This window comes from Mesoplodon bidens (assembly GCF_964165515.1).
Source record: "Mesoplodon bidens genome assembly, chromosome: 10".
NCBI classification, from domain to species: Eukaryota; Metazoa; Chordata; class Mammalia; order Artiodactyla; family Ziphiidae; genus Mesoplodon; species Mesoplodon bidens.
Genome location: NC_138172.1, coordinates 52515407 through 52587495, shown reverse-complemented (window position 1 = coordinate 52587495; position 72089 = coordinate 52515407). Strand labels below are relative to the sequence as shown.

The following is a 72089-nucleotide window of genomic DNA, read 5'->3' as shown; positions in this document are numbered from 1 at the left end:
TAGCGCTTTCCTTTACTGTTGAACAATGAGGAGCCACCGAAGTAGGGAAGTGAAGTGACCAGAGCTCTTGCTTGAGGATATTTTTCTAGCAGCCTTGTGTAGACTGGGCTGGTTACAAACAGCCAGGTAGGGGCTGCTGTAGAAGTTCTGGAAGTAGGAAAGAGAGGCTCAAATTCAGACAGTGGTCATGGAAAGAGAGCAGAAGGGATGGCTTGAAAAGACCCTGTGGGAGGGAAAACCAGTGCGATTTGGCGATTGATTTGTTTGAAGAAAAAGGGAGGAATTGGAACAGATGCTAAACTTTCAAGCCATGTAACATAGATTGACAGAGACAAGGAACATAGGAGGAATTAACTCTTGTCAGGATCAAAGTATAAACTTCAAAAAGTGAAAAACATGATGGTCCTCCAAGTATGTCAGCATGCTTCAAAGACTTATTTAACTTACTAGCGATCAAAAGAATGCAAAAATGGTTCAGAGAATTATATGAAAGATCGTGGTATGCATGTATATGTCTGTGAGTGTGTCTATGTATGAAATAAAGCTGGAATAAGATTACTAGGTTAGACCTGAAACTGGCTAATGTTTAGCCATTAACTAAATGGCTAATTTGTAATAATCACAAATTACTGCCTTTGTGATTAACTCTAGCAGAGAAATTATTTTCACTTCTATCAGAAAAGAGTGAAGTAAGTCAGACAAAGACAAACATCATGTCATATCATTTATAGGTAGAATCTAAAAATTGATACAAATGAACGAATTTACAAAACAGAAACAGACTCACAGACTTAGAAAACAAACTCATAGTTGCCAAAGGGGAAAGGTGGGGGGGGGAGGGATAAATTAGGAGATTGGGGGCTTCCCTGGTGGCACAGTGGTTGAGAGTCTGCCTGCCGATGCAGGGGACACGGGTTCGTGCCCCGGTCCGGAAAGATCCCACATGCCGTGCAGCGGCTAGGCCCGTGAGCCATGGCCGCTGAGCCTGCACGTCTGGATCCTGTGCTCCTCAACGGGAGAGGCCACAACAGTGAGAGGCCCGCATACCACAAAAAATAAATAAATAAATAAAAATAAAAAATTAGGAGATTGGGATTAACATAGACACACTAATATATATAAAATAATCAACAGGGGCCTACTGGATAACACAAGAAACTCTACTGAACACTCTGTAATAACCTATATGGGAAAAGAATCCAAAAAAGAATAGATACATGTCTATGTATAACTGAATCAGGTCGCTGAGACTTGAGACTTACACAACACTGTGAATCAACAATACCCCAATATAAAATAAAAATTAAATTTAAATTAAAAAGAAAAAAAAAGAAACACCTACTATATTCCCCTCAGGCCTTGGAGACCCAAGCTGATGTCCCATCCCTGGAGCCTGAGGAGGCTTGGGTCCCAAGGCTGGACTACCCTGGGATTCAGGGAGTTAGAAAGGATGTGCCATCAAATAAGTCTCCCTTGGCCCTCTAGTGCCTGGTCCACTCTGGATGGGACCACAATCTCCAGATTCAGGCAGGGCCTCTTACAGCTAAACCAAGCCCAGTGCACACAAAGAAGGGTGGACCCTCTGGGCTGGAAGAGTTTTGAAAAGTCACCTGGTCTCCACATCTCCTGGTGGTGGGGTTCTCACCTCCAGCCTCCTTCCTTAGAATCGCCCCACCTCCAGACGAAAGCACCCTCAGTGTAGCGGTTTTCTAGGGGTTGGGGTTTGACTAGGGAAAGGTGAAAAGTAAAGGGGAAGAAGTCATGAGACACAAGTCCTCAGGCCTTTGTTCTGGCACATTCCACTCTAACTGACAACCTAGGAACACCACTTTCGCTAAAGGCTCTGGTTGCCTGAGTAACCAGACCTGGGCATGAAGAAATCCTGCCACCTTGTGGCTATTTCCCACAACAACAACTTTAAAACCTCGACTTAACGGGCACTTCCTTCTTTACAAGGCCTGAGGGGCTGTATGTGACACCTGCCCTCAAGAAATGTCCTGGGGTTGGGCTTCCCTGGTGGTGCAGTGGTTGAGAGTCCGCCTCCCAATGCAGGGGACACAGGTTCATGCCCTGGTCCGGGAAGATCCTACATGCCGCGGAGCGGCTGGGCCCGTGAGCCATGGCCACTGAGCCTGCGCGTCCGGAGCCTGTGCTCTGCAACGGGAGAGGCCACAACAGTGAGAGGCCCGTGTACCGCAAAAAAAAAAAAAAAAAAAGAAATGTCCTGGGGTAGGTCATCAAAAAACAATTCAAGGGACATCTCTTGTGGTCCAGTGGCTAAGACTCCAAGCTCCCAATGCAGGGGACCCGAGTTCGGGCCCCGGTCAGTGAACTAGACTCCACATGCCAAAACTAAGAGTTCGCATGCCGTAACTAAAAGATTCTGCATCCTGAAACTAAAAAAAAAATCCCACATACTGCAACTAAAGATCCGGCACCGGCAACAAAGATCCCACGTGCCGCAACTAAGACCTGGCACAGCCAAATAAATAAATTTTTAAATATTTTTTTAAAAAGAAAAAAATAATTCAAAACAGGGCAGACTTTCAAGAGGTAAATTTTACTCACACTGTTTAAAAAGAGAAAACCACACAAAAAGATGCTCAGCATCGCTAATTAGAGAAACGCAAATCAAAAATACAACGAGGTATCACCTCGTACCAGTCAGAATGGCCAACCATCAATAAGTCTACAAATGATAAGTGCAGGAGAGGGCGTGGAGAAAAGGGAAACCTCCTATACTGTTTGGTGGGAATGTAAATTGGTAATGGCCACTATGGAGAACCCTATGGAGGTTCCTTAAAAAACTGAAAATAGAGCTACCATATGATCCAGAAATCCCACTCCTGGGCATGTGTCAGGATAAACCATAATTCAAAAAGACACATGCACCGCAATGTTCACTGCAGCACTAGTTACAATAGCCAAGACATGGAAGCAACCACAATGTCCATCGACAGATGAATGGATAAAGAAGATGTGGTACATATACACAATGGAATACTACTCAGCCATTAAAAGGAATTAAATAATGCCATTTGCAGCAACACAGATGGACCTAGAGATTATCATACTAAGGGAAGTAAGTCAGACAGAGAAAGACAAATATCATGGTATCACTTACAGGTGGAATCTAAAAACTGATACAAATGAACTAATTTACAAAACAGAAAGAGACTCACAGACTTAGAAAACAAACCTATGGTTGCCAAAGGAGAAAGGTAGGGGTGGAGAGATAAATTAGCAGTTGGGATTAACACAGACACACTAATATATATAAAATAGATTAGGGGTCCCCAACCCCCGGGCCACGGACCCATGCTGGTCCCGGCCTGTTAGGAACTGGGCCGCACAGCAGGAGGTGAGTGGCGGGCAAAAGAGTGAAGCTTCATCTGCCGCTCCCCATCATTCACATTACAGCCTGAACCATACCCCTGCGCCTGCCCCATGGGTCACTGGCGGCGGGGGGGGGGGAGGTCAGTGGAAAAATTGTCTTCCATGAAACTGGTCCCTGGTGCCAAAAAGGTTGGGGACCACTGAAATAGATAATCAACAAGGGCCTACTAGATAGCACAGGGAACTCAACACTCTGTAATAATCTATATGGGGAAAAGAATCTGAAAAAAATTGATATACGTCTCACTGATCAAGTTACTGTATACCTGAAACTAACACAATGTAAATCAACTATACTTCAATCTTTAAAATTAAAATAAACAAAGACAAAAAATTATTTGTAGCTTATATATCTTCTATAATTAACATCTAACGTTATAGACTCTGGGCCCAATTCAATAATAAATAGTAAGTAAAATTATCTTTCCCTAGACCACTGATGACCCTTCAGAGGGTATGGGGGACAATGCTGTAGTTTAGGGGTTTGTAAACTTTTTTCTGTAAAGGGCCAGATGGTAAATGTCTTAGGCCATGAGGGCAATGCAGTCTCTGTCATAAGTACTCAATTCTGTTGTTGTAGAGTGAAAGCAGCCATAAATGATACATAAATAAATGCTATGTTGCAACCATATCCCCATAAAACTTTATAAAAACAGGCACTGGGCCGGATTGGCCCACAAGCCACAGTCTGCCAATCCCACTCTAGTTCAGTAGTTCTTACCTCAGATTCTCAGCAGAATCACCAGGAATGCCTGTTGAATCACAGATTTCTAGGGCTCCACCCCGACAGTTTCTGACTCAGATCTTGAGTGGAACTTGGGAGTCTGTATTTATATCAAGTTCCAACGTGCTGCTGATGCTGCTAGTCCAGGACCACCTTTTGAAAAGCACTGCTCTAGTCTGATATATGGCATTGAAAGGGCACTTGGTAATCCTTCAGCCTTATTTTCAGGTTTTGGATCTTTTGTCTAAACAAAGCCAAGGTGAAGAACTCAGACTAGGACACACCAAGGTTTCCGTGCCAGAAGCAAGTTCAAGTGGAGTTCTTAGTACCTAGTTTCAAATATGGGTCTGGAGGAGATAAAACATTTGGGCAACTCATCAAACAGACAGAACTGTGCAAATGTTCAAGGAAAGGGAGTTCCCTGGTGGCCTAGTGGTTAGGATTCCGGGCTCACTGCCATGGCCTGGGTTCAATCCCTGGTCAGGGAACTGAGATCCCCCAAGCTGCATGGCCAGAAAAAAAAAAAAATTCAAGGGAAGAACCTACAGAGAGAAGAAGGATTTAGGCTAGGACTTTGGCAGGAGTGGGAGAGAAGGTGAACAGGAGTCACAGAAATAAAGGCATGTTTAGAGAGCAGGATAACACAGAAGTAGTGTCATAGAGGCAAAGAAAAAGGTCTCAAGTTTTCCTCGTCAACAAAGTGTTTGGTGCTGTGTTGTGCCAGGTAAGCAAAGAAAAGTTTGGATCAGAAATCTCCTAGGGATGATAGTTTATCAACAAGATTAGAGGATAAGCAAATAACTTCATCAATCTCCACATTTTATGTATACCAGCAGAGGGCTGCAATGGCAAAGGAATGCTAGTGATGCCTTTCATTCTAGGCTTTCTGCACTCCTGTGCACGGAGTTAATTCCTCAGAGGTATTTGGGGGGAAAAGACTCTAGATAACTTAGCCTCCTTCCTCAATATCAGTTGGGTATTTTAGTTCAGGACAGTCTGATTGCTTGGGTGGGAGATGTGATGGAGCAAGGTGGAATCTTTTGACTGCTTTGGGAAAAGAGGGTGGGGTCCAGTTTGGGATTTAGATTACAGGGTGTCTCTGTCATTACAAGGCCACTCTTAACACAGGGTGCCTCACACTGAGCATCATTAAAGATTCCAGAAAACAATCTGTTTTCCCCTCATCATCGATTAAGTATTAGAGTTTGAAAATGCGAAGCATTAACAAAAGTTCCAGAAGTAAAAACATACAAAAAGGTACACTTATGTGTTCAGTCTATCTGTTCTGTCTCATTTTGCTCAATCACCCTCTGCAGGTAACGTTTTGTTTGCTTCTGGTTATCTTCCCTGTGTTTCTTTAGTGGAAAGAGACTTACACTGTCCTGAAGTTGCTGCATGTCAGTTCATAGAAGTCAGCTTCGTTTCTTGGTTTTGTTTTTTTTTGAATAATTACATTGAGTGGCCATACCTCAGTTTATTCACCCAATTTCCTATGAATAGGCATTTAGATTGTTTCCAATATTTTGCAATTACAAATAATGTCACAATGAATAACTTTGAATATTATTTTTGTATTGTCAGATATGTATCTTTGGGGTAAATTCCTAGGTAGATATTAAGTTTGTGTAGTTGTGTTAAATACTGCGAATTGCCCTTGCGAGAGGTTATACTGTTTTGCACTCCCAGGAATAGTGAACACAACTGTTTCTCCAACATCTCCACATCTCCCACAAAGTGTAGTATCAAGCTTTGAATTTTCTTTGTTCAGATGGGGAGAAATAATATTTTGGTGTAATTTTAATTTGCATTTCTCCCTGAGGAAAACTGAACATACTTACATATGTTCAAGGGCTATTTTTATGTTTTACTTGTCTGTTCATGTTTTTTGCCTATTTATTTATATTCTATAAGGACTTTAGTTCCCCCACCTCTATTTTAAGAGTCCTTCAAATATTAGGTATATCAGCTCTTTATCTGTGATATAACTACTATCTCTCAAACTTTTTGCTTGCCTTTTGGCTCTGCTTATGGTACTTTTTGCCATCATGCTTTCTTTTCCCCAATTATTTTTAGGTAGGTGAATATAAAATTTTTCTTTCATTGCATGTGGATTGAGTTAAAGTTAGAAAGCCTTTCCCCACTCAGATACAAAATAATTTTATGTCTTCGTTTAGTAATTCTATGGTTTCATATTTTATATTTAGGTCTGATACATTTGGAGTTGATTCCTGTGACTGATGTCAGGTATGGATCTAATTTTATCTTTACAAATAGCTATCAGTTGGTATAATCCCATTTTATACATATATGTATAAATATATACACATGTATAAATATATATGTGTGTATATATATAACTATTTTCTTATAGAAACAAGCATACAAGGCAGTAGGCGTTTCAGAAGTGGTCTAAGTACATTAATATATTTAGAGCAGATAGCTAAACATACTTGAATAATCATGGGACTAGTATTTAAGGAATTTATGTAAATTAAAACTCCTTCCCGGGTGGCTATGAAAATTTAATCTGTGCAACGATTTAGTTTAGAAAGGACCCCACAGCCTCAACTTCATTTACCACATTTGTAACTCTACACCTAAGCAGGTTGTCCTTGACACTACACAGACGATGGAACTAAGGCTACAGAACAATAAATGACTTACAGAGTCAAGGGATTAATAAATGGAGTAATCCAACTCTTCTGCCTCTTTCCAGGGTCTTCCACAGCGTCCTGGCACCGCAGTTCTTGCATATGAAGATGCTCGTGGCTTTACAAAGCCCATTTAAGGAGGAGGTGGTGGCTAAGACGCTCATATCTTGCAAGGTAGGGTTGGACTAAGACTACTTTACTTGAAAGTTAATGCTCTCGAAATATTAAGCATCTACTGCAGTTAAAGAGCAGCAAAAGCTTTGGGAGTACAGCAAAAGATGTGGCCATCCCCAGCAATTTCACTCCTGGGTGCATACCCGAAAAAAATAAAAACACTAATTCGGAAAGATACATGCACCCGAATGTTCATAGCAGCATTATTTACAATTGCCAGATATGGAAGCAACCTAAGAATCCATCAACAGATGAATGGATAAAGAAGATGTGGTACATATATACAATGGACTACTACTCAGCCATTAAAAAGAACGAAATTTTGCCCTTTGCAACAATATGGGTGGACTTGGAGGGCATTATGCTAAGTGAAATAAGTCAGACAGGGAAAGACAAATACTAGGGGATTAACCAGGGGGAATTCAAGGAGAGTGGACCAGGGCAGCACACAGACACAGGGAGACAGGAACACAAGGTGCAGGTGGCTGCTCCAGGCTCAGATATGATATCATTTATATGTGGAATCTTAAAAAATACAACAAACTAGTGAATATAACAAAAAAAGAGGCAGACTCATAGATATAGAGAACTAATGGTTACAGGGGTTGGGGAGTGGGAGGCACAAACTTCTGGGTATCAGATAAGCTCAAGGATATATTGTACAACATGGGGAATAGAGCCAATATTTTGTAGTCACTGTTAATGGAAAGTAACCTTTAAAAATTGTATAAAAAATTTTTTTAATTAAAAAAAAAGATTTGGTTATCACCTATCTTTTTTTTTTGCAGTACGCGGGCCCCTCACTGTTGTGGCCTCTCCCGTTGCGGAGCATAGGCTCCAGACTCCCAGGCTCAGCGGCCATGGCTCACAGGCCCAGCCGCTTCGCAGCAGGTGGGATCCTCCCAGACCGGGGCATGAACCCATCAGCAGGCGGACTCTCAACCGCTGCGCCACCAGGGAAGCCCTCACCTATCATTTTAATAGTATTTCCCATCTGAGTAGAACTTGAAAAGACCAGAGTGCACATGCACAAAACACAGAATAATAGGAGACTAACCCAGGTAACTACTGGCAAAGTTGTAGCATTAAAGACAGAACACACTTTAACAGAAAATGTTTAGAAGAGTCACATCCTACAGGACGTCAACCAAAATTTCTGAACCAAAGCCTTGTTTTAAATTCTAAGGCAACACAGGACAAAATCAAATGACTGATTTTGGCTACTGGGTTATAATGGCAGTTCTGAGTGTGCTCAGAGGACCCCTAGAGGTCTTGAGAACTTTGCTGGGATTCCATAAAGTCAAAACTATTCTCATACTACTACTAAACTAAGAGGTCATCTGCCTCTTTCACTGTGTGAACGTTTGTTTGCACCGCAGGTGGAGTAAAACTGCTAGCACTCTAGCACAAGGCAAGGCAGTGGCACCGAACTGAACTTGTAGTCATCGTATTCTTCACCACTCTACCACTCTGTGGGAAAATATAAAGCCAAGTTCACTTAAGAATTCCCTTGATGAAGTAAAAATTAATTTCACTAAGTTGCAACCATTTAGTACCAGTTCTTCTAAAATTGTGTGAGGAAATGGAAGGACACGTGTACCACTTCTGCTGCTTACAGAAGTGTTTTTGTGCTATCGGGTGGTAAGCTGAACTGGCCACTTCTTCCACCAGGCTTACTTGAAAGAACTACTTACAGCCCAGCTGGTTTTTCAGATGTATTTGGCAGACATTTTCTCAGAAATGAACAAAGTGAGCCTGTCAGTACAAGGAGTAAAACTGGCAGTATCTGTTACACCGATAAAATTTGAACTTTCAAAAAATCAGAATCTTGGAAAATTTGTATCCATCACTCAGCCTGACAGTTTCCCACTTAATCTTTTCTAATGAGATCTGATAATAACTAAATAAATGTGATTTGGGGAGACATTTTATAATGGGACATGTCAATATTTGGAAGAACCCTGTAGTTCAGTGAACTGATATTTTCTAAATCCAGTGAATAATGTTACAAAATCACGTAAGGGTAAAAATCCACTCAAAGGGCAAGAAAGACCAATGGATTCCACACTGCAATTAACCTTTAAAAAACTAACACTTGTCAAGCTTTAGTATCAGAAAAGAAAATTCACAATTATCTGGAGAAGCTATTAAAATACTCCTACTTTTTCCACCTATGTATTTGTGAGGCTGGATTTTCTTCCTGGAATTCAAATAGCACATCAGATCAGACGGAATACAGCAGATGAGAGAACCCAGTTGTCTTCCATTAAGCCAGGCATCAGAGCTTGTAAAAATATAAAACAACAATACCCTTCTACATACTTTTAGTTTTGTAAAGTTGTTTTCTATAAAAAGTTACTTTAACATGTAATGGAATTACTATTGTTATTTATAAATGAATATTTTAAATTTTTCAGCTTTTATTATATGGCAAATACAGGTAAGTGACCACATTAACAATAATTCTTTGGGGTTCTTAATAAGTACAAATATAAAGGAGTCTTGGGAATTCCCTGGTAGTCCAGTGGTTAGGACTCAGCACTTTCACTGCTGAGGCCCCAGGTTCAAGCCCTGGTTGGGGAACTAAGACCCCCCCGAGGCCTCGCGCAGAGGGTGGGGGAAGGAGTCTTGTGACCAAGAGTTTTAAGAATCACCCATATTTGAATTTTAGAAAAAAATCTTAACCCAGCATAAGACAGAAAAGAATTGTCACCAACTAATTCTAAAAAGATTTTGGTGATACAATGAGATCAAGGTACTACTCTGCCCCAAACGTGTGTGTCTGTATATATTACTCTCCCTCCCTCTCTCTCTATATATAGTCATATATTGAGAAATTGTAAGTATCATTATTTTATGATTATTTCTCAAAGTATAACTCTATCCATATATTCTCTAATTATCTGATTGAGAAATACCTTTTAAAAATCCTTGAATTTCATATACCTCTTCACATTAATTACTTCATGTATTTTTTATTGTATGTATGGACTACAATTTTTCCTATAATTCTCTGACGTGATCATGATCACAGGATAACTCTTACACATATAGTGAGAATTCCCTGATATCATTGTCTACAATCCTATTTCAGCATGGGGAACCACTATTTGATAAAGACATTAATAAGGTGCTACATGAAAGAGGAATTCCTGTATTCTGGCATTTTACCAGTTTAAAAAGCAAGTACTGGGGCTTCCCTGGTGGCGCAGTGGTTGAGAGTCTGCCTGCCGATGCAGGGGACACGGGTTCGTGCCCTGGTCCGGGAGGATCCCACATGCCGCGGAGCGGCTGGGCCCGTGAGCCATGGCCGCTGAGCCTGCGCGTCCGGAGCCTGTGCTCCACAACGGGAGAGACTGCGGCAGTGAGAGGCTCGCGTACCAAAAAAAAAAAAAAAAAAAAGCAAGTACTTTCTCTAAAACGAAAGCCCACATACAAAAACTGTAATAGAGGGCTTCCCTGGTGGCGCAGTGGTTGAGAGTCCGCCTGCCGATGCAGGGGACACAGGTTCGTGCCCCGGTCTGGGAAGATCCCACATACCGCGGAGCGGTTGGGCCCGTGAGCCATGGCTGTCGAGCCTGTGCGTCCGGAGCCTGTGCTCCGCAACGGGAGAGGCCACAACAGTGAGAGGCCCACATACCGCAAAAAAAAAAAAAAAAAAAAAAAAAAAAAAAACTGTAATAGATATTACCATTTGGGCTATTGTTAAGTTCCACAACAAGCCTTATAAATTGATATCTGATAGTTTTAAAGAAGCAAAACTAACAAATACTACACCAATCTTACACAAACTGTTTGTTTTAATATTTATTTATTTATTTGGCTGAGCCGGGTGTTAGCTGTGGCATGTGGGATCTAGTTCCGTGACCAGGGATCGAACCAATGCATTAGGAGAGCAAAGTCTTAGCCACTGGACCACCAGAGAAGTCCCACAAATTCTTTACAAAGACTACAAAGAGGGAATACTTTCCAACTTGATTTATGATGTCAACATAATCTTGATATCAAACAATGACAAAACCATGAAAATTACAGGCCAATTTTTCTCAGGAGCATGATGTAAAATCCTAATAAAATATTAGCAAACCAAATCCAGCAATATAATAAAACTAATACATCAAGATCAAGTTAAATTTATTTCAGGGATACAAAGTTGGCTTAATGTTTCTAAAAGGTAATGTAACTGATACCATTAACAGAAAAATTATCTCAATAAATAAAAAAACATTTTATAAAATTCAACACCCATTCATGATAAAACTTATGATATAAAGTAACTAGGAAAGAAGAGAACTTTCTTTCTGATAGAGTATCTACAAAAAGCATGCAGCAAATATACTCAATAGTGAAATATTTAAAGCTTTCATTCTGAGATGGGGAACAAGATAAAGATGCTTCCTCTCATCAGTTCTATAGAAACCTATACTGGAGCATAGGCGTCACAAAGCAAAATAACATTAGAAAAGACTAAAACTCGTTATTTGCAGATGACATAATTGTATGTAGAAAAATATAAAATAAATTACAGATGGTGCACCTTTCAATAGCTCAGCTGGGAGAGCAGAGGACTGTAGACAGGACACATGTAAAATAAACTACGGATGGACATTAACAAATGAATCTGAGTAAGGTTGCTGGATGAGGTCAATATGAAAAAAGTGTATTTCTACATACCAGCAACAAAGAAAACATTTTAAAAGGACGCCATTTAAAACATCATCAAAAAGGGAGTTCCCTGGCGGTCTAGTGGTTAGAACCCTGAGCTTTCACTGCTGAGAGCCCGGGTTTAATCCCTGGTCAGGGAACCAAGATCCCGAAAGCCACACGGTGTGGCCAAAAAACTAAATAAAAAATAAAATAGCCTAAAAAAATTAGCTGGAAAAAAATCTACCAAAAGAAGGTGCAAGATGATACACTGAAAACTACAAACACTACGAGACTGAAGGCCTATATAAATGGAAGGATATTCCTGTGCATAGCTTGGAAGATACTGTAAATATGATAATTATCCCCAAATTGATCCATAAATTCAATCTCAATCAAAAGGCCACTTCTGGGCTTCCCTGGTGGTGCAGTGGTTGAGAGTCCGCCTGCCGATGCAGGGGACACAGGTTTATGCCCCAGTCCGGGAGGATCCCACATGCCGCGGAGCGGCTGGGCCCGTGAGCCATGGCCACTGAGCCTGCGCGTCCGGAGCCTGTGCTCCGCAACAGGAGAGGCCACAACAGTGAGAGGCCCGAATACAGCAAAAAAAAAAAAAAAAAAAGGCCACTTCTTTGGTGTGGCAACTGACCACTTGATTCTAAAGTTTATATGGAAATGCAAAGGGTCAAGAATAGCAAAAACAATCTTAAGGAAAAACAATAGGGGAGGGCTTAGGCTGCCAGATAAAATTTTAACTACAGACATTGAGACTGTAGTACTGGTACAGGGTAGAGAAACTGGCAAATGGAAAAGAACAAAAAGTCCAGAAAGAGATGCATGCATAAATGGACAAATTATGACCCAGGTGACACTGCAGTTCAGAAGGATGATACCCCCCCGCCAGAGTGGTAATGAATTAATTGAACACCACACTAAAAAAAAAAAAACAACCTTTTTCCCGTATTTCATACCATGCACAGAAATCAATCCCAGATGAATTGATGAACTGTAGAAAAGTAAAACAATAAAGCTTCTAGAAAAAAAAAACTTAGACTATCTTCATGACCTTGAGGGCAAGCAAAGACTTCTTCAAAACAGGTAAAAAAAAATCAATAACCATAAAGAAAAGCTAGCAAATGGAACATTAAAATCAATTTCTATTCATCAAAAGATAGCAATGAGAGTGAAAAGGCCAAACCACAGAATGAGAGAAGATATTTGCAATACGTATCTGACAAGGACTCGTATTCTGAATACGTAAAGAATGAGTTAGTAAGAAAAAGTCAAATATCTCCCTATTTTTCTGAGGGGGAAAAAAAAAAGAAGACTCTTAAGATTCTTCAACAGGTACTTTACAAAAGAGGATATCCAAATGGCCGATAAACATGAAACATGCTTAATTTCATTAGTTTTTAAGGAAATACAATTAAAACCACAATGAGATCCTATTGTATAAATAAAAAACCTGCCAGAATGATAGACAATAGCAAGTGTATGCAAAGATGCAGAGCAGCTGGAACTCATATACTGCTGGTAGTAATGCGAATCCCTTTTAAAAAATTGATATGTAATTCACATACCATAATTCACCCTTTTGAAGCGACGTCAAGTTTTTAGTATATTCACAAGACTGTGCACTGTATAATTCCAGAACATTTTCATCACCCTCAAAAGAAACCCTATACCTATTAGCAGTCACTCCTCATTGCCCTCTCCTCTTGCAACCACTAATTTACTTTATGTCTCAAAGCATTTGCCTATTCTGGACATTCCATATAAATGGAATCATACATTGACTTTTTTGACTGGATTCTTTCACTTAACATGCTTTCAAAGTACATCCATGTTGTAGCATGTATCAATACTTCATTCCTTTTTCTTTTTTGGCCACGCCATGTGGCTTGCAGGATCCTAGTTCCCTCGGCAGTGAAGCACAGAGTCCTAACCACTAGACCACCAGGGAACTCCCATTCCTTTTTATAGCTGAAAAATATTCCATTGTATGGATACATCACATTCTGTTTACCCATTTGTCTGCTGATGGATGTTTTGTTTGTTTCCACCTTTTAGCTATTACACATAATGCTGCTATAAACATTTGTATACAAGTTTCTGTGAGGACATACGTTCTCATTTCTGTTGGGTATATATCCAGGAATGGAAATGCTAGGTCATCTGGTAACTATATGTTTAACCATACTGTTTTCCAAAGTGGTTGCACCATTTTACATTCCCACCAGCAATGTACAGGAGTTCTAATTTCTTCACATTTTCACCAACACTTATTTTTTATTTCAGCTGTGAAGTGGTATCTCATTGTGGCTTTGACTTGCATTTCGCCAATTACTAATGATATCAAGCAACTTTTCATGTGCCTGTCATTTGTATATCTTCTCTGAAGAAATATCTATTCAAATACTTTGTCCATTTCAACACTGGGCTGTCTTCCTATTGAGTTTTAAGAGTTTTTATATATTCTGAATACTATACTCTTATCAGATATATAATTTGCAAATATTTTCTCCCAGGAATGGGACCTCTTATAACTTTGGAAAAACTTTGGCTAAACATTTAACACCTGCTAATGCTGAATATACGCATAGCCTTTGAATCCAGCAATCCATGTCTACATATACACCCAAGAGCGAGGAGAACATGTTTTCCACAAGACACATTCAAGACTGTTCATAACAACACAATTAGTAACAGCAATTGGAGAACTGAAACCACCCAAACATCTTGTGGTAGGTTGACTATTGCCCCCCCAAGGATGTCCACATCCTAATCCCTGGTACCTGTGAATGCTACCTTACTTGGCAAAGGGACTCTGCAGGTGTGATTAGGATTTTGAGAGGGGGAAATTAGACTTTGGGATTCTGGTCCACCAAGTAAGGAGTCTGGAAGTCATCTCTCCATCCTAACAAGTAAAAAGCTGAACAAACTGAAAAATCAACAACTCTTCTTACATCTGTCAGAGAAGTGAGGTCACAGGGCCAACTGCAGTCCTCCATATTGGAGAGGCAGGCAGGTGGACACGGAGAACCACAACTTACTGAAGCAGAAATTTCCAAGCAGAAACCTCTAAGGGAGACAGTGCTGGGGTAAGAAAGCTGAAACTGTAACTGACAAATTGCTGGAGGCTCAGAGTGGACAAGTCTGTGAGTTAAAAAACCCCAGTTAGAAGGGGATCCCCACTGCTTTGTGAGTTTTACCTCCTGGAGCCCTACCAGGGTCTCAAAGGTAAAATCAGAGAAAAATCCCCTGGTGCTTCCAGTAGGGGAAGGAAGAAAGTAACCGTTTTGAAATGTCAGAGTATTCTCTTCTCAGAGCCTCCTTAATTGGGGTTTATCAGAGCCTAAACAACCTGGTAGAAGGGAAATACCCAACTCCAGCTCCCTCTAGCCATCCTGTCTCACCTATGGTGTGTAAGGGGGCAGGGGGGATGGAGAAGCACTTATGAAGTTCACAGCCCAGGGACACAGGTTCACTGAGACCTAATCATAGGACTACAGAATGCCTCCCCTCTCCCACACCTCACCACCAAAGTGCTAAAAGGTCTATTCACTGGAGTTCCTTTTACCTAGTACAGCATGTCCAGCTATCAACAGAAAGTTACAAGGCATAAGTAAAAGGCAAACAAATACAGTGTGAAGAGACAGAGCAAGCATCAGATTCAGACACGGCAGAGATGTTGGAATTATGAGACCATGAATTTAAAACAACTCTGATTAATATGTTAAGGGCTTTAACAGAAAAAGTAGACAACACACCAGAACAGATGGCTAATGTAAGCAGAAACATGGAAATTCTAAGAAATAATTCTTTTTTAAAGGTAGAGATTAAAAAAAAAACTGACAAATGATGAATGCTTTCCATGGGCTCATTAGTTGATTAGACATGGCTAAGGAAAGCATCTCTGAGCTGGAGGACCTGTCAACAGAAGCTTCCAAAACTAAAAAGCAAAGAGAAAAAAGACTGGGGAAGAAAAAGAGGCAACAGAATACCCAACAACTGTGAGACAACTACAAAAGTTGTAACATATATATGAAAATGCCAAGAGGAGACAGAAAATGACAGAAAAAGTATGTGAAGCAATAATGACCGAGAATTTGCCCCAAGTTAATGTCAGATACTAAACCACAGATCCAGGAAGTTCAGAGAACACTAAGAAGGATAACCACCCCCCCCAAAAAAAACTACACCTAGGCATATCATATTCAAACTGCATAAAATCAAAGACTTAAAAAACCTTAAAAGAAGCCAAAGGGAAAAAACACCTATGGAGGAGCAAAGGTTAAGAATAACATCCAATTTCTTTACAGAAACCATGCAAGCAAGAGTGACGTGCTGCGGGAGCTTATACTGGATTACTCACGTGGGCCAAAGTTTAATCCCATGGATCCTGATACACGGGAAGCAGCAGGGTCAGACTGAGAAGCAATGTGATGGAAGCAGAGAGTAGAAGATGCTATGCTGTTGGCTTTGAAGACGGAGAGGGGGCCAGGAACCAAGGAATTCAGGCAGCCTCTAGAAGCTGGAAAGGAAGGAAACAGATGCTCCCTGGAGCCTCCAAAAGAAACCAGCCCTGCTGACAGTTTAATTTAACCTAGTACAGCTGATTTTGGACTTCTGACCTCGAGAATGGTATGATAATAAATCTGTATTAAGCCACTAAAATTTGGTAAATTGTTACAGCAGCAATAGGAAACTAATATACACCCATCAATAACATACTGAAAAAATTAGTGTATTTGCACAATGAAATACTATGGTGCAATAAGAATGGTAACTACTGCTATAGGCAACAAAATGGAGGAACCACAGAATACTAAGAAGCCTGACACAAAAGAATATAAATGTAAGATTCCATTTATATAAAGCTTAAAAATAAGTAAAACTTATCTACAGCTTTGGAAGAAAGGGCAGTAGTTACTTGGTGGGTGGGAGGACTGACAAGGGGCACAAGGGAAGCACCTGGGGTGCAAATAACGCCATCTTTCTTGATCCTGGTGCTGGTTATATGTGATATTTGTGATACTGTGATATTTCAAACCATACACCTGTAACTTGTACACTTTTCTGTACTGTATACTTCAATAAAAAGTGCTAAAAAAACAAACAAAAAAGATTAAGTAGTTTAAAAACAAATTTCCTTGCAAAAATAGGGACAGGACTTCCCTGGTGGCGCAGTGGTTGAGAGTCCACCTGCCGATGCAGGGGACACGGGTTCGTGCCCCGGTCCAGGAAGATCCCACATGCCGCGGAGCGGCTAGGCCCGTGAGTCATGGCTGCTGAGCCTGCGCGTCCGGAGCCTGTGCTCTGCAACGGGAGAGGCCACAACAGTGAGAGGCCCGTGTACCACAAAAAAAAAAAAAAAAAAAAAAAAAAAAAAAAGGGACAAAAATAGGTTTAAACGCAGTAAACACAAGATTTTTGATTAGTTAAAACTGAATCCCAGGGCTTCCCTGGTGGTGCAGTGGTTGAGTCTGCCTGCCAATGCAGGGGACATGGGTTCGAGCCCTGGTCTGGGAAGATCCCACATGCCGCGGAGCAGCTGGCCCCGTGAGCCACAATTACTGAGCCTGCACATCTGGAGCCTGTGCTCCGCAACGAGAGGCCGCGATAATGAGAGGCCCGTGCACCGCGATGAGGAGTGGCCCCCACTTGCCGCAACTAGGGAAAGCCCTCGCACGGAAACGAAGACCCAACACAGCCATAAATAAATAAATAAAATTTAAAAAATTTAAAACTGAATCCCATATAAAGTGAACAATTACAATTACTTCAGGTAACAATGTAATTCTGAGGATTTTCTAGTACATCTCCAATGTCACACAGAAAAAAAACATGAGTTGGTCTAGACATGCAAACACAGCAGACATACCAAAGTATACCATAATGCACGGTCTGCAATTCTCTTCATTAGTTTCACTTACTTCATCAAGTACTACTAGTTTAGAAAAACTGGTCTTTACAACACCAGGACTACAGAACCCCTTCCGGACTGAAGATTTTATCAATGGCATTTTTCATCTCATATTTTATTAAACAAAATATTTTTGCAAATTAATTTTTCCATGCCCACAAACATCCTAAGTTTTTCCCACACTGAAACAAATTATAACCCTCTCATGTATCTTTAGTATTTACATTCAACCATTAGGAGCCAAATACTATTATAAAACCAAACAGATTTTAAAGTTCTAATGAAAGAATTATGTTTGATAGTAGAGATACTGTCCTCAAATATTTTGTTGAAAAAAAATCTTTGGAATATATATTTTAAAGTTATAACAAAGACCAATGTAAAGGGTAGTAACCATTGTCCCCCAGTTATCTGAAATTACACAATAGGTCAAATGTACATGTGTTCTTTAGTTGAACTTCAGTAGAAAAATCAAACTATTCTCATGAAGGTTCCAAAACAAGCACTGAAATCTGAGTATTGAAAAGGTGGAACTATTACCAGGTGATCTCACCTGTAAGGGAGTAGCTATGTTTCAGTGCACTTGCCAAACTTTTAAAACAGCTTCTGTCCATTAAATAATGATAAAAGGCTCTATTTTTTCTACTAGGAATGCTGATGTAAGATTCTGTAGTTCAAGACATGTTGATGGGGAAGATGTACTGATCAAGGTAAATTCCTTTGACAAGGCAGTGAATCTCATGTACTCGTCTCTTAGAAAGAAAAAAGATCAGAAAGCTTAATAATCCTATTAAGTCAAACACTTTAAAATACTAACAAATCTTATTCATTATATGATAAATACAAATTTAAATATAAGAGAATGCAACAAGTTATTTGAACCTGAATGCAGAGAATAAATACTTTATTAACTGATTACAGTTGAAAGTCACAAACAAAAAAGGGGTATATTAAGGCAGAGCCATATATATATATATCAATATATATATATAGATATATATATAGATATATATATAGATATGTAGATATATATATATAGACAAATCCAAAGACTGTTACCTCTTTACATTTTAACAACCTCTGCATTTTTCTTTTACAAATTTAGGCAGTGTGCTTTCTTTTCTTCTTAGTTCAAGAAACAAATCTTGACCAATATTTCTAAATCATATTTTGATGACAACTTACAGGATCATGGATTGAGACAATGACTAGTGTATCAAATGCTATCTGATTGTTTTCTCAGCATATTCCATGTGTGGTGGTATATTTATGTTGGTGTAGAAAATCTGACAACTGATCATCTTCTTTTCCAGCAAAACTAACACATAATTTTTTTTAATGATTAATAGTCTTAACTAAAATAAGCTTGGACTTCCTCCCAAGTAAGTCGAATGCCCAAAGCATATTATTTTCTGCCCTTCTCAAACCCTCCTATATGTTTTAAGTAGCCTTTAGAATATGATCGCATGGCTGTATTTCAGATCTATAAATGTGAGTTTTTCAAAATCCGAAATTACTTCCTTATGCAAAGTGGCAATGCAAACAGCAATCCTACATAGTGTAGAATAATTTTTCTTCTGTATACTTCCCTATTATAAAATGGGCAACCACATACACAAAAAAGACATGAATTTATTAGTCCATCTGAAAAAGCACTCCAGCTCCCTAATTCCACTTTTGAAGGAGAAGGCAGAGGCAAGTTTACATTATCCCAGAAAACTGAATAAATGGCTTTATTTGGTATCTTCAAGAAGCTTCTCCTTCCGTAGGAGATGTGGATGCTGTAGGAGAAGCTGTAACTGGTTTTCGTGCAATTCTGTCTAGTTCCGCATGAACATCTGATAGGACAGGCTTCTGGCCTATTTAAAGGAAAAGAAACCAAGATTTAGACATAAGTCAAAATATCCTTAACACCAATGTGTCTTCATTTAACAATTGCCAACAGTTTCATTAACTTTATCTAAAACACAGTTATATAAACATCCTTAATTTAAAAATAAATTCCCTTTTTTTTTTTCTTTTTTGGCCTCACCACTTAACATGCAGGATTCTTAGTTCCCTGACCAGGGAGCGAACCTGCACCCCCTGCAGTGGAAGCAAAGTCTTAACCACTGGACCGCCAGGGAAGCCCCTAAATTCCCTCATTTTAAATTGTGGGGTCTGTTATCAAATAGAAGTAAAACTAGCATCTACCATTTAATCTCATAAAGGTATACTTTTTTAAAGGCATAGAACAATAGGAACAGTAAAAGAGAAAAATAGCAACAAAATTTCGGAATGTGGAAACATGAGTGAGTGGTAATTAAATCAGCAGTACCAAGAAAGGTAATCTTCAACACAGAGTGCGAGAAGCCAGAAAATAATTCAATTTATACCCAGAAACCTGTAAAATGTTCAAAAATGGTAGCTGCAGGTACTTGTGAAAAAGGTGGCAAGAAGGTATGATTAAAAAAGGAGAATGGGTTAAAAAGTCTGCTTGAAGAGCAATTATAAAAACAACAAAAGGAAAAGACTTCATCAAAATTCAAAACTTTTGTGCTTCATAGGACACTCAAGAAAGTGAAGGGATAACCAACATAAGGGGAGAAAACATTTGCAAATCCTATATCTGATAAGGGTCTAGTAAAGAGAATATATAAAAAACACTTAGAACTCAACAATAAGAGAAATAACCCGATTTTAAAATGGGCAAAGGATTTGAACAGACATTTCATCAAAGAAGATATACAAATAGTTATTAAACACATGAAAAGATTCTCAACATAATTAGCTATCAGGGAAATGCAAATCAAAACCACAATGAGATACAACTTCACAGCCAAAATGATGGCTCTAACCAAAAAGATGGACAAGTGGTGATCATTTTATAATGTATAAAAATATCAAATCAGGCTTCCCTGGTGGCACAGTGGTTGAGAGTCCGCCTGCCGACGCAGGGAACACGGGTTCGTGCCCCGGTCCGGGAAGATCCCACATGCTGCGGAGCAGCTGGGCCCGTAAGCCATGGCTGCTGAGCCTGCACATCCGGAGCCTGTGCTCCGCAACAGGAGAGGCCACAAGAGTGAGGGGCCCGTGTACCGCAAAAAAAAAAAAAAACCAAATCACTATGTTGTACACCTGAAACTAATATAATATTGTAAATCAATTATATTTCAATTAAAACACACACACAAACAGAGAGACATTTTGGACTTGGTTAAGCAAAACCAAAAACACCAAAACAACTAAAACACAAAGATGAACAATAACAACTGTTGGAAGGGATGGAGAAAAACTGGGGCCCTCATAAACTGCTGGTGGGAATGTAGAATGGTATAGCATTTTGGAAAACACTTTGGCGGTTCTTTAAAAATTTAAACATAGAGTTACCACATGACCCGGCAATTCCACTCCTAGATAAATACCCAAGAGAAATGAAAACATGTCCATCAACTGATAAATGGATAAATAAAATATGTATGCATATCCATACAATGGAATTTTTTCAGCAGTAAATAAAAACAAAATATTGATACATATGCTACAACATGGATGAACCTCAGAAACATTATTTTAAAGAAGGCATATACTATATGACTCCATTTATATGAAATCTCCAGATAGGCAAATACAAAGAGACAGAAAACATTGTTTGTTGCCTAGGAGGACTGCAGGGGAGGGAAGGATAACTGCTAATAGGCTGGACGTTAGGCAAGGATAACTGCTAATAGGTTGGATGTTTCTTTTTAGGGAGAAGAAAATGTTCTAAAATTAGATTATGGTAATGGTTTACGTATGTCTGTAAATATACTAAAACTTTGAATTGTACACTTTAAATGAGCCAAGTTCATGGTATGTAAATTATATCTCAATAAAGCTGTTTAAAAAAAAAAAGCTCCCGGTAACTATACCTGACTTTTTGGCAGATGGTGGTAAACCACTGCTTCCACCTCCAGCCCCACCTCCAGGGCTACCACTACCAACACCAGGGCCTCCTGGGGAACCAGTCTTTTTACTCAGCAAACTATTGAAGAAATTTGCCAGGACACCTTCACTTGTAGCTCCAGCTATAAAAAAAAAAAAAAGGTAAGATAAAAAACTTGTACTCAAAGCATTCAACTTTTCTATAAATTATTATTGTAGAATTATACACAGAAAATGTTCCAAATTCAAGTTTAATCTTTTGAGGCTGGGTAACTTCTCTAATCTACTCATATATGAAACAAAATATGAGTGTTAAGAGCATAAGATAATTATTAAAAAATTAGAGTGTTATTTTTTATTTTTATTTTTTTAATTTATTTTTTGTGGTATGCGGGCCTCTCACTGTTGTGGCCTCTCCCGTTGCGGAGCACAGGCTCCGGACACACAGGCCCAGGGGCCATGGCTCACAGGCCCAGCTGCTCCACGGCATGTGGGATCTTCCCAGACCGGGGCACGAACCCGTGTCCCCTGCATCGGCAGGCGGACTCTCAACCACTGCGCCACCAGGGAAGCCCTAGAGTGTTATTTTTAAAAGGCAAAAGGCATTTAAAACAGATTGTTAGATGCAAATATATCTCTCTCTTGAAAGGCGTTCTTCAAAAATATAACTGTTGAGAAATATTTGCTTCATGTATTACAAAAAGTTACCCAATGCTATATGAAAACCAGTAGAAGTTCTAAGATATTAATGGGCAAAGGATAGCAATAGACAATTCACAGAAGAAAAAACAAACAGAAAGGAAATACTAGGGGGAAAAGCTCTTATTAGTACTTAGAGAATGCTGATTAGGTTGTGGGCAAACTGCAACACTCAGTGATATGTAAATTGAAGAATTCATTTGAGAAACATCACCAAAAGGCATAAAAAGGTACAAACTCTCACCTACTAATCCCACTTATGGCAATTATTCCTATAGAAATAACTATAATGCATATAGTTTTTTCCTTTATGTTAACTGCAGATAACCCATTATAGGAAAAACATGAATTTCTTCAATGACCTACCATAGCAGAATGATTAAATATAACACAAAGCTTTCATAAAGCTCACAGCACAGAGATGATATGTTAAGACTATACCGTAAAATGGTTCACAGTCTGATTAACTATGAGATTGTACTGACAGACACAAAGATTAGAAGCTATCGAATAAAAATGAAAATAGCTAAAGCAAAAGGTGGAATGACTCTAGGTAGATTTCTATTGTTAAATGTATTGTGTTGCTTTCTCTAAGAAAGAGAGAAATGTACCTTTCATGTTTGGATCAATTTTTTTTGACCCAGCAGGGATGGGTGACACACTGGCAACATTGGACGACACAGATCTGTTTGGTGTTCGAGGGGAGCCTCCTGGGACTCTTGGCGAGGCATCCTAAGTAAAAATAGGAAAGCCATAATTACAGAACCCTGAAACTTCCAACTTCACAGAAATTATCACAAAAAGAAACTACTTTGCAACTGTCCCCCATATCTTCTACTGGTCCCTTTACGCTGCAAGCCCTGGGTAGAAGTGTTTAGCAATTGTGTCCTCATTATTAGAATACCAGAGACCCATTGCATTTTAGAATACTAACTTTCCCTTCAACGGAAAAATAAGAACATATTGAATATGAGGTGTGGTTATGAGTATAAGCTTGGGAGTCAGATCTGGACTCCAATCTGGACTTGCACCCCATCCCACCAGCTGTAAAATCTCAGGCAAGCCATGATGTCCTCCAAAGCCTCCATTTCCCCACCAGCAAAATGGGGGACCTGCCTCATCTGGCTGTTGTGAGGATTTATAAAATAGCACATATAAATGGTCTGGCACAGTAACTCATGTGGGACAAATGTTGCAAAGTAGATATTTATGATTTCAATATTCTAAGCGGGAGTGAAGTTTTATCTTTTAAAATCTCACAAATTCCAGGAGAATCCTTAATTCAAGTTTATATCAAAGCATACCCATTTGAGACAGGTATATAATTAAGAAAAAAAGAACTAAAACAATATGCACTGCATTTTAATAATTGTGTCAAAATCTGTAATACTGACCACAGGCCTTCCAGCTGCAGTTGGTGGTTGCTTTGCTAAAAGGGACTGAAAAACACACAAAAACTCTAGGTTAGATATTCAGGCATGTATTGCTGTATTTTTAAAGAAAATATGTACAAGAATAGTTTAACCATTAATCATACTAAGTCTGTTTCTGATGTAATTTCATACCTGTAGCTTCATAAGAAACACTTGGTCATCTTCGGCCACAATTTCCTTCTCATGCACAAACTGAAATCAGCAACACATAAATGAGCAAGTTGCATATATTATGTTAATGTCATTCATAACTTACTCTCTAGATTAGAATAATTTTTTTAAAAAACACCAAGAATATGAACATTACCTAAACCATATTTACGTGGGTGAGCTGCCCTCCCCAAGGCCCTACAGCAGAGTTGTCTGATACCTATCTGCAATAATACAAATGTCCTATATCTGTGCTGTGCAATACGTTAGCCTGTGGCTACTAAGCAGCTGAAATGTGGCTACTGTAACTGAGAAACTGAATTTTTAATTTCATTTAGTTGTACTTAATTTATATTTAAAAGCTGTATGTGACTAGTAGCTGCTGTATTGGACAGCACAACCTGAGAGCCATAGGCATATCAGTCACGCTTATAAAATCTGCTAAGCAACAGTTAGGTGTTTTAAAAGGGCCAATAATATCCCAGCTGAGTGAAAATCAACTTGTCCCTGGTTTCCCTGAAATAAAAACATAATGCCTCTTATACCTGCTGAATAATAAGAAAAAAAGGAGTTGCAAATGTCTCCCGCTCCTCCTATTTCTGTACAAGGCAAGCCATAGTCTATTTTCCACCCAGTAGCCAGAGCGATCCTTTGAAAGGTTAGGTCAGATTATATCACTCCTCTGCTCAAACTCGCCCCCCCACCCCCGTCACTTTCCATCCCACTCAGCACGAAATCCAAAGTCCTGACTGCAGCCTAATGATGAGGCCTTTCTCTCCTACCACTCTGGCCCTCTGGGGCTCTTTTCCAGCCTCTCTGGCCCCCTCACACACTCCTGCCTCAGGGCATGTGCACTTCCCGTTCCCTGTGCTTTCAACATTCTCCCCTCTCATCAGAGACATGCCCTCATCATTTCTAAAACTGCAGCCCTCCCCACCTCGGTCCTCTCACTCACCCTTCCCTCACTCGGCTTCATTTCCATAGCACTGATTCACCACTTGAGAGGTGGCATATATACTGATTCACTACTGCATCACCCTCCTATTCAGCACCTAGTGCCTAAACAGTGGCTCAATAAATATTTGCGAAATGAATAAAAGACAACTTAAAGCACAATTTTGCTGGTAAAAGGGAGAATGGGAAAAATTGGGTTTGTTTTTTTTTTGATGTGTGCATTTCTTTTAACAGACATCCAAACCAAGTAACACACTAACTGATTTTTCATTTGACGTTACTTTTCTTATTTCTAACTGCTCAATGTAAATATTTGGGTTTTTAATTAAGAACTTGATTATATGTTAAATCAAAATTACTTTTTCCCGAAACATGTTCAAATTAGCCAGTGAGAAGTACTACATGCAAACACTCATTTTTATACAACTTTTCATAAGCATCTATACTATCTAACCATAAAACACCATATACTGCTAAGCAAAATCAAGATATATAAAAGAAGAATAACTTCTGAAATGATATTTAATAGTTATAAGAATGACATGTAACAGTAAAGACTAAAATTAAATCTAGGAACCTGGCAGCCCCTGGACAGCTGTGGGCTAGTATGAATAACTAATGACCATGAAGATGCAAGATCTGCCTAGACAGACAGAAGCCAGTACAATTATTCTAACAAGGTGTTCTTGGCTTTTGGTTGAGCTCTAGGTTGTAAAGTTCACAACTTGATAGAAAAGGACCCCCTTACCTTTCTACCTACAATCTTAAAATTATGAACTTCCCCTTCAGTTTAAAAGCCTAAATATTGAGACTATACACTAAAACTGTTACCTTTCGGACAGGTGGTTTAGTTATGATGTCTTCAAAATTATCTTCTGCTTTTAACATTTGAAAATTTTCATGTAATATTCCTATCTTCTTATCATTATCCCATCCTGCTGGACTAGAAAGAAATGCACATGACAAATTCTCAAGCATTTATATAGTCATTCTTTCATTCAATCCATGATCATATTAAGGGGAATATTTTTATGAAGTTAAATTTGACCAATTATCGAAAATTAATCAGTTTTATTATAATGCTCAAGTTTACTAATTTCTACTTAAAATTATTATCAATCTTCCTGATTTTAAAACTGTCATTACAGGTTTTTTGGGGAGAACGTGGTAATTATTTTTACCTCCCAATTTATTCAGATAACTTTTCAAAGCATGTCTAGATTATACATTGGGTCCTTTATGTATCATAACCAATTAGAGAGTAGATACATTGATATATGCACCCAATAGATAGTTTAGTTATAATAGCAAGCCTTTCAAAAGGGTTCAGGCCAGCAGTAAAACTAAAAGGCAAAGATAAATAAATCAAGGCAGGTTATAAATAAAACAATCTAGGAACAGATTCTCACCTACTCATCATGGAAAAGTCTACTAGTCTCACTTCAAATGAAAATGAGATGATGATGCACCATCGAACTGGAGCAACAACACATGATAAAACAATACATTTAAGAGTATACTTACATAAATACTGCATCTTTTTCCACAACAATAGCAGGAATCTTATAGGGAAATCCATAGAGTTTCTGAACAATGTATTTATATACTAAATCTATATTTTTGTTTTCTTTTACTGAAGTGTAAATAAGTGCTGCACCATCTGAATGAACACTGTTAAAGAAATTTTTGGACAAACTCCATCAACAGGTACCATAAAATTTTGTGTTCTCAGCTTAGCATTTATGCATATTAGTTTCAAAAATAATTTCCAAAGGTATAATTACATGGTAATCAAGACTTTCAAAACTATAAAATACTTATATACAGGCTAAAATGCAAATAAAACTATCTCTACATAATTGATTTAACTTAGGAGGGCAAAACTCTCATTAGCCAAGAAAGTAAAGGTAAATTTAATAACTGACACCACTACTACCTCTACATTTAAAGCATATGAAGAGGCAATTTATTTTTGTCTTTAACCTTCCTAAACTTCATGAAGGAGGGATATTATTTATCAAAAACTGTTTTGCCTTTTCAACAAAAGTGGTTTGCACTAGTGGCTCTTACAGTTTTTACTAGTCCAGGAATTAGGACTTTGGGGAGAAAGCTCAGGAGATTTACTGAACAGAGAAGATGAACCATCAAGAACCATCAGGAAGCTTTCAGGAACAATCAAAGGCAAAAGTAGACTTCATGACCAAAACGCTAGCACTAGCCATTGGGTCTCAAGAGAGATGATGACTCAGGCCAAGAGGAAATGCTGACAATGGTCTAACTTCTGAACTAGGATACTTGTATTTTCTAGGACACAAACCAAGGCTTATGAACCTTAAAATGGTATTGGCTAAATACTACTTGTCATAATACTTAATTTGGTAGAAACAAACATCATAATCTTAAGTAAATGCTTAATTGTGTGAACTTTTCATGAACGATCTTTCTCACAAGAGCCAATTTATAATTTGGAAGATTTACACAGCTGGAAAATTTGCAATGCAATTAAAATTTTTTAGTTTTTAAAATAAAGATGATTTTGAATTGTCCTCACTGACACACACACACACACCTCTATCTTTTTTATTTTTTATTTTTTTGGCTGTGTTGGGTCTTCGTTGTTGCATATGGGCTTTCTCTAGTTGCAGTGAGCCAGGGGGCTACTCTTCGTTGCAGTGCACAGGCTTCTCATTGCATTGGCCTCTCTTGTTGCAGAACATGGGCTCTAGGCGCATGGGCTTCAGTAGTTGTGGCTCATGGGCTCTAGAGCGCAGGCTCAGTAGCTGTGGCACATGGGCTTAGTTGCCCTGCAGCATGTGGGGATCTTCCCGGACCAGGGCTCAAACCCGTGTCCCCTGCACTGGCAGGCGGATTCTTAACCACTGCGCCACCAGGGCAGCCCCCCTCTCACTATCTTGAAGTGATTTGTTGTTTTGTATTCTTTTAAAATCAACCAGCTCTACTAAAGGTCTGTAATTATTGTAGTGGACAGTCTCCTTCCTGATTACATCTCTATATGTACATTTCCAAGTGTAGCTTTAAATAAATGTTTAAAGAGACTGTTCTCAAATTTTCTAATCTGCAACGATAACAAAAAAGGCTATCAACACCTACTTCAATTACTTCTTTTTGTTTTCTTTTGCAGACAAATGCCCTTTAATTCAATCCAACTAACCATTATGTGACATGAGAAGAGAAAGTGCCATGGAGGACAAAGTACTGAAGGAAAAAGGGAAAAGGGAAACTCCCAGTGTCGTGATCTTATTCATCATTCAACGAGGTTCTTGCCTCGTGGTCCTTAAGTTAAACGTCCATTAATGATGATGAAAAACTACAGATACTATAAACGTGTACATTACTTATTCCTGTCTACTCCTACTATCTATCATTTCTTCACTTTTCAGACCCAAAAGCTTTGATTGGTGAATGTAACTGCAAAACATCTGATCCAAGGGGGCAAGTGAGAACACCTCTCTCTTCGGTGCTTTCAAGCTGTTTGAAGTTTTCAACACGAAATTCTCTTAAAAGCATTCACTCATTTTATCCTTTGTTTAGTTGTAAATGTTATTCACTGGCTCATATAATCCTTGCAACCTAGACTACACAAGATTCCTTATGCTAGGTTTTCTAACCTTGTGATCATCAAAATTACCCAGAAAGCTTTTTTAAAATTCAGCATAGATTCTCCAGCCTCCCCTTGGAATGTTCCAATTCAGTAAGTCTTAGATGGGCACAGCCAGATTTAAAAACCACTGCATTAGACTATAGTGGAGATAACATACTAAACAAATTAAAAACAAGAACACACAAACCCAAATATTGATCTTTCCCTACCACCCACCCCCAAGAAATGAATACCAGTTTTCAGCGAGAATGTTTTCAATGACAACTTATTAGAATTTTCTACATAAGTCTGATTATTTTTCTTAATCACAGTATTTTAAAAACAGCAAATCAAAGTTACATATTTCAATACTTGCTTTTATATCTCAAAATACCTAGATATAAATGATTTGGGAATTGAAATTTCCAACCAGAGGCAGGAGGAAAAAAGTTTATGGAATTTCTGAAGTCATCAATTTATTCCTTTACTTAAACAAACAAACAAACAGCTAAGGAACACTGCACCAATCAATGTATTAAAAGGATACACTGTAAACAAAACTTCCGGATATGAGACTGAATAAAATCGAAATGCTCATCTCTGTAGTCATGTTCTTTCTCCAACACACTAATGGCATCACACTGAGTTAAAATAATTTAAAAAACAATATTAACTTTAAATAATAATATAATGATTTAAACAGTTCAATGTTGGGTGAGGGAATATCACAAAACTACCACTCTGATACAGTGACTGATCAGTAGAACCTAGAATATTAATTACTCCTATATGTCTAGAGACTTTTAGTTGGAGTCTTAAGACTAATGAATACTTTTATTTCTTTAAAAAGCACTGATTTCTATGATATATTGAATGTGATGAGAACACCAAAGAGAAAGTTTTAGTACATAAAGGAATAAAGAATATCAGGACAAGCTTATAGTGGGCGGTCATACTTGCTAACTCAACGACTTATGTCCTAGAACAAAGTTTTTAAGATCTAAAATCTATTCTAGTTCTATAAAACACTCTGTATATCCAGGGAGTCTGCACCTCTCACTATTTTCCCTTTGTTCCTCTGCTTATTTGATAGCTCTTAATTGACTTTTATTTCTTTTCTGGCGCTTTTATTCACTCTCACTTCAATTTCACCAACAGCAAAAAAGGGGAATTACAGGCTATTTCTGAAATGTCACCTGTACAATCAATGAAACAATTCTGAATTCTGCTTGCTACAAAAAAAATGTTAGGAAAAAAATTAAGGCATGTTCAAACATCATGATATCCAAATAACTTCATCAAAACTTTTGAGAATTGAAGGTTATGAAATCTAAAAATAAACAATGTCCATCATACCTAATATTAGTTTGGGGGCAAATTTGATGTCATTTTTTTGATATGTAATTTTTTGTTATGCATATATACAACATAGAACAGTCTCCTTATATAACATGAAAAAACACATACTGTCCATGTTATATAGAACACTGAGAGTAATTATTTCAAATTATTAAAGATACTTATAATTATTATACTGTTGACTTATGACATTTTTGGTGAAGCATGATAGTTTAGTAAACTTTTTAAAACATTTTTAACTGAAATATGAGGATCTGGCAAAAAACCTAGTCTCTCTTGAGTCTCAATTTCAAGCATCTTTAAACTGAGTTGAACTACCATTCTTCATCTATCCTGAGACACACATTCCCCCATCCCCCCTCACACTTTAAAAGCTCTTAAACTGAAGCAGAACTGACGGTATCTTAGATTCTGTGAAATACTGTAGATGATCTCTTTTGGCTTGAAAATTTTATGAATCTATGACTCATTTGATACTGATTCGGGTCCCCTTAAAGCTTGACATTTTTTCTTTGGAAAATAAAGAGCTTTTTATAAGGCAAGTTGTGGTGTAAAAACAGGAAAATATCTGCCAATAAACAGCTCTTTGCCAAACAAAATAAAACCCAAACAAACCGCAGACAAAAGGATTCTATTGTAAGAGTTTAAGCACAGTTTTATGCAAAAGATATAAGTAATTAACTACACTTGAATCACCATTTGAAAAGCAGACAATAGACTTTGACTTAATTATTTTAAATGCTCCCCCACATTCCTTTGTTATTGATAATTTTTGTAGTTTTTAAAGTAAAACTTAAGCTATATTTACATTTTTTATCATTTTTATTCCAAAGGTGAGTAAATTCCATACCCTCCTTCATTTAGATGTGAAAATTTTACATTACAAAAAACATAATAATTTTAAATCTCAAAAGTGTTTATATGTTCTGTAATTATCTTAACTATTCCATGGCTTACACAGTAAAGACATACTACTTAGGACCAAATGGGGAGAAGATGAACTATAAATTATTTTTTAAAGGAAATTTGATTGTATTATAAAGTGTATACAGTGACAGAACTACATTAACAGAATTTTTTTTTTTTTTTTTTTTTTTTTTGGTGGTACGCGGGCCTCTCACTGTTGTGGCCTCTCCCGTTGCGGAGCACAGGCTCCAGACGCGCAGGCCCAGTGGCCATGACTCATGGGCCCAGCCGCTCCGCGGCCTGTGGGATCCTCCCGGACCAGGGCACGAACCCGTGTCCCCTGCATCAGCAGGTGGACTCTCAACCACTGCGCCACCAGGGAAGCCCCTAACAGAATTTTTATAATAGTAATCCTTCCAGAATCTCTTAAATAAATAAAAGGCCTTTGATAACTGCATATCAACTTTACATAATGATTATTGATACACCTTTAAAATTAAGTCTATTTTATTTTAAGTACATTTTCTAATATCAAGATATTAGTATATAAAACTTACTGTGGAAAAATAGTTTATTTTATAAAGTTGATAGTTTTCATCTTACCTGTAACTATCTCTACTAAACTGACTATACAATTTGAAGTCTAACTGGAATTAGGAAAATGAAATTTGATCACAAATTTTAGAATATCTGAAGTAACATTTTCTTTCAAAGAAAACTATGATTAAGTACACAAAACAAACATGTGAATATCATTCAATATTTTAAACTATTATATCTACTTATTAAGAAAAGTTACCTAGGAAAACTAATGTGTCAACTCCAAAAGAAGCCTACAAAATAAAACAGTTGTTCACCCTTGGTTAGTATCAGTAGTAGAATCTGTAGGAAGCAAACTAACCTTTGTGCAAACTACTAGTACTGGAATGCCCAAGTTCTGTGTCAGTGTATCTGCACCCAGAGGTAAAACCACACTGTCATCTTTGTCCTCCTGTGATGCTGTATTTCTTCTCTGAGGAGAAGCTGGGAAATCTTCTCCTGGCTCTACATATTCTTGAAAGTCTCTAATCACTGAAAATCAAAGTAAATAATTTAATACATAGTTTAGAAATGGCTCTTTATTTCAGCAGGTAGCTTTTCTGCCATCTAAATACATATGTTACTAGAGTTCACACTTAGTCTTGTGTTAAGAAACAAAAAGGTTTTGAGAAATCCAATTCAAAGACAGTACAGAAACTCTGGACCCACATTAATTATCAGGAGGCAGAATAAAACACTGAGTGGCTCCAAAGAGTGGGGTTCACTGCAGGCCTGGTTCAATCTGTGCAAATTACTGTGGGCAAGTCACAATTGAGCTCTGTCCCTCTACCCTCTCTAATTCACAAACAACACTGAAAGGATAAAAGAAAAAATAAATATGGGGGGGGAAGGTTTCCACAATCTAAAAGACAGTTCCAGATGGCTTTCTAATATTAACTTCCTTTCTCAAAACCCTTTATTCAGGTCTCCTCCTCTTTACCTAGGTGCAATCTTGAGCCATGTTTATCCTATAACCCCCATAAAAACTAGGGAGATATTACCAATACTAGTAAGTTTTTAGAACTCGTTTGCAGAATTGCCAAAACCTTCACTTAAAAAAAAAGTTAATGTGGGAGAGGAACCAAGATGGCGGAGTAGAAGGACGTGCTCTCACTCCCTCTTGCAAGAACACGAGAATCACGACTAGCTTCTGGACAATCATCAACAGGAAGACACTGGAACTCACCAAAAAAGATACCCCACATCCAAAGACAAAGGAGAAGCCACAATGAGACGGTAGGAGGGGCGCAATCACAGTAAAATCAAATCCCATAACTGCTGGGTGGGTTACTCACAGACTGGAGAACACATATACCACAGAAGTCCACCCATTGAGTGAAGGTTCTGAGCCCCAATCTGGGGGTCCGGCAACGGGAGGAGGAATTCCTAGAGAATCAGACTTTGAAGCCTAGTGGGAATTGATGGCAGGACTTCGACAGGACTGGGGGAAACAGAGACTCCACTCTTGGAGGGCACACACAAAGTCGTGTGCGCATCGGGACCCAGGGGAAGGAGCAGTGACCCCAGGGGAAACTGAACCAGACCTACCTGCTACTGTTGGAGGGTCTCCTGCAGAGGCGGGGGGTGGCTGTGGCTCACCGTGGGGACAAGGACACTGGCAGCAGAAGTTCTGGGAAGGACTCCTTGGCGGGAGCCCTCCAAGAGTCTGGCATTAGCCCCACCAAAGAGCCCAGGTAGGCTCCAGTGTTCGGTTGCCTTGGGCCAAACAACCCGACAGGGAGGGAACCCAGCCCCACCCATCAACACTCAAGTGGATTAAAGTTTTACTGAGCTCTGCCCACCAGAGCAAGAGTCAGCTCTACCCACCACCAGTCCCTCCCATCAAGCCACTTAGATAGCCTCATCCACCAGAGGGCAGACAGCAGAAGTAAGAAGAACTACAATACTTCAGCCTGTGGAACAAAAATCACATTCACAGAAAGACAGACAAGATGAAAAGGCAGAGGGCTATGTACGAGATGAAGGAACAAGATAAAACCCCAGAAAAACAACTAAATGAAGTGGAGATAGGCAACCTTCCAGAAAAAGAATTCAGAATAATGATAGTGAAGATGATCCAGGACCTCGGAAAAAGAATGGAGGCAAAGATCAAGAAGATGCAAGAAATGTTTCACAAAGACCTGGAAGAATTAAAGAACAAACAGAGATTAACAATACAATAACTGAACTGAAAACTACACCACAAGGAACCAATAGCAGGATAACTGAGGCAGAAGAACGGATAAGTGACCTGGAAGACAGAATGGTGGAATTCACTGCTGCAGAACAGAATAAAGAAAAAGAATGAAAAGAAATGAAGACAGCCTAAGAGACCTCTGGGACAACATTAAACGCAACAATATTTGCATTATAGGGGTCCCAGAAGGAGAAGAGAGAGAGAAAGGACCAGAGAAAATATCTGAAGAGATTATAGTCAAAAACTTCCCTAACATGGGAAAAGAAACAGCCACCCAAGTCCAGGAAGCGCAGCGAGTCCCATACAGGATAAACCCAAGGAGAAACATGCCAAGACACATAGGAATCGGCAAAAATTAAAGACAAAGAAAATTACTGAAAGCAGCAAGGGAAAAATGAAAAATAACCTACAAGGGAACTCCCATAAGGTTAACAGCTGATTTCTCAGCAGAAACTCTACAAGCCAGAAGGGAGTGGCATGATATACTTAAAGTGATGAAAGGGAAGAACCTACAACCAAGATTACTCTATCTGGCAAGGATCTCATTCAGATTTGATGGAGAAATCAAAAGCTTTACAGACAAGCAAAAGCTAAGAGAATTCAGCACCACCAAACCAGCTCTACAGCAAATGCTAAAGGAACTTCTCTAAGTGGGAAACACAAGAGAAGAAAAGGATCTACAAAAACAAACCCAAAACAATTAAGAAAATGGTCATAGGAACATACATATCAATAATTACCTTAAACGTGAATGGATTAAATGCTCCAATCAAAAGACACAGGCTTGCTGAATGGATACAAAAACAAGACCCATCTATATGCTGTCTACAAGAGACCCACTTCAGACCTAGGGACACATAGAGACTGAAAGTGAGGGGATGGAAAAAGATATTCCATGCAAATGGAAATCAAAAGAAAGCTGGACTAGCAATACTCATATCAGATAAAATAGACTTTAAAATAAAGAATGTTACAAGAGACAAGGAAGGACACTACATAATGATCAAGGGATCAATCCAAGAAGAAGATATAACAATTATAAATATATATGCACCCAACATAGGAGCACCTCAATACATAAGGCAACTGCTAACAGCTATAAAAGAGGAAATTGACAGTAACACAATAATAGTGGGGGACTTTAACACCGCACTTACACCAATGGACAGATCGTCCAAATGAAAATAAATAAGGAAACACAAGCTTTAAATGACACAACAGACCAGATAGATTTAATTGATATTTATAGGACATTCCATCCAAAAACAGCAGATTACACTTTCTTCTCAAGTGCGCACAGAACATTCTCCAGGATAGACCACATCTTGGGTCACAAATCAAGCCTCAGTAAATTTAAGAGAACTGAAATCATATCAAGCATCTTTTCTGACCACAACGCTATGAGATTAGAAATCAATTACAGGGAAAAAAACGTAAAAAACACAAACACATGGAGGCTAAACAATACATTACTAAATAACCAAGAGATCACTGAAGAAATCAAAGAGGAAATCAAAAAATACCTAGAGACAAATGACACTGAAAACACGATGATCCAAAACCTATAGGATGCAGCAAAAGCAGTTCTAAGAGGGAAGTTTATAGCTATACAAGCCTACTTCAAGAAACAAAAAAAATCTCAAATAAACAAACTAACCTTACACCTAAAGGAACTAGAGAAAGAAGAACAAACAAAACCCAAAGTTAGCAGAAGGAAAGAAATCATAAAGATCAGAGCAGAAATAAATGAAATAGAAACAGAAAACAATAGCAAAGATCAATAAAACTAAAAGCTGGTTCTTTGAGAAGATAAACAAAATTGATAAACTATTAGTCAGACTCATCAAGAAAAAGAGGGAGAGGACTCAGATCAATAAAATTAGAAATGAAAAAGGAGAAGTTACAACAGACACTGCAGAAATACAAAGCATCCTAAGAGACTACTACCAGCAACTCTATGCCAATAAAATGGACAACCTGGAAGAAATGGACAAATTCTTAGAAAGGTATAACCTTCCAAGACTGTACCAGGAAGAAATAGAAAATATGAACAGACCAATCACAAGGAATGAAATTGAAACTGTGATTAAAAATCTTCCAACAAACAAAAGTCCAGGACCAGATGGCTTCACAGGTGAATTCTATCAAACATTTAGAGAAGAGCTAACACCCACCCTTCTCAAACTCTTCGAAAAAATTGCAGAGGAAGGAACACTCTCAAACTCATTCTTTGAGGCCACCATCACCCTGATACCAAAACCAGACAAAGATACTACAAAAAAAGAAAATTACAGACCAGTATCACTGATGAATATAGATGCAAAAATCCTCAACAAAATACTAGCAAACAGAATCCAACAACACATTAAAAGGATCATACACCATGATCAAGTGGGATTTATCCCAGAGATGCAAGGATTCTTCAATATACGCAAATCAATCAATGTGATACACCATATTAACAAACTGAAGAATAAAACCCGTATGATCATCTCAATAGATGCAGAAAAAGCTTTTGACAAAATTCAACACCCATTTATGATAAAAACTCTCCAGAAAGTGGGCATAGAGGGAACCTACCTCAATACAATAAAGGCCATATACAACAAAGCCACAGCCAACATCATTCTCAATGGTGAAAAACTGAAAGCATTTCCTCTAAGATCAGGAACGAGACAAGGATGTCCACTCTCATCACTATTATTCAACATAGTTTTGGAAGTCCTAGCCATGGCAATCAGAAAAGAAAAAGAAATAAAAAGAATATAAATTGGAAAGGAAGAAGTAAAACTGTCACTGTTTGCAGATGACATGATACTACACATAGAGAATCCTAAAAATGCCACCAGAAAACTACTACAGGTAATCAATGAATTTGGTAAAGTTGCAGGATACAAAATTAATGAACAGAAATCTCTTGCATTCCTATACACTAATGATGAAAAATCTGAAAGAGAAATTATGGGAACACTCCCATTTACCATTGCAACAAAAAGAATAAAATACCTAGGAATAAACCTACCTAGGGAAGCAAAAGACCTGTATGCAGAAAACTATAAGACACTGATGAAAGAAATTAAAGATGATACCAACAGATGGAGAGATATACCATGTTCTTGGATTGGAAGAATACTGTGAAAATGACTATACTACCCAAAACAATCTACAGATTCAATGCAATCCCTATCAAATTACCGATGGCAATATTTTATGGAACTAGAACAAACCATCTTAAAATTTGTATGGAGACACAAAAGACCCCGAATAGCCAAAGCAGTCTTGAGGGAAAAAAACGGAGCTGGAGGAATCAGACTCCCTGACTTCAGACTATACTACAGTAAGTCTGAAGTAATCAAGCAAGTAGCTTACTATACTACAGTAAGCTACAGTAATCAAGACAATATGGTACTGGCACAAAAACAGAAACACAGATCAATGGAACAAGATAGAAAGCCCAGAGATTAATCCACACACCTATGGTCAACTAATCTATGACAAAGAAGGCAAAGATATAAAATGGAGAAAAGACAGTCTCTTCAGTAAGCGGTGCTGGGAAAACTGGACAGCTACATGTAAAAGAATGAAATTAGAACACTCCCTAACACCATACACAAAAATAAACTCAAGATGGATTCGAGACCTAAATGTAAGACCGGACACTATAAAACTCTTAGAGGAAAACATAGGAAGAACACTCTTTGACATAAATCACAGCAAGATCTTTATTGATCCACCTCCTAGAGTAATGGAAATAAAAACAAAAATAAACAAATGGAACCTAATGAAACTTAAAAGCTTTTGCACAGCAAAGGAAACCATAAACAAGATGAAAAGACAACCCTCAGAATGGGAGAAAATATTCGCAAACGAATCAATGGACAAAGGATTAATCTCCAAAATATATAAACAGCTCATGCAGCTCAATATTAAAAAAACAAACAACCCAATCCAAAAATAGGCAGAAGACCTAAATAGGCATTTCTCCTAAGAAGACATACAGATGGCCAAGAAGCACATGAAAAGCTGCTCAACATCACTAATTATTAGAGAAATGCAAATCAAAACTACACTGAGGTATCACCTCACACCAGTTAGAATGGGCATCATCAGAAAATCTACAAACAACAAATGCTGGAGAGGGTGTGGAGAAAAGGGAACCCTCTTGCACTGTTGGTGGGAAATGTAACTGATACAGCTACTATGGAGAACAGTATGGAGGTTCCTTAAAAAACTAAAAGCAGAATTACCATATGATCCATCAATCCCACTACTGGGCATATACCCAGAGAAAACCATAATTCAAAAAGACACATGCGGGCTTCCCTGGTGGCGCAGTGGTTGAGAGTCCGCCTGCCAATGCAGGGGACACGGGTTCGTGCCCCGGTCCGGGAAGATCCCACATGCTGTGGAACGGCTGGGCCTGTGAGCCATGGCCGCTGAGCCTGCGCGTCCGGAGCCTGTGCTCCGCAATGGGAGAGGCCACAGCAGTGAGAGGCCCGCATACCGAAGAAAGAAAAAAAAAAAAGACACATGCACCCCAACGTTCACTGCAGCACTATTTACAATAGCCAGGTCATGGAAGCAACCTAAATGCCCATCGACAGACGAATGGATAAAGAAGATGTGGTACATATATACAATGGAATATTACTCAGCCATAAAAAAGAACGAAATTGAGTCATCTGTTGAGACGTGGATGGATCTAGAGACTGTCATACAGAGTGAAGTAAGTCAGAAAGAGAAAAACAAATATTGTATATTAACGCTTGTATGTGGAACCTAGAAAAATGGTACAGATGAACCGGTTTGCAGGGCAGAAGTTGAGACACAGATGTAGAGAACAAACGTATGGACACCAAGGGGGAAAACTGCGGTGGGGTGGGGATGATGGTGTGCTGAATTGGGCGATTGGGATTGACATGTATACACTGATGTGTATAAAACTGATGACTAATAAGAACATGCAGTATAAAAAAACAAACAAACAAGGAAACTAATACTAAACTTTCTTTGGGTTATTTGTATGGAAATATGTTAATATAAATGTTTCAGACATTACATGAAATTTGTAAAAATCTTATATGTTCTGGTATAATGTTGTAAGTCATAATTCTAGTTATTACTTTAAAATGTATATCTCAGAAATAACTAAATTTCCTTGTCAATTGCATTATTATGAACTTTCATCAAATCTTTAACCATGGTCATTTTTAAGTCTTTTGTCATTTACAGAGAGTTCCAGGTGTACTCTGATGCTTTCGCAAAAATGTTCCTATAAAAGGGTTTCATCTTCAAGGAATTCATGGAAAAGACTCTGACAAGTACAGGTTTCTGGTAACTGACTATACTGCTGAAGTGAATGAATGAGCATTTTCAGAACTCTAATGGAAAACGGATGAATTCATAAAAGTGCTAACAAAAGATTAAGATAAAAAAATTAATTACATGGGACTGAGTGAACTGATGAGGATGATTATCATTTTTGTGATTTTCTGTTTGAATAAAAAAAAAGTTAATGTGAATATACCAAGAGCGTTAACAATGTATACTTTAATTTAGTAATTACTCTTCAAGGAATTCTTAAGGGACCAGTGACACACACAGTGATTTCCATACAACTGATTTTCATGTTTAAAGGCAAAACAACAAATTTGGAAACAAATTATCCACAGCACAGGATTAAAACAGTATATGTATGTGGGAATATTATATATAGAGAGCCACAAAGAAGGAAAACTGTCCTAAACTTACATGGGGTCAGGAAGAGGGAATCTTGAACAGTTGAGCATGATTTCACCAGGAACAGAGGGGCATACGTATACCTTTAGCAGCTCTGGTAGCTATCACCCTTCAAATCAGAGGCTGAAATATAACTGGTTCTCAAGTTTTAGCATGCACCAGAAGTTTCTGATTCAGCAGTCTGGGAAAGGGCCTGAGAATGTGTATTTCTGACAAGCTCTCAACTGTACTGATACTGATGCTGCTGGTCTTAGGACCACACACTGAAAACCACTGACTACTATAGCATAAACTTGGAGAGGGGGTAAAAAAGCCCCAGAGGTAATGGCCAACAAGGAAAAAAAGGTATAGATTAAAAGCAGTTAGACATCCTTTTCAATAATTTAGGACATACATTCTCTTAAGTTTTTACTGTTTCCGTGCATATAAATTCCAGTAAGCTGTCAAATTTCCCCTAAAAGTTATCGGCTAATAATAGCAAAGAACAGCAGCATATCTTTTTTTTTTTTTTTTTTTTTTTTGCGGCCTCTCACTGCTGCGGCTCCTCCCGTCGTGGAGCATAGGCTCCGGACGCGCAGGCCCAGCGGCCATGGCTCACGGGCCCAGCCGCTCTGCGGCATGTGGGATCCTCCCAGACCGGGGCACAAACCCGTGTCCCCTGCATTGGCAGGCGGACTCCCAACCACTGCGCCACCAGGGAAGTCCCCGTACATTTTCTTAAGCAAAGTGCAACACTGACACATGAAGAGCTCTCAGTGAAATTAAGAACTATGACAAGTGGCTTACAACTTGTTAGAAATGACCCGTATCGAGAGGACACAGCAATGAGAGGCCCGCGAACCGCAAAAAAAAAAAAAAAAAAAAAAGAAATGACCCGTATCATTTTCATGATTTCCATGAAAATTTCCAACTTACATGGGCATGTACAAAATATATTATGTACTTTGTAAATCATAAAACCAGCTTAACATCTTTATATTTATGTTGTTACTCAACATCGTTATGGACATACTTCATTTGACAAGGTTAGTAAAGATTGTTCTACTTATCAAGAAACGAGACTACTGAAAATGAGCAGCTGAAGAAAGATTCAAATTTTTTTATCCTGAAAACCCGCTTTCCAAAATGAACACATACGGCCTTTTGGCAAAGAAGAAGAGGCGCCTCTACTAAAGAGTCTGCCATTATGTATATGTTTCCAATGTAAAACTATATTAAAACAGCACATCATTCAAACTGAATTTCAAAAGCAGTACTCTCATTGAGTTTCCTTCATTAAACCTTATTCAAAGTCAAAAGTTCCTAACAATTCTGATAGTCAGCTAGGACATTTTGTCTTTGAAATCTATATTTTCTAGACTACTCACACTTTTGTTCCATTTCTTTCATTTCTTCAGGAGGAATTTTCAATTTGTCAATGTGTTCTCTAACAACACTTGCCCATTTCTGTAAAGAATCCAAAGCAGTCCAAGGCTTTGACATATCAACAACCAACATAACTAGAGTGTCCTTCAGAGAAATGGCATCCAGTGAAAATTTAAGGAGGCCTTTGTGATACGGGTCTCCATCCAAGATCCATACATTACATCTTGTTTGATCTACAACAGACAAAAGAAAGTTACCAAGGCAACAGGATAAAGTCATTTCATCAGCCAACTAACAATACTACTTGGTATTTTAAGGCATCTCCACAGGAGATGTCTCCTTTGGCAAGGTTCACCTACTTGGGTTACATCTACCAATTCAGTAAAGTGCTAATGAATACTCAAGAAAATGATTTAACTGCCAACACAGAAAATCAGCATCCTCTACTTCATATTTCTCAATCCCAAACCACAGACTGAGTAACATGTTTCTATTCTTACCATCAGCAGATAGAGCCATGCATATTCAAGTTATTATATACGAAAATGAGAAGGCAAGTGATCTATAGAAGAAAAAAATGGCTGATCAGATAAGAAAAGCTGGGGAGTAAATGACACTTTCATGTCGAAAAATGAGACGATGGTAAAAAGAGGGCAAAACAATCATAGGATACTATTATTTCACTATCGGAGGGAAAATGAACTGAAAAGTTGAGATTCTTCAAGGTTAGCAAGAAAGCTGAAGTCTGCACACCAATACCTTAAGACATTTAAAAATACCACCCAATCTCAAACCAATAAAAGTATGCCCTAACATAACTATTTACTGACTGGCATGACACAGTAGGTCTCCTAGTAAAAAACGACACGCTAAGAAAAGTCAAAGACTAATATTAATATGAACAGCAGTGCAACTTGGAAAGACTTCAGTAAACTTACATTACAAATAAACGACACTCACCATCCCTGTCTTCATCATGAACATTTAAGTACAAATATTCCAATCCTCTTCCTTTCTTGTACTCCTCTATTCCCTGAATTTTTCTTATTAAGCTTGTTTTTCCAGCTCCATCTTCACCTGTAAAAAAGGACAAATCTTTAAAATTATAATATGGACTATTTAAGAATGCTTTCTAGTGTACCAAGAGAAAACTCAACTGGAACTAGCTTCAACCAAAAGGGTAATTTGATGGAGTGGGGGCTACTCTTCGTTGTGGTGCACGGGCTTCTCACCGTGGTGGCTTCTCTTGTTGTGGAGCACGGGCTCTGGCGTGTGGGCTTCAGTAGCTGTGGCATGTGGGCTCAGTAGTTGTGGCTCACGGGCTCAGTAGTTGTGACTCACGGGCTCTAGAGCACAGGCTCAGTAGTTGTGGCCGCATGGGCTTAGCTGCTCCACAGCATGTGGGATCTTCCTGGACCAGGGCTCGAACCCATGTCCCCTGCATTGGCAGGCAGATTCTTAACCACTGCACCACCAGGGATGCCCCCCATAAATACTTCTGTCTACTATTAAACTCATTTAATTTCAGCAAAACATCATTTGTTATATTGATTACTAATCTGAATTTTATCAGTTCCATAGTTTTTATGGCATTTAATTTATAATTTGTTTTTATAGTTCAAGAACTATAAAAAATTTAAAGAATTTATATCTAGTCACCTCAGTAGGCATGAGCATTAGACATAATAAAAATAACCTAAATCACCGTGTGAGACCTATGAAAACTTCCTTTTAAAGAGTGTTTAAACAGGAAAGAGCACAGGGATTTTTTCTTTTTTTTTGGCTGTGTTGGGTCTTCATTGCTGCACATGGGCTTTCTCTAGTTGCGGTGAGTGGGGGCTACTCTTCATTGTGGTGCGCGGGCTTCTCATTGTAGTGGCTTCTCTTGTTGCAGAGCATGGGCTCTAGGCACGCAGGCTTCAGTAGTTGTGGCTCAAGGGCTCCAGAGCGCAGGCTCAGTAGTTGTGGCACATGGGCTTATTTGCTCCGCGGCCTGTGAGATCTTCCCGGACCAGTGATCAAACCCATGTCCCCTGCATTGGCAGGCGGATTCTTAACCACTGTGCCACCAGGGAAGCCCAGAGCAGAGGATTTTTAAGACAGTGAAACTATACTGTATGGTACTATAATGGTAAATACAAGTCATTAGACATTTGTCAAAACCCATCTGATGTACACCAAAAACAGACCCTCGTGTAAACTATGGACTTTGGGTGATAAGGCTGTGTCAATGTTGGTACACTGACTGTAATAAATGTAACACCGTGTGGGATGTCAATAGTGGGGGAGGCTGTGCATATATGGAGACAGGTGGTATCTGGAAACTGTCTATACTTCCCACTCGATTTTGCTGTGAACATAAAACCACTCTAAAAAAATTAAGTTTACTAACTTAAAAAAAAAAAAAGAGTCTGAGTCTGTTCTATAACTTGAAAGGATCAAGATTTCTCTTATGACAGGCTACTTTCCTGAAAGGAGTCTTCTAAGTTAAAATGACACCAATTGAACAACTTATTACCCCACAGAAACAGTGTTATGTATTATAAGCAAACACTTAGTGCCCAGACTTATCATAGAAGCTTAAATCAACAATACGATGTTCACTAAGAATTTTCGAAGTATAATATATAGAGATCCATAAAAATATGCAGTAATTAGTCAGACAAAACTTCACTTAATATGAGCCAGCATTTATCTCTTTAATTCCCACTTTAGATGTTAAAAAAGTGAAAAAGTATCTTTATTTTTTTTAATTTATTTTTATTTATTTATTTATTCATTTTTGGCTGCACTGGGTCTTCGTTGCTGCGCGTGGGCTTTCTCTAGTTGCAGCCAGCAGGGGCTGCTCTTCGTTGTGGTGCGTAGGCTTCTCATTGCGGTGGCTTCTCTTGTTGTGGAGCACGGGCTCTAGGTGCGCAGGCTTCAGTAGTTGTGGCGCGTGGGCTCAGCAGTTGTAGTGCACAGGCTTAGTTGCTCCGCAGCATGTGGGATCTTCCCGGACCAGGGATCGAACCCATGTCCCCTGCATCGGCAGGCAGATTCTTAACCACTGCACCAACAGGGAAGTCCCAACGTATCTTTAAAAGGGTCAAAAATTTGAGTCTGTTTCAACTTCTTTTTAATATTTCAAATACGTATTTTATATACAAAAGTTTCTGAAAAATATATATACTCGTAGATAATCTTAAGCATAAGCAAAAAGAATAAAACCATAATAATATCCGTTAGAAATAATCACCGATAACTTGGTTATCTCTGATGGTAAGATTATGAGTGATTCCTTAAGTAATAAGTTCGTGTCTTCCTTTTAGTTTTATCTAACTTTAAAGGTTTAAGTCAACAGGTTCAGAATAGATTTTGAGCCCGAATTCATGGTATCAAAAATATTGTCAATCGTAGCTGCACACGCCCACCACTCTAAGTTCTTGCAGCCATCAGCACAGTGTGGCTGCTGCCTTTTTCTAAAGTCTGACTGCAAGTGGAAGGGGCCACCCCCACTTATCATGAGACCAGAGTTTATTCCTCCCCAGTGAATACTGACCATCATTCATTTCACTGGACTAATGGTTCTCAAAAATGCATCAGGATAACCTGGGGGACTTGTTAAAACACACTGCTGGGCCTCACCTCCTGGCTTTCTGAGTCAGTAAGTCTGGGGTGGGGCCCACGCATCTGCATTTCTAACAAGTTTCCGGTGTTGCTGATGCAGCTGGTCCAAAGACCACACTTTGAGAACTTAGACGTTTAGACGTCACTTAGACGTTTACTACACTAAGCCAAGCACTAGGATTACAAAGATCCACAGGTCAGAGTTGCTGTCCTAGGAGCTCATAAATTGGAGAGGGAAAACAAACAGAAGACAATTTCAAGATACTGTCATTAGGACTGCACTAGAGATGTGCAACAAGCAGGAAACCAGACCAAAGGGAAGATCCTGGATTTGCTTGGAAGTCAAAAAGGGCTTTACACAGAAAGTAACACTTCAGCCAGATCTTGTAGTGTTAATGAACCACAGAGAGTTAGTCATTCCAGGAAATAGGAAAGCATATACAGAGGCCTGGAGACAAAGAAATGTCCTTCTAGAAGGGACAAATAATTTGAATGCATGAAATTTAGAATGTAAGGGGGAAAAGGAGCCAGAAAGTGAGAATAAAAAGGGAATGCCAGATCACGAAGGGCATCCTATGCCAGGCTGAGATGGTTAGGCTTTATCCTGAAGAGTCACTGGCAGTATTTAGGTATTTTAGAAAGATTGCTATCACAGAGGTGTGGAAGAGTGACTGACAAGGGTAGGCTTGGGAGTAAGGAGACTAGATAATAGACAATTACTGGAGTCCTAGCAAGAAATGAGGTAGGTCTGAACTAAAGTATTAGTGGTGTGGTGGGACAGCTGGACTCAAAGGCTGATTTGGCTGGGAGCTGGCAGAAAGGTTAAGGGAAACACAGAGGGCAGAGAAGACCCTCCCTTGCCACAGCTACAGTAGCGCCACCCCTCCTGTTCTACCACTTACCTTTAGGTGGTTGGTCCTAAGTCTTCCTTGCAAGCTTCCACCCCGCCCTCCGCAACATTTGTGTCTCCCAGGGTTCCTTCTTCAGACCTCTATTCTTCTCGCTCTACATATAATTCTAGGGGAATCTCCACACAAGACTTCAATACCACCTATAATCTGGTGACTCACAGACTTCCTTCCAGCCTCAGTCTCTCCTGAACTACTTACTGGTCATCATTATTTGGATGTCCCATAAATAACTCACATTTCAATATGCACAGAAGTATTAATATCATTATCTTGCATTTTTCCCCCCAAACACTCACTTACATAATTAATAAAAGGGTCCCACATCAAGGCCCTTATCCACTGTTCCCTCTATTTAGAACATACTCTTCTATGTGTTACCTAAGCTTCTTCGTAACTTCCCTCAAATATCACTTCCTCAGGTAGGCTGTTGTCCCTAACCACCTCATTTAAAATCACAACCTCAATCGATCAATAAAATCACAACCTCCCAACACCCCTACTGCTTCTTGTTTTTTCTCCATTGAACTTACTAACATAATATGGCTTTTTCTTTTTTTTGCTTAGTCACTCCCTACCCCCCAAAACTCCAGAGGAACAGGCATTTTTGTGTTTTGATAACTGCTGCATCTCCAGTGCCTATTAACTCTTCATAGTGAAAAGTATATTCCTAATCCTCCTACACAGTAGCCACTGATAAGACTGTCTCAAACAACAAAAAAATATGCCAAGATATTAATACAAGTTTCACAAATCCCTGAATGAACAAATACAAATTCTGTCCCCTTACCCACTTAGGGAGAGTTCTTCTTTTTTTTTTTTTGGCCGTGCCCTGCGGCATATGGGATCTTAGTTCCCCGATCAGGGGTCAAACCCATGCCCCCTGCAGTGGAAGCATGGAGTCTTTTTTTTTTTTTTTAATAAATTTATTTATTCTATTTATTTATTTTTGGCTGCATTGGTCCTTTGTTGCTGCACTTGGGCTTTCTCTAGTTGCGGTGAGCGGGGGCCATTCTTCATTGCAGCGCACGGGCTTCTCTTGTTGTGGAGCATGGGCTCTAGGCGTGCAGGCTTCAGTAGTTGTGGCATGTGGGCTCAGTAGTTGTGGCTCGTGGGCTCTAGAGTGCAGGCTTAGAAGTTGTGGCACATGGGTTTAGCTGCTCCGCGGCATGTGGGATCTTTCCAGACCAGGGCTCGAACCCGTGTGCCCTGTACTGGCAGGCGGGTTCTTAACCACTGTGCCACCAGGGAAGTCCCAGCACGGAGTCTTAAGCACTGGACTGCTAGGGAAGTCCCGGGAGGGTTTTTAAACTTTAGTGTGCATCACTGCAAAAGCCTCAGAAGTCAGGACAGAAAAGGGATGAAATTTCAAGTCCATCAATGTGCTTCTATATAAGAAAAATTAAAGGACTGTAATTTACCTCCCTTTGCCCACAGCCTAGTCAAACAGAACCATCAGTGGCTTCTGCTTCCATCTCTATGGAAGCAGCAGTAGCAGCAAACGCACAGTGCCTACCATATGCATTTAACCAGCAGTAATTCCAACACTACCACAACTCTAGCGGAATGATGATTACCTCCCATTTGAGGATACCTGGGGCTCAGAATTGTTAAAGTATCTTATCCAAAGTCTCAAACAGGTAGGAAATGACAAGGCCAGGATCTGAATTCACATGAATTGAACTCCAAAGCACCCTCTTTCCAATATACAACAAATAAACAGTAATTAAATCTTTAGAAGACTATTAAACATACTGCTTATTATTTTTGTATTATGACAAAAGAATAAGACATTCCTGCTTCCAGGGGTCACTTATTTTCAGCAGAAAAAGAAAAATGATTTAATGCATTCCTCTCTGTGGGCAGCCTCTGAGTGATGACGGATGGTTATGTTCCCATTCTCCTGATTCTACCTCTAAGGATTGGGAATGAAGTTTGTTTTACCATACTAGTATTTTCTTCTCTCCTGGAATTTTAAACCTTGGGGACCCATTTTAAGAAAAATTTTACAACATTAAATTTGGAAAAAAAGAGTATACTGTCAAATAAATGGAATACGGTAAATATGGTAGTTAGAGATTTTTAAACGGTAAATATGGTAGTTAGAGATTTTTTTCCTCCCATTCTGTGATTTGAAATTTCTCATTTCTGGTAACAAATTACAAGTGTTCACAATGAGAATAAAGAACATTTCATGAACACACATGGGTTATAAGGAACTCTAACGACATCCTCTCTACTTAGAGATGAGGAAACTGAGGCCAGGCCACAGTCACAAAGACTGTGGGAACATGGTGACAGTAATCCAAACCTCCCAAGAGAATCCAAGTCAACCTTCTCAAGAGTGCAACTCCCCTTTGTCCTCAGAAGAAAATACAATGAGGGAAGAAAAACAGAAGAATATCTTATTCTCAAGAATATTCTAAACCTAACTAACAAAGAAGATTCTCAAGATGTTTGAAGACGCACTTTGCTTGCCGAAACAAAGTCTTTCTGGGAACAAAATTTCTCCCGTCTTCAACTTTAATGACATTTGGAAGTTACAGTTGGTTGAAAATTAAACATTCATATTCTACACATTTTAAAATAAGTCTTAAGCCTCAATTATAATGACCATTTTCTGTTGCTGTCACTTTTTTTTTTTTTTTACACCTAAATGAACTCTGACATGATCTGTCTTGATGGCGAATGCAGACATCTGAAAATAGATTTCCTAAAAGGTCTGAAAAGGCCAATGAAGACATACTCTGTAAACAAAATCTCATTTGTTACCTACTATTTCCAGAAATCTCATCTGAGGTATTTGCAAAGATATAGTCTTGTTCTAGGGTTATACACATCTTTCAACCACATTATTTGTTAGACTGCTTTTTCTCTCTGTCTTAACCCATCGGCCTCCCAGTTCTCTTCTCTCACTATATAAACATTCCACTCAAAACTGAACATTCACCAAGTTCATACCACGCTCTAATCCATTCCGCACCCTGCAGCTGAGTGATCTTCCTGAAACAATCATGCCACTCTCCCTCTTAAGACCCTGAAAGGGATTCTAGTTAACGATATTCATGCTGAAGTATTTAAAGGAAAATATACCAACATCTGCAATTTACTTTGAAATGCATTTTTTTTCATAGTTGCATGGTGAGACACATATGACAAGGCAAAAATAGTTAAATGTTAACGGAAGAATCTGGGTTTGAGTATATGAATATTAACTGTAAAATTCCTTCAACTTTTCCGTATGTTTGGAATTTTCATAAAATGTCAAAAAGAAAACCCTAAGGGTCTCCCTGCTGTTCTCGCAGTAAAGGGCAAACTGTAAAGGCCAATGTCCCTTGCAAAGGCCCCCTCACCTTTCCTGCCCATCTCTCACCATGTCCCACCACCTGCACGCTAGGCTCCAGCCATTCACAACTTCTTCCAGTGCAGCAGAGAGGCCTTGCTCTCTCAACTCTAAATCTTCGCACATGCTTTCACTTCCTTCTGGAACATTCTTCCCCTCTCCTTACTGCACCTGGGAGAACCCTACCTTATCCTTCCTGTCTCAGTTTAGTCTCCTCTAAGAAGCTTCCTCTTACTCCAGAAGTCCAGTTAAGCACCCTCCTTTGTACTTCCACAACATTCCACACACTTCATATACTTCACTGTAGTATGTCAGCTCATTTGTGTGTTTCCTTCAGTGTGTCACGTTTGTCCCCTTCTTTCAACAAATATTCTCTGGGCAAGTCATCTTAACAGTAAGCAAGATATAAAGCCCTTGCTTTTAAGATGCTTACAGGAAAGAAATTATCCCATTCTTAACAGGTACTTGCTTGCTTGCTCGCCAAAACCAGAAACCGTATCTTAGTCTCTTTGGGCTGCTATAACAAAAACACCATAGGCTGGGTGGCTTTAAACAACAGACATGTATTTCTAACAGTTCTGGAGGCTGGGAAGTCCAAGATCAAAGTGCTGGCAGGTTTGGTGTCTAGTAAGGGCTGGCTTCCTGGGTCAAGGAGAGTTTCCTCACTGTGTCCTCACATGGCAGAAAGGGTGAGAGAGCGCTCTGGAATCTCTTTTGTAAGGGCCCTAACGCCATTCAGGAGGGTTCCACCTTCATGACCTAATCATTGGCCAAAGACCCCACCTCCTAATGCCATCGTATTGAGGGTTAGAATTTCAACATGAATTTGAGGGGACTCACTCACTCTATAGCACCTGTCCTATACACTGAAGATCCTTTACCAACATTCTTATTTCTTAATCACAACCACATGGAGTCTCTGTTTTCATAACTATACCTCATCTGTCATTGCTTATCCTGGGCCTTTACCACAATCTACTATAATAATTCATCACTCATATCTATAAAATTCAAGCGGCTCCCTCTCATCAATAACAGATCATAAAACATACCTCCTTCACTAAACTTAGGAAAACTTTCTTGTCACTGTACTGAGTTGTCAGTATTCAGCTGCCTTGCTACAGCCAAGCTGAACTAAGTTTGAAGATACTGTAAAGTCCGTCATGAACCTTCTCTTTATTCTATTATACAATTAGAAGGATCAAAAAATGTTAAAATTCAGGATGCCTATGTTTTGAATTGATGGACATTTAAAAATCATCTTTAACGGCCTAACCATTCAATAAACAAAAGCCATTAAATTCCAAGTCATTTTTGGAAAACAAAACACAGAGCCTAATAGTATGAGTAAAATGAAGTAAAAATTACATACTTCATTCTATCCAATTAATATACCTTTAGAGAGGCAAGTAGGGCAACGGGGTCTGTGTGGCTTCAAACAATGCTCAAAGAATGCACCTACGTAACACCTATGAACTTTAAGAAAGTTTTATCTTCAGTTCCTCAGCCTTCAGCTGGCAGCGAAACAGACACACCAGCATTAAGTGTGCCAGCCAAATAGTTAATGATCTGTAAACATACACTTGTACAAGTAGAGAGTTCCTGTTTAAACAGACTAAGATGAAAGCCCTTCTACAAAGCACTCTTTAGTGATGATGTTAAAATTATTCTCTAAATAGTTCATCTAAATGTGCATTTCTGTATTAGGTTTTCTTAAAGAAGGCATATTTTAAAGATGTTTTTAAAACAAATCAGGGAATTCCCTGGTGGTGCAGCAGTTAGCATCCCATGCTTTCACTGCTGATGGCCAAGGTTCAATCCCTGGTTGGGGAACTAGGATCCCACAAGCCATGGGGCACAGCAAAACAAAAAACAAAAAACAACCATAACTAGAGCTTCCAAGACAAGAGGGCAGAGTAGAAAAATGTGAGCCCACCTTTTCTTACAAAAACACCAAAATCACAACTAACGAATAATCATCAACAAAAAAACGCTGGAACCTACCAAAAAGATATCCTACATCCAAAGACAAAGAATAAGTCACAATGAGGCACAATCACGATAAAATCAAATCCCATACCCACTGGATGGGCGACCCACAAACTGAAAAATAATTATACCACAGAAGTTCTCCCACAGGAGTGAAAGTTCTGAGCCCCACGTCAGGCTCCCCAGCCTGCAGGTCTGGCAATGGGAGGAAAGCTCCCAGAGAATCTGGCTTTGAAGGCTATTAGGGTTTGATTGCAGCAATTCCACAGGACTGGGGGAAACAGAAACTCCACTCTTGGAGGGCGCACACAAGGTTTCATGCACATCAGGACCCAGGGAAAAAAGCAGTGGCTTCATAAGAACCTGGACCAGACCTACCTGCTGGTATTACAGGGTCTCCTGCAGAGGCAGGGGGCAGCTGTGGCTCACTGTGGGGATAAAAACACTGGCAGCAGTAGTTCTGGGGAGTACTCAGGGGCGTGAGCCCTCCTGGAGGCGGCCATTTTCTCACCAAGGCGCGGCCCCTCCCAACAGCCTGTAGGCTCCAGTGCTGGGATGCTTCAGGCCAAACAACCAACAGGGTGGGAACACAGCCCCACCCATCAGCAGACAGACTAATACTTAAAGTCTTCCTGAGCATACAGCTCCCCACTAAACACACTCCCTGACACAACTCTGCACACCAGAGGGACAACACCCACCTCCACCCACCAGGGCAGGAGCCAGTCCCTCTGACCAGGAAGCCTCCACAAGCCTCTTAGACAGCTTCATCCACCAGGGGGCAGACAGCAGAAGCAAGAAGAACTACAACCCTGCAGGCTGCAGAATGGAAACCACAATCACAGTAAGCTAGAGAAAATGAGATGGCAGAGGGAAATGTCCCAGATGAAGGAACAAGATAACACCCCAAAGGAACAAAGTGAACTGGAGATAGGCCATCTACCTGAAAAAGAATTCAGAGTAATACTAGTAAAGATGAGCCGAGATCTTGGAAAAAGAATGGAGAAACAGATCGAAAAGATACAAGAAATGTTTAACAAAGACCTAGAAGAAGTAACGAACAAACAGAAATAAACAATAAATAACTGAAATAAAAAATACACTAGAAAGAAACAACAGTAGAATAAATGAGACAGAAGAACAGATAAGAAGACAGAATGGTGGAAATCACTGCCGCAGATCAGAATAAAGAAAAAAAGAATGAAAAAAATGAAGACAGTCTAAGAGACCTCTGGGACAACACTAAACACACCAACATTCACATTATAGGGGTCCCAGAAGGAGAAGAGAGAGAGAAAGGACCTGAGAAAACATTTGAAGAGATAATAGCTGAAAATTTTCCTAACATGGGAAAGGAAACAGTCACCCAAGTCCAGGAAGCACAGAGAGTCCCAGGCAGGATAAACCCAAGGTGGAACATGCTGAGACACATAGCAATCAAACTGACAAAAATTAAAGACAAAGAAAAAATATTAAAAGTAATAAATAGGGCTTCCCTGGTGGCGCAGTGGTTGAGAGTCCGCCTGCCGATGCAGGGGACATGGGTTCGTGCCCCGGTCTGGGAAGATCCCACATGCCGCAGAGCGGCTAGGCCCGTGAGCCATGGCTGCTGAGCCTGCGCGTCCGGAGCCTGTGCTCTGCAAGGGGAGAGGCCACAACAGTGAGAGGCCCGCCTACCGCAAAAAAAAAAAAAAAAAAAAAAAAAAAAAAAAAGTAATAAATAATATACAAGGCAATACCCATAAGGTTTTCAGCTGATTTCTCAGCAGAAACTCCACAGGCCAGAAGGGAGTGGCACAATATACTGAAAGTGATGAAAGGGAAGAACCTACAACCAAGAATACTCAGCAAGGTTCTCATTCAAATTTGACAAGCAAAAGCTAAGAAAATTCAGCATTTCCTCTAAGATCAGGAACAAGACAAGGATGTCCACTCCCACCACTTTTATACAACATAGTTTCGTAAATCCTAGCCACAGCAATTGGAGAAAAAAAGAAATAAAAGGAATCCAAATTGGAAAAGAAGTGAAACTGTCACTCTTTGCAGATGACATGATACTATACATATAAAATCCTAAAGATGCTACCAGAAAACTACTAGAGCTCATCAATGAATTTGGTAAATTTGCAGGATACAAAATAAATACACAGAAATCTATTACATTTCTATACACTAACAACAAAAGACCAGAAAGAGAAGTTAAAGAAACAGTCCTATTTACCGCTGCATCAAAAAGAATAAAACACCTAGGAATAAACCTACGTAAGGAGGCAAAAGAGCTGTACTCAGAAAACTAAGACACTGATGAAAGAAATCGAAGATGACACAAACAAATGCAAAGATATGATATACCATGCTCTTGTATTGAAAGAATCAATATTGTCAAAATGACTATACTACCCAAGGCAATCTACAGATTCAGTGCAATCCCTATCAAATTACCAAAGGCATTTTTCACAGAACTAGAACAAAATAATTTTTAGTTTGTATGGAGACACAAAAGACCCCAAACAGCCAAAGCAATCTTGATAAAGAAAAACAGAGCTGGATGAATCAGGCTCCCTGACTTAGACTATACTACAAAGCTACAGTCATCAAAACAGTTTGATACTGGCACAAAAACAGAAATATAGATCAATGGAACAGGACAGACAGCCCAGAAATAAACCCACACACCTATGGTCAGTTAATCTACAACAAAGGAGGCAAGACCATACAGTGGAGAAAAGACAGTCTCTTGAATAAGTGGTGCTGAGAAAACTGGACAGCTACCTGTAAAAGAATGACATTAGAATATCCTTTAATACCATACACACAAAAAAACCCAAAATGGATTAAAGAGCTAAATGTAAGACCTGACACTATAAAACTCTTAGAGGAAAACATAGGAAAAACACTCTGACATAAATGGCAGCAATATCTTTTTTGATCCATTTCCCAGAGTAATAGAAATAAAAACAAAAATAAACAAATGGGACCTAATTAAACTCAAAAGCTTTTGCACAGCAAGGGAAACCATAACCAAAATGAAAAGACAACCCATAGAATGGTAGAAAATATTTGCAAATGATGCAAGGGATTAATCTCCAAAATCTACAAACAGCTCATGCAGCTCGATATCAAAGAAGCAACCCAATCAAAAAATGGGCAGAAGACCTAACTAGACATTTCTCCAAAGAAGACATACAGATGGCCAAGAGGCACATGGAAAGATGTTCAACATAGCTAATTATTAGAGAAACGCAAATCGAAATTACAACGAGGGACTTCCCTGATGGCGCAGTGGTTAAGAATCCGCCTGCCAATGCAGGGGACATGGGTTCGAACCCTGGTCCAGGAAGATCCCACATGCCGTGGAGCAACTAAGCCCGCGCGCCACAACTACTGAGCCTGTGCTCTGGAGCCTGTGAGCCACAACCACTGAAGCTCGCACACCTAGAACCTGTGCTCCGCAATAAGAGAAGCCACCACAATGAGAAGGCCGCACACTGCAACGAAGCGTAGCGCCCGCTCGCCACAACTAGAGAAAAGCCCACACGCAGCAACGAAGACCCAATGCAGCCAAAGGGGAAAAAAAATGCAATGAGATATTACTTTACACCACTCAGAATGGCCATCATCAAAAAGTCTACAAACAATAAATGCTAGAGAGGGTGTGGAGAAAAGGGAACCCTCCTACATTGGTGGGAATGTAAATTGGTACAGTCACTATGGAGAACAGTATGGAGGTTCCTTAAAAAACTAAGAATAGAGCTACCATATGATCCAGCAATCCCACTCCTGGGTATATATCCAGAGAAGACCAAGGTTCAAAAAGGGGACTTCCCTGGTGGCGCAGTGGTTGAGAATCTGCCTGCTAGTGCAGGGGACGCGGGTTCGAGCCCTGATCTGGGAGGATCCCACATGCCGCAGATCAACTAGGCCCGTGAGCCACAACTACTGAGCCTGCGCGTCTGGAGCCTGTGCTCCGCAACAAGAGAGGCCACGATAGTGAGAGGACCGCGCACCGCGATGAAGAGTGGCCCCCGCTTGCCACAATTAGAGAAAGCCCTCACACAGAAACGAAGACCCAACACAGCAAAAATAAATTAATTAATTAAAAACAAAAGTACCAGGCTTCTCTGGTGGCGCAGTGGTTGAGAGTCCGCCTGCCGATGCAGGGGACACGGGTTTGTGCCCCGGTCCAGGAAGATCCCACATGCCACAGAGCGGCTAGACCCGTGAGCCATGGCCGCTGAGCCTGCATGTCCGGAGCCCGTGCTCCACAACAGGAGAGGCCACAACAGTGAGAGGCCCGCATACCGCAAAACAAAAAAACAAAGAAACAAAAGTACCAATGCCACCGTGGATGTGAGGATTAAATTAGTCAATGCTTTAAAAAAAAAAAAAAAAAAAAAAAGGATACATGCACCCCAATGTTCATTGCAGCGCTGTTTACAATACCCAGGACATGGAAGCAACCTAAATGTCCATCAACAGAGGAATGGATAAAAGGGATGTAGTACATATATACAATGGAATATTACTCAGCCATTAAAAAGAATGAAATAGTGCCATTTGCAGCAACATGGACGGACCTGGAGATGATCATACTAAGTGAAGTAAGTCAAACAGATAAAGACAAATATCATATGATATCACTTATATGAGGAATCTATAAAAATGATACAGTGGGGCTTCCCTAGTGGCGCAGTGGTTAAGAATCTGCCTGCCAATGCAGGGGACACGGGTTTGAGCTCTGGTCCGGGAAGATCCCACATGCTGCAGAGCAACTAAGCCCACGCGCTACAACTACTGAGCCTGTGCTCTAGAGCCCGCGAGCCACAACTACTGAAGCCCGCACACCTACAGCCCATGCTCCACAACAAGAGAAGCCACTACAATGAGAAGCCCGCACACCGCAAAGAAGAGTGGCCCCTGCTTGCCACAACTAGAGAGAGCCTGCACGCAGCAACAACGACCCAATGCAGCCATAAATTAATTAATTAATTTTAAAAAATGATACAAATGAACTTATTTACAAAACAGAAACAGACTCATAGAATGAAACAAACTCATGGTTACCAAAGGGGAAAGGCGGGCGGTTGGGGGTGGGGGGTGGAGATAAATTGGGAGTTTGGGATTGACATGTACACACAACTATTTTTAAAATAATCAACAAGGACCTACTGTACAGCACAGGGAACTCTGCTCAATATTCTATAATAACCTAAATGGGAAAAGTATTTGGAAAAGAATAGATACATGTATATGCATAACTGATTCATTTTGCTGTACACCTGAAACTAAAACAACACTGTTAATCAACTATACCCCAATATAAAATAAAAATTTTTAAAAACCGTAACTTTTCATTAGATCAAATTCTATTATAATAAAGTTCTTTTCATGTCCTCATCCAGGCACTGGGCAACTTTTTCTGTAAGGGACTAGACAGCAATATTGTAGGCTCTGCAGGTCACATAAGGTCTCTGTCACATATTTATCTTTAGTTCCCCCCCTCCAACTCTTTAAAAATGTAAAAAACAAACAAACCCCATTCTTAGCTTGCTGGCCATACTAAAACAGTCTATAGGCCAAACCCTGTCCTAGTGGATGGACCAAAAGGAGGAAAGATTTGTTGATCCAATTACAGTGAAATTCTCCATAGCAAATAAGCCTGTATTTCAAATTATTTGTCTGAACCCTATTCAAATAAGTCACTCTCTGTGAGTGAACCAAGTACAGGATCCAAGCACTTAAAAGAACTTCAGTTTTACCATAAAGCAGTAACAGCCATCAACTCTCACTTCTCAGCTCAAATTTGAAAACCAAATTGATTACAAAAGAAAAACTCCACACAAAGTCACCAAAACAGTACAGAGGTAAAGGTGTGCTCATGATATTGTTTGATGTCCTCAAAAGATCTAATGCAACAATACGATGTACTGTCCATAAACTTTATAATGATAATTTAATTAATGAATTAAATATGTGAAGATCTAGGGGATGTGATTTCCAACTATAACATTGTCACCATTAGATGTGTGAACCCAGACAAGTCAGGTATTTCCCTGACAGGTATTGCTCCCTGTCTTCTAAACAGAGGGGGAGATAAATCCAGACAACCTCTGAAGTGATGGATTTAAAATTCTTTGACTATTACAATTCATACCTCCTTGATCAGTGACACACTAGAAAAAAAAATTTTTATAAGACATCAACAGTGTTTTAAAAAGATAACATAAAAACATGAATCATGAAAATGAGCAGTCAGAACACTAAGTACACACAATCCGTTAGCAACAGCTATCTTGAACACTTCCCATGTATGCCACTGTTTGAAGTGTTTTACTAACATTACCTCATACAATCCTCACGATACTCCTAAAAGGCAAACAGTATAATCTGAAAGATTAAGCAATTTGCTAAAGAAGGGTCGGTCAGGATTTAAATCCAGCAATGCTCCTCCACACTATTATCACAGTCACTGATCGGGAGCAGCTTCCAGTCTTCTCCCCCCAGCTCAAGACAGACAGGGATGACAAAAGGTAAAATTAAGCAGCACTCTGCCTCCCTTTCCTCCCACTTTCCTTTCCTGCTACTGTGGAAAGCTGAAGCACTGTACTCTTCTTGCTCAGCACAGGTTTGTGTGCCTGATGCCTGCTTTCTATGCAGACCTTTGATTCACACTTCCAAACTTCTGTAGGAAACTTTATGGTCCACAGCATCACGACAGAGAGAATTCTAACCTGCCATATTCCTTCTTTACCCAAGTAAGATACCAACATTGTAAAATTAACATTTTTGATTTGGCTTTGTATGATATAAAATAAATCATCCTATTTTACCTGAAAGCTCTGGTGACAAGAGCCATGAGGAGTCATCACTGGAGGTACTTTTGGGCTTGGACCTTCTGCATGGCCTTCCATAAATTATCTGATGACCCAGATAGGGTGGGGGGTTTTGATCTGCTGTCCATCTCACAAAGAGCATCTCCTCCCTTTCCTCAGCCGGCAAGAGCAGGGAGAAACTTAACCAGCTGTAGCATCTGCACCCAGTGACTCAAGACTACCTCCCTCCAATACGTCAAGGAGTGCACGTACAGTGGAAAGTTAGACAAACCCAACCCTGAATCCTAGCTCAGCTGTGTAACCTGGGGTTCAAAGCCCTCTTCTCCAAAACAGTGAACATGCTACATAGTAAAGCACCTAGCAGAACACTCAAGTAACAAGCATAATATATGATACTCCCACCCCATCAGTTCCCTACCTTTGAATATCACTCAGCAATCCACATCAAATTAAAAAATATAACTTATCCCTTTATCATTTCTCTCACTCTTGCAGCCTGACTAGACATGAACTGAAAACCACTGAGTTTAATTCAATAAATATTCCCAAGGCCAACAAGTGCTGATCCCAATGGTTATTAACAGTTCCTATGCTCCAGAAGGTCAAAGTCACACTAATGCAATAGTTCTTAATTAACAAACATGATATATATATTACAATAAAACTGCCTTTAAATTAACATGCCAATTTTTAACCTACCTACCAGATAGGCAAAGATTAAAATGAATAATCCTTGGTGTCAGCAATAGTGCTAGACAAACAAGCACTTTCACATACTGATGGTGGGAATGTAGAATGGTACAGCTTTCCAAAACTACTGTTTAGTAATATACAAAAAGACTTAAAATATATATACTTTTGACCCAGCAATTCAACTTAAAAGAATTTATCCCAAAGATAATATTTGGCAAGTGGAAAATGGGGTATAACAATAATAATCTGTTTACCAATCTTATAATTATGATAGAGCCATATATTTTATTCAGTCATTAAAAGGGAAGAAATCCATATCTACTGCCACGCAAAAAAAAAACCCTCTGATACATAAAGAAAAAAAATCTGACTTCAAAACACAAGGTATGAGCCTATTTTGTTTAAAAAACAAATATACACATAGAAAAAATGAACATTCCTATCCTCATAGATTTTTTTTTCTCTCTGGCAAGAAACATGTATTACTTTTATAATTTAAAATAGTGAATACTAATTTTAAGAGGAAGGTATGTGACACATAATTTCTTTCAGTTCTTTTAATCCCAGGAACTATGAAAGAATCTCAGTTAGGAGGCTGTAATTTGCCCACAATCCCACAGCTTCGAATGGTAGGAAGGGCTGACTCCCACACCTGGGGGCCTCTAGTTAAGGACTCTTCCACACCTGAGCGCCCCGGGCCTTTTCACCAGGTTTTTAGCTACAGCAACACATTCCCTTAGTCCTGCAGTGTCTCCTCCCCACCCTACTTAGCAAAATTTTACTCAGATACCACCTTTTCCATAAAAACTTATGTAAGCTATTTAGCAGTTATTTCAGACTGACATTTGATTTTTTTACTATATACTTTGAGTCTTTCCCCACAGAAGGTTATAAGCTCCTGGAGGGCAGGGACCTAGTGGGCCCCGTTTCCTCCAGATGACCCAGCAGAGCATTTTATGCACAGCACGTTCTAATAAACACTTGATGAACAAATAAATAAAGAGGTCAACTGTGAAGTCTAACAGCCACTGCCCTGACTTTACAAATAAGGCCCCAAAATGTTAGTCCATGGTCACTCAATAGTAACAGTCCCATGCTGAACTTGGGTCTTTTCTTTTTCCTAACTCAGAGCTCCTGTGTGTTTTGCATTTTCAAAGTACTTTTGCTGACCTTCTCTCACATGGACTTCACACCGGCTGACTTACCACTGTATTGGCCGACATCTGTAGTTCTTCCAGCTCTCTGTTTTTGACAGCAGCGCTAAGGGGAAATACATGAACCACTCTTGACATTTCTTAAACCTGCGTTGAAACTATACCTCTAGCTGGAATAAAGTAAAAGCTGGTCATCAATCATCCAATGTTTATTTACTGAGCACCTATTAGGGGCCAAACATCATACTCCATTAACCAGAAACCTTTATTAACTGGCACCTGTGCTTACTGATAAAACTGATGCCCGTAATAGCCTAAAGCAAGGGTCTACAAACGAGCCCACAGGCTAAATCTGGTCTGCTGCCTGTTTTTGTAAATAAAATTTTACTAAATACTGCCACACCCATCCACGTATGGATTATCTATGGCTCTTTGGGGGCTACAAGGGCAGAGTTGAGTAGTTACAACAGAGACCATTATGGCTCACGGAGCCTGGATTATTTACTATGTGGCCTTAATAGATTGCTGACCATCATAAAATATCAATATGCCGTTGGACTCTCAAAAACATTTTATATTTTTTAGCAGTAGTGACACATAACAGGCAATAGTTTCCTTAATCCTTTGAAAATTACCAGTACAGTATCATATATGTGGTAACACTATTCCTTGCATCACATTCCCATAACCAATCATGCCAGAAAACAGCATCAACTGATAAAAATCTGTGTTTCCCACAAGTCATATAACCTTGGGGATCTTTAATCCCAGCTTCTCCCAAAATTAAGTTTCTGACTGAACAATCTCATTATTTTTAGAGTAAGTCCTCACACAGAAAACCATTCACTTCTTTGACAAGTTACTTCTCTGAACAGATCTCTAGTCCAGTGTATATCTTGAGGTTTCCTACTTGCAATAATTCAAACATAATAGAAACTAGTTTTACTCCTGATGATGCTCGGTATTTTGTGGGGTTTTTTTTGGCTGCACACTATCCTGAATTATCACCTTCGGGGAAAAATGCAGACTCGAGATTGCTTCCCTGAGTGGAATCAAACAGCCCATGTATACAAAGAAATACTTTACTAATTTAAATCCAATTGCAATATGTTCTCAAAACATTTCTTTAAAAATATACAACTCACAAGCTTTACAATTAGAAATAATTACAGAATGTCAGAAAAGATAAGACTTAAGAGATGACTAAATCCAAATATCTTAATTTACAGGTGAGAAAAATGAGGCTTACATGATTTACCGGAAGGGCCAACTAGTTTTCATTAATTCATGCTGGCCTTAAATCAGGAAGTTATACTGATGTCTTATCTATAAGCCAGGCACTGTGCTGGGGTCCAGGGCTACATATGTATCTTCACAGACAATGAATTCAATTAATCTTTATCAGTGAGATTTTTTTTGCAGTGAGACAGATTACATCACGATAATCAGATAAAATTCCTTAATAACTGCTAAACATCTTCTTGCTTTTCCTACAAAGAAAGCTCTCTTCCTGTAGAGAGACAGTCCAGTGGAGCCAGGCTGCACAATTCAGAATCCTGATGTTGTCCCTTTCTGGCTATGTAATCTCACAGCAATTTACTTAACAGCTCTGTGTTTGTTTCCTGATCTTTAAGGGGATAATCACGGTATGTAAACAATCCTTATGTGGCTGGTACAGGTAAGTGCTCTATAGATTTTAAGTATCATTGTTGTTATTTTCCTTAGGTAGTTTTCTTATCAAAACATGGTTAAGTAACCAAGGTATGGAGAAAGTGCCCTCAAAAACAGCTATTGAAATACATATAATTACAATCACTGTTGTAAAGTTTGATTAAATATAAAGGGTAAAGAGGAAAAAACAGTTCTTAAAAGGTCCATTTATAAGTTAAATCCTACTTAAAATACATGCACAAGAAATTTTGCCCTTTAGGGACTTCCCTGGTGGTCCAGTGGTTACGAATCCACCTTCCAATGCAGGGGACGCAGGTTCGATCCCCGGTCAGAACTAAGATCCCACATGCAGTGGGGCAACTAAGCCAGCACACCACAACTACTGAGCCCACGCGCTCCAGAGCCCACAAGCCCTCGCGCCAGAGCAAAAGACCCTACGTGCCACAACTAAGACCCAACGCAGCCAAATTAATAAATAAATATTTTTAAAAATTTTTTTTCCTTTTAATATTACGAACAAACAAGTTCATTCGCAAAATCTTTCATGAAACATTGGTTAAATGCTAATGCCATCGTGTTTCTGGGTCTCACTAGAGGTCAGGCCCGGGTAGAGTAAATGACCGCTTCAACACAAATGCCATGGCAACAGACGTGTCCCTCATTAAGCTACATCCTAGAATCCAACAAATATTTGGATTTTACTTTAAAATAATCATTAGTATTTTTACTCAAAGATGGCCTTTTAAAAAAAGTTATGCAGTAGCAAGAGTACGTGGCACCTCCTCCCTTGAAGGAACTTCTATCAAGTTGGAAAACCAGGCCAGAGTCACAGAAGGCAGGGTCTTTACAGCTGTGTGACCTCGGAAAACTCACTGAACAGGTCTCCAAGATTCAGTACCTCATCTATAATTGGTGTTAACATCTATCTCCCAGGTTTTGGGGGGGATGGGGAAAGGGGGATAGAGGAGGCAAACTAAGATTCGTATGAAAATGCTTTGAGGATGGCTTACACACATGCACACATTGCTAGTTCTGACCCCTTTCACTCACAGGCAGTGGGAGGGGAGGCCGTGTAGCAAGGTAAAGTTAAACTGCAATTTGTGTTTGGGGTACTTAAGCCTTGATCAATGTTCCTATTCTATACAGTTGCTGGAAATGTAAAACCTTGTTATAGTCTCAGATTTGGTTTTTTAAATATGAGACTCCAGAGATCACCGTAATTCATGAAAGATATATTAGGGCCAAGCATCCTCCTGCCTAGCACCTTCAAACACATAACAAAGAAAACCACAATCCCTATTTCTCTATTTCTCCCCTCTACCAGCATAAACTGAATGCAGCCATAATATGTGATGGTAAAATGTCTTTAAGAAATCTTTAGAGGTATTCTAGAAAATTAAAGCTATTTATGTAATCAGTATAAAAATCTGTTATCAGCTTTTTCCAAAGCTGAAAAGGACTTCGATGAAAATCCCAATAGTAACAGTACTCAAAAAATTTTTTTTAATTTTAAGCTTGTATAACTTGATACTAGATGGACCTTGGTCCAGTGGTTAAGACTCTGCACTTCCACTGCAAGGGGCACAGGTCCGATCCCCACTTGGGGAATTAAGATCCTGCGTGCCGCATGGTGTGGCCAAAAAATAAATTAAAAAAAAAAAAGCTTATATAAAAGGAAATTTAATCTATTCTAAGTTTGGAAGGATGGAGGTCTAGAGCCTCTAAATATATTCAGCCATATGCACTGACCCAGTGTCAAAGGCAGAGTAAAAAACGGGTTTAAAAAAAAAAGCATGGGGGGATTCCCAGGTGGCGAAGTGGTTGAGAGTCCGCCTGCCGATGCAGGGGACACGGGTTCGTGCCCCGGTCCGGGAAGATTCCACATGCTGCGGAACGGCTGGGCCCGTGAGCCATGGCCACTGAGCCTGCGTGTCCCAAGCCTGTGCTCCACAACGGGAGAGGCCACAACAGTGAGAGGCCCGCGTACCGCAAAAAAATAAAATAAAAAATAAAAAATAAAGCATGGTGCAACCTCAGTGCAAATTAGGAATGTTAAGAAATGAATAAAACTGTCACTTTTGCTTCACTAAAAACAGAACCATGTTACTAACATCTAATGCACGGGAATAATTGGGAGGAACTTATAAAATGAAAACAAAATTCAGGAATATTATCTTTACAATGGCAGTATTTGAAAAGAAGTCTTATTTAACTTAGAGTATTTGAAATATAACCCACTTCAATGAGGTCACTTTGCTTTAGGTCCATTTTAGTTTAGCACTTAACAGTAATTTGTTTAAACTAATAATCTGAAAACATTTTCTGAATTTTTTTTGCTCTTGGATCCTAACCTATATCTGCCCTATAAATAGGTTACGTAGGCACTAACTCAGTTTTTAAAGAGTTGTGATAAAATATTTTCTAATCCAGTTAAGAGACTCATCACAAAAAGTCACTGTGCTGTTATCCCTTCACAAACATTATCTCATTCAGTTCTCCCCATAACACTAGGAAGTAGACATTATTATTTCTGTAACATCCATTTTAAGGAAGAAGAAACTGAGGGTCATATAAGTCAAAGAACTTGCTTAAGATCATAAGACTAGTATGTGACAGGGTCATGAATGGACCCAGGTGAATCCGCAGTAGTGGTACTTTCAATCACATTAAAAACAAAGGTAGAGACTTCCCTGGTGGCACAATGGTAAAGGATCCGCCTGCCAATGCAGGGGAGCCGGGTTCGAGCTCTGGTCCGGGAAGATCCCACATGCCGTGGAGCAACTAAGCCCGTGTGCCACAACTACTGAGGCCCGCGCTCCGTAACAAGAGAAGCCACCGCACTGAGAAGCCCACGCGCTGCAACAGAGAGTAGCCCCCGCTCGCCGGAACTAGAGAAAGCCGGAGCGCAGCACCGAAGACCCAACACGGCCAAAAATAAAAATAAATAAAGTGATATATATATTAAAAAAAAAAGGTAACACTAATTTTTCAACTAGCTCCAGTAACTTTAAATAACGCCAAGAATCATATACTGTAGATTATCTAGAGTTCATGAAAAATAATTTGTTTCTATCTAAACATTCCCATTAGAAGCGGACCCTGACAAGTATCATTTGACTTCTTTGTTTCCCTTCCTGTTTTTAAATGAACATTAAAAAGTCTTGAGACATCAATAACAAAGTTTTAAAATTCAACGATCATCCTATAAGCCAAACTTCAAATTTTCACATCTAAATAATATGAAAGAAATCTCTAAATTACTTTGGAGCTAAGCCTGCAAAAATGTGAACCTGTGAATTGTTCTCCACGTCCACCCCCAGAGTCAGTAAAGAAACAAAATACATAACTTCCAGAGAGCAGAGGGAATATAGAACAATCAGGAGATCTGAGACGTTAGACCATTTCTCATTATTACACCCATCAGGCCGAAGGGACTGAACGAGAAAGGTAAACGTTTACTGCACTTCACAAATTTCAGAATTATAAGTGACAGTGAAAAAGACAGCTGCAACACGAGCCCACTGTACCCGTAAAAGCTGAATCAAATAATTACATTTGTCACTACACCAGGTCTAATTTCTAGCTTCTGTAAATTATACAAAGTGCCGGCTATTAAATATTGATGGCATGCCATTTGCACTGGAGCTGTCGCGAAGAGCCTCCTGCTACCAATTTTTGTCATGAAAGAAAAAACGTCCTTATTTTCTAGGTAAACCCCAAGCCACTAGAATCTCTCAGATGGGCTGTCGCATTGTCCTTCCCGGAGGAAGCTGTCAGGGTCAACCCCACACACCCAGGGGAGGAGAAACTTTCAGGGGAGGGCGGGTCCCTGCAGGTCCCGGGGCAGGGGTCCCTGTTCTCCTTCTCCCCCAGCTGTCAGCCACAGGTCGGGCGGCGGGGCGGGGCCAGCCCCGGCTGTCCGCACAAAGCGAGCCAGAGAGCGACGGGCGGACCCAGGCCACGCCGGGGGGCCGCGCAGGGCGGAGCAGGTGGGGGCACTTACCCAGCAGCAGCACGTTCTTCCCCGCGGGGAGCTTGGAGCGCGAGCGGGTGGAGACCTCGCTGAGGATGCAGGACCTGGCGGGGAACAAGGCGCACGCTCAGGCGGGAGTCCCGCGCGGGAGGAACGGCACCGGCCTCGCGCGCCCGGGCGGGGGCGGCCGAGAACGCGGCGGCCTGGGCAGGGCGCCGAGCTCTGGCGGGCACGCAACCCCCGGGCGTCCCCGGCCCGGGGGTGCCGGCGGGGACCGGGGAAGGGTGCGGTCCTTACCAAAGGTTCTGCCCGTCCTCGTCGTCCCCTGCCGCGGCGCCGCCGTTGCCCGAGGTTAGCTCGTTGGCCAAGGGACCGCCCGTGTAAGTCGAGGTTAATCCCGCCTGAGAGGAACCGAAAGACCCGACTCGCCCCACAGCCGCCATCTTGGTCGGGAACACACCGGTCCCAGCAAAGCTGAATGAGCCAGGAGGCGGCGGCGGACGCGGCGGAGGCGGCGGAGGCGGAGGCGAGAACCCGGATATGCAGCCTTCGGCTCACGGCAGCGGGGCGGGGCCTGCGGGGGTGGTGCCCAGGCACTGCAGGGACTGAAGGAGCGAGATCCGGCGAACTGCGCGTGCGCAGCAGGCCGCCGGCCGGCGAAGGGGAAATGCGCGTGCGCAGGTGGCCTGGCGGGCTGCTGTCCTGCAGCTCCAGTCTTCCTGATCTCAGCGGGTTGAAGCGCTTCTCGCCACCCCCTCCGCAGCCCTAGGCTGCAGCTGGGCGCGCTGGGGTGTGTCAGGTGAACAGTGGTCCCTCCCACTCTTCAGTCGGGTCCACAAACCCCGCAGCGGGTGTGGAATTCCTGCACTGTCATTGCCGTCCCGCTTGCTGCAATTGGAATTGGTTGTTCTTTGTACGTAATACAAAAGAGATTCCTAATTTCATCCTGGAATCTGCTTTCACCATTGTTCTGCAGATTCTCTTTGCCTCATTCCTGTGTCGTCTTCTTTCTTATCTTAGTGGAGAACTTTCTCCATTAGTTTTATGAGAAAAAAGTGTATGGCTACATTTTTCGAGACCTGTGTATTCAATCAAGGCCCAGATGAAGGCTTAATGAAGGAACTATTTACAAAGGTGTGACTGATCCGAAGAGATGTGGCTAGCAACAGCAGGAAGATTTAGGGCTGAAGGGGAAAAAGGAAGGGATGTTTGCTGGAATCCAGAGAGCTGCAGCTATAGGAAAAGTGTTGATCAGCAAGATCTGTGGCTTTGAGTAAAGGAACACAGCAGTAACCGCTCTTTTTGCCCTGCGGTATCCTGCCAGTGTCTCACATTTGCAACCCTACCAAAAGCCAGAGGGCAATCAGTGATAGTTTGCCTGGGTATAGAATTCTTAAGTGGCAAATTATCTTCCCTTAGGTTTTTCAAGGCCTTGACCCCTTGTCTGCTAGATTTTAGTGTTGTCCCTGAGAAATCCAAAGTCATTCTGACTCCTAATCCTTTGTTACGTGTTCTTTTTTTTTCCCCTACTTGGAGACTTTTAGAACTTCCACAGATTTCCACTAACACATACATACCCCCTTCCAGTGCCTGCACTGTCATAATAATTATCCTGCCAGTTATCATAGACAAATAATCCATACCCTTACACTAAAGCAATCTCTCCACTTGTGCACTAGATTTCATTTCCTCTCCTCCACTCAAGGACATTGCTCCAACAATTCTCCCCCCTCTTTCTCTATATAATCATTTATTGATTTCAACTGGATCATTTTCTCTTAACCCTGCTCCTTCACCAGCTACTACTATATTTCTTTCCTCCCTTTTACAGCAAAACTCTTTAAAATATTTGTCTTTATATGCTGTCTTCGATTCCTCTTCCCCTTTGCCCTTAGAACCCACTTCAATCAGACTTTTACCCCATGACTCCACAGAAACTGCTCTTATTCTTCTTATCAATGATCTCCTTGTTGCTAAATCCAATGGTAAATTCGCCTTCCTCGTCTTTCTTGACCTTTCAGCAGCATATGGTACAGCTGATCACCCCTTCTAAATATCCTTCTTCACATAGCTTCCGGGTCACAATGTTCTCTTGTTTTTTTTTCCTGCCTCACTAGCTCAGTCTCCTCCACCATTTCCTCATTTTCCTGACCACTTAATGTTACAGGACTCCTGGGCTCAGCCTTTGTTCCTCTTATCTATACTCACTCCTTTGGTGATCTCATGCCGTCTTGTTGCTTTAAATTCCATCTGTATGATTAAAAACTCCCAGGTTTCTCTCTCCAGCCCAGAGCTCCATCTAGAACTCTAGATTAATACATCCAACTGCTTTTTTTTTTTTAATTTTTGGCTGCGTTGGGTCTTCGTTGCTGTACACGGGCTTTCTCTAGTTACTCTTCGTTGAGCAGGGGCCACTCTTTGTTGCACCGCGTGGGCTTCTCATTGTGGTGGCTTCTCTTGTTGCGAAGCACAGGCTCTAGGTGCGCAGGCTTCAGTAGTTGTGGCACACGGGCTCAGTAGTTGTGGCGCATGGGCTTAGTTGCTCCGCAGCATGTGGGATCTTCCCAGACCGGGGATCAAACCCATGTCCCCTGCACTGGCAGGCGGATTCTTAACCACTGAGCCACCAGGGAAGTCCCCCAGCTGCTTCTTCCACATCTCCACTTGGATGTCTAACAGCACGTTTCAAACTCAACATGCTCCACATGGAGCTGCTGACCTCTCCCCTCAAATCCCGCTTCACCCATCACCTTCCCCACTAGGTAGCGGCTCCTTGTTGCCTCAGCTATTCTTGACTCCTCCATTCCTTTCACACTCCACAATTGAATCCATTAGGAATCCTGGAGTCTCTACCTTCAAAATAGACCCACAATCCAACTTCTTATCACTCATTCTCTGATACCGGTTTGAGCTATCATCTCTTGCCTGAATTGCTGTAAAAGGCTCTTCAACATGGTAGCTGGAGAGATCCTTTAAAAAGGAGTTCCCTGGTGGTCCAGTGTTTAGGACTTGGTGCTTTCACTGCCGAGGCCTGGGTTCAATCCCTGGTTGGAGATCTAAGATCCCGTAAGCCAGCGTCACCCCCCCACACACACACCTGAAAAAATAATCAAATCATGTTACTCCTCTACTCAAAACCCCACAGTCACTCCTCATTTCAATCAGAGTAAATGCCAAAGTCCTTACAATGACCCACAAGGCTCTACGGAATCTGGCCCTCACTGCCTCTCTGGACTTTTCTGCTCCACCCTGTCCCTCAGTTTCTCCCATCCAGCCACACTGGCTCCACTGCTGTTCCTTAAACATATTGTGTATCCTTTTGATTTAGCTGTTCCTTCTGCCTTGAAGGAGATAAAGAGCTGCCCAAACCAATATCTTCCCCCAGATAGCTACTTGGCTAACTCCCTCTCCTCCTCCAATACCTTTGCTCAGTTCTCAGCCTCTCAATGAGGTCTACCCTGACCACCTCATTCAATGCTGCAACTTAAATCTTCACCCCTGCAATTCCAGGTTCTTCTTACCTTGCTTGCCTTTTTGTTTCCCATAACACTTACTACCTTCTAACATAGTATAAAATGTACTGATTATTACCTCTTAACATAGTACAGTCATCCCTCGATATCTGCAGGGGACTGGTTCAGGACCCACCCACAGATACCAAAATCCATGGATGCTCAACTGTATATAATGGGGTAGTATTTGCATTTAACCTATGCACATCCTCTCATATACTTTAAATCATCTCTAGATTTCTTATAATACCTAATACAATGTAAATGCTGTGAAAATAGTTGTAAATACAATGTAAATGCTATATAAATAGTTGCCTGCACACGGCAAATTCAAGTTTTGCTTTTTGGAACTTTCTGGAATTTTTTTCAAATATTTTTAATCTGAGCCTGGTTGAATCTGTGGGCATGGAACCCGCAGATACAGAGGGCTGACCGCAGAATTTACTTATTTATTGGAACTTAAGCTCTTGAGAGCTTCACTAATATACCCCAAGCACTTTGTGCCTAGAACATAGCAGACGTTCAGTGAAGATTTGTTGAAGGTATGAATAAAGGAACATATTTACTGCTTGTCACCAGGTTTCTAAAATTTCAGGATGATGATGATGATGATGACGATGTGTGTGTGTGTGTTTCAAGAGGAGAAGGGGATACAAAAAAATTCTTCAACGCTGGAAAGCAGGAGCTCTCTTTTACAATATTTTAAACACTTTTTGATATAAAAGTATTCCACGTCCTCTTGCTACTTTAACAGGTTTCCTGAATACTGATTTAGCTATTCTTGAAGGCTCTGGGCCTCTTTAGGTTTTTCAGTAATATTCAATAGTATCCTGCTGTTGTATGGGGAAGTCTTAGGTCCTGCTGGGATACGCCAGGGTATACCCCAGATATCCTTTTTGGTTTCGTTTCTAATTCAGCTGAGCCTGGGCGCCTGGAAGTGGGAAATGGAACACTAGTCAGAGAAGGGACAGCTCCTCTCTCCAGCTTTCCATCTCTCGGGAGCTACGTCTCTCCTCTCTCTCTGTCAACCATCATCCTCTGCTTACTCATCAGCTTCCTCAAGGCCACAGTTAGGTATTTCTGTATCTCAAGAAAAAGCAATCATTTGTCAGGCACAAGAGCTCTGCAGAAAACTGCTTAGGGAGGGGAACCTTCTGGAGGGCTGCGGTGGGGGAAGCAGGCCACTTCCCCTTTCTGCCAGGGATGCCTCCCTCTGAGTTTGAGAACTGAGACAAAGCAGCCACCCCTCAAGCTGCTTCCTGTCGTACCAGCTTCCACAGGCCGCCTCTGGCAGATTTTCAAACAAGACTTGCTTCACCCACTGCGCCAAATGCTGGCAATCACAGTTGATACAAATGCCAGCTGAAAAGCCAAAACCAAAAGAGAAAGGAAATAAGCAAGGCGATGAGTGGCCCCTTAAAATTTGACTTTATGAACAACTTGAAAAATGAAAGTGTCAGAACGAACTTCAGAGTTTAAAGAGTGCCCTCTCCTACATGGTATGAATTTTTTGTTGTTGTTGTTAACATCCCTGACATGTGAGACAAAACGGTAATGCTAGAATTGGCAGAGTCCTTGCTTACAAGTCAGTAAGAGTAAGTCCTTTCTTACTCTCCAGCAGGAGATCCAGGGATCCAATTAGAGGGAAAAGAGACACTGAATCTTGGTTTTTTTGCTTTCCTTTGAGTCATTGTTATCTCACTCTAAGTACCTCTTTAGAATGAATACAATGATGGGTATTTAATTCACTTTTCAGTCACCAATCCCTCTAAATTACAGATCTAACCTCTCTCCTACCACTCACCTAGGATTTTTATCAGGTGAGCCCTGACAGAACTTCATATCTTAGACAAAGAAAGAGATGGGGAAATACCTGACAGGAGAAGATGGAAATAGACATTTTTAGGGGCTTTTTTTTTTCCCCTTCATAGGAAACAGCAGAAGAGAATCTCCTCTATTTCTGGGTCTAAAATGAAATCCATGCCCCTCCTTTTTAAAAAATAAATGCTTGTGTATGCATTTGTGTGTGTTTGTGTACAAGCATACTTGAGGATTACGGTTTACAAAGAAAAAATGTTTCATTTTCTTATAACTGTATCACTGAAAAATAATATGCCCTGAATAGTTTTTTAAATTCCAGAATAAGACAATAATTTGAATTGTCTTGTCATTTTGGACTGAGCTCCTCACCACAATATCCGTGTTCATTCCTGGAAAATGGGTGATGAATGAAAGGGTAACAACCTGTAAATCAATCCACATTCACATGGAGTAGATGTTCTGTGAGACACAGGGAAAACAAAGACACTTATCTTTTAGGCTTGAAGAATGTTTCTTCATTTTTAATACAGAACAATTAGGATTTTTAGAATGCTTAGTTGTCATTGTTGTTTTAATCTGTTCTTTCCCACTAAAAAGAAGAAAGAAAAAGGTTCACCGATTAGTATATTGTTAGCTGGATACTTCTTACATATGGTTTTGGAGGACCTCATTTCCTTGTAATCAGATACTCTGAAGTTCAAGTCCATTACCTTTTCAAAAGAATCGTGATTTTAATGCCGCTTACTTCTTAGATTTCCAGAATTACACTCTGCCAGCCTCTTTACTTCCTAAAGGAGAAGATATCTAATAACTGACTGTATAGATTGAGATCTGCCAACACTACATCATCAAGGTCATTAAGTGTTTCTGCTCTGGGGGCTCTACATGAGGCAAAAAATAGGAACTTCCATGGCATTTTTAGAAATGCACTGTCTTTTGGAGCTGCAGGTGATTTCATGTTCATAACAATTTAGTCTACTTTAGTCTAGAGCTAATTATGGTTTCTTATTGCTTTTACTAAAAGTAAGCCTAGAACATAACCTATTATATTCTGCACCAACAAAAACATTACGTTTTCCCCACATGGGAAAGAGGATGAATGAGTTGCCCAGTGGGAAGTTTCTTATAAGCAAAATGAATCAGTTAGTTTACACCATGTAAGATTAAAGAGTTGTTTATTCGAAGGTGTTTAAGGAGATTCTAATGATCTTCAACTTTTTACTATTAGAAAACAGAAAGTTCGAGTTGTCAAGTACTGTAAAGGTGAAATCGGGAAGCAGAATGTCCTATCCGATTCTTCTTCAGAAAATCTCAGGATTGTGTTGAAGAATCAAGCTTCGTCTTTTATTTCAGTTCATTGGTAAATGATGACAGGTAACCTAATAGAATTTTCACCCTAGTACATATATATATTTTTAACACACTGGCTCCAGCCTAAGGAGAATATTGTCACGTGACCTCATGGTTTAAAAGTTTGCTTTTAAATAGCAGCAATATTATATTGAGTCTGATATTTTAGACCCTGTCCACACCATCAAACCTAATTATTGGATTAAACAATGTTAATGATAAATCAAGAGATAAAACAGCTGATTTGCAGGGACTTCCCTGGTGGCACAGTGATTAAGAATCTGCCTGCTAATGCAGGGGACACGGGTTTGATCCCTGGTCCAGGAATATTCCACATGCTGTGGAGCTACTGAGCCCGCATGCTGCAAATACTGAAGCCCGCATGCCTAGAGCCCATGCTCTGCAACAAGAGAGAAGCCACCACAATGAGAAGCCCACACACCACAACAAAGAGTAGCCCCCCCCCCTTGCCACAACTAGGGAAAGCCCGCGCGGCAATGAAGACCCAATGCAGCCAAAAAAAAAAAAAAAAAAGGAAAGAAAGAAAAAGATAGCTGATTTGCATCATTTAGATGAAATAAAGTATTTGGATTCAGCGTTTGCAATGAGGTGCATGGGGTCATGGGTACAGCCCAGGCTCCAGAATCAGACAAATTTGAGTTCAAATCTAGACTCTGCCACTTATTATGTGACCCTGGAGTTGTTTAAACTGTAAAGCCTGTTTCCTTACCTCTAATAGAGTTGTGAGGTAAACAAATGGAATCTGACATATAGTGAGGACTCAGCAGAAATATTTACTGTTATTCTTATTTGAAATAAATTTATTAGGTGTT

General features: G+C 40.0%; 1 protein-coding gene across 1 annotated transcript; it reads right to left on the bottom strand.

The window, feature by feature from the left end:
* Positions 1 to 17305: 17305 nt before the first annotated feature.
* DYNC1LI1 (dynein cytoplasmic 1 light intermediate chain 1) lies at positions 17306 to 65076 on the bottom strand. Its single transcript, XM_081245277.1, has 13 exons — positions 64871 to 65076; positions 64604 to 64677; positions 41361 to 41477; positions 40403 to 40633; positions 31422 to 31591; positions 28803 to 28896; positions 26179 to 26314; positions 25486 to 25597; positions 23683 to 23742; positions 23512 to 23556; positions 22729 to 22849; positions 21406 to 21561; positions 17306 to 19374 (listed from the first exon to the last, which is right to left on the bottom strand). Exons 1-13 carry the CDS (start codon positions 65014 to 65016, stop codon positions 19262 to 19264), a joined length of 1575 nt encoding a protein of 524 aa, XP_081101403.1. The 5' UTR covers positions 65017 to 65076; the 3' UTR covers positions 17306 to 19261.
* Between the last annotated feature and the right edge of the window lie 7013 nt (positions 65077 to 72089).

Bases quoted from the DNA above. Each gene is read 5' to 3' on its own strand.
- DYNC1LI1 (XM_081245277.1), bottom strand. From the start codon at position 65,016: ATGGCGGCTGTGGGGCGAGTCGGGTCTTTCGGTTCCTCTCAGGCGGGA. The intron at 64,678-64,870 runs GTAAGGACCGCA...GTTCCCCGCCAG, and splicing joins GAGGACGGGCAGAACCTTTG to GTCCTGCATCCTCAGCGAGG. The intron at 21,562-22,728 runs GTACATTTCTCT...TTTTTTTTATAG, and splicing joins AATTGATCCAAACATGAAAG to CTGGAGCTACAAGTGAAGGT.